General features: G+C 32.6%; 1 protein-coding gene across 1 annotated transcript; it reads right to left on the bottom strand.

The window, feature by feature from the left end:
- Nucleotides 1-27,829: 27,829 nt before the first annotated feature.
- Nucleotides 27,830-37,472, bottom strand: LOC115988382 (receptor-like protein 56). The gene is made up of 6 exons (XM_031111921.1): nt 37,042-37,472; nt 34,274-34,348; nt 31,641-31,793; nt 31,245-31,319; nt 30,990-31,136; nt 27,830-30,122 (listed from the first exon to the last, which is right to left on the bottom strand). The coding sequence occupies exons 1-6, from the start codon at nt 37,445-37,447 to the stop codon at nt 27,907-27,909; spliced, it is 3,072 nt and encodes a 1,023-aa protein (XP_030967781.1). The 5' UTR covers nt 37,448-37,472; the 3' UTR covers nt 27,830-27,906.
- Nucleotides 37,473-63,102: the final 25,630 nt, after the last annotated feature.

Raw genomic sequence — 63,102 nt, 5'->3', positions numbered from 1 at the left:
GCCTCAGGAAAGGAAACATTCTGCTAGCCAATCATGTAACATATCACTGTTATCTTGCACAGTTTGAACCAAAAAGGGTTGAAGAGGCTCTTCAAGATGAGAATTGGGTAGAGTCAATGCATGAAGAGCTGAATCAGTTTGTGAGGAATGATGTGTGGGAACTTGCTCCACGGCCTGAGAACGTTCATGTTATAGGCACAAAGTGGATTTTTAAAAACAAAACTGATGAAGATGAAGAGATAATTCGAAACAAATCTCGGTTAGTAGCTCAAGGATACACTCAAGTAGAAGGAGTGGATTTTGATGAATCATTCGCTCCGGTGGCAAGACTCGAATCCATTCGAATCCTCATGTCCATTGCGTGCACTTTGAATTTCAAACTTTATCAAATGGATGTAAACTGCGCATTTCTGAATGGATATCTAAATGAAGAAGTATTTGTTGAGCAACCAAAAGGATTTGAGGATCCTCATTTTCCAGACCATGTACTAAGATTGAAGAAGCCCTTTATGGCTTGAAACAAGCGCCTAGAGCCTGGTACGATCGTCTTACACATTATCTTCTAGACAGAGGTTTCAAGAGAGGGTATGCCGATCGAACTCTGTTTGTAAAAAATGATGAAGATTATCTCCTTGTGGCATAAGTCTATGTTGATGACATAGTGTTTGGGGCAACCATCGAAGATCGTGCTACTGAATTTTCTGAGGAGATGAAGAAGGAGTTTGAGATGAGTATGGTGGGGGAACTCACATTTTTCTTGGGTCTTCAAGTCAAACAACAGAAGGAGGGTATATTTGTATCTCAAGAGAAGTATGCCAGAAACATTGTCAAGAAGTTTGGACTAGACTCCAAAAAGCATGCCTCCACTCCCATGAGCTCTTCCACTAAACTGAATGTGGATTCGTCGGGAGTTGAAGTAAGTCCTACATTGTATAGGAGCATCATAGGAAGTTTGCTCTACCTTACAGCCAGTAGACCGGACATTGCTTTCAGTGTGGGCGTTTGTGCCAGGTACCAAGCTAATCTGAAGGAATCTCATCTGACTGCTGCTAAGCGAATCATTCGATATGTGAATGGTACTGCAAACTATGGTCTGTGGTATTCAAAAGACTCAAATGCTTGTCTTGCTGGGTATTCAGATGCTGACTGGGCTGGCAGTGTAGACGATCGGAAAAGCACTTCAGGCGGCTGTTTTTATCTTTGTAACAATCTTGTCTCGTGGATGAGCAAGAAGCAGAATTCCGTGTCTTTATCTACTGCAGAAGCAGAATACATCGCTGTTGGAAGTTGCTGCACTCAGCTTCTTTGGATGAAGAAATTACTTCATGACTATGGAATTCCTCAAGAAACGATGTGTGTCTTCTGTGACAACACCAGTGCCATCAATCTTTCCAAGAATCCTGTCCAGCATTCAAAATCCAAACACATAGAGATACGTTACCATTTCATTCGAGATTTGGTAGAGGAAAGAGTTGTGTGTCTTGAGTTCATACACACTGACAATCAAAAGGCGGATATCTTCACCAAGCTTCTCGATGGTCCACGGTTTGAATCACTCCGTAAGACCATTGGTGTTGGTACAATTCCTTGACTCTCTTGTGTGTTGTGTGCTTCACATATTCATAATATGATAAGTCTGTTTGTGTTGGGGCACACACCTCTTTGATTAGCTTTTTGTGCAACATGTTTATTGTTTGTTTGTCCATTTGTGAATACTGTTGCTTCTTTTTATGTTTGTTCAATCTTTTTCTTCTTTTGTGTCAAAAATCCAAAAATCACATAAAAATTAGAAAATCAGAAAGCTTGATTGACATTGTTGAGTTTTTGTCTCAAAACTTGTTTTGCCTTGTACCTTTGTGCTAATGGTTTTGTGCATTTTCGAGCATTGCTTGTTTCTTTGCACTCATATCTATGTGGGAGAAATCTTGAAATCTTTGTGATTGTTGTAAATAGATCTTCAAACTTGTCATGAATGATTAGTGAATGGTTTTGTTGATCTTGAGACATGCATAGACTTGTGTCTATATATCTTCCCACTCTTTATTTTTGTTTTGCTATAAAGAGCTCACCAAATGTAAATCTCCAAATGAAAAGAGATATTGAGCTGCAAAAGCCTGTCGCACATTCTAGTATTTGACTAGGAAAAAGGGTAAGCGACCTTACATTAAAGTGAATGTTTATTCAAAAAGGGCCAAAGGCCTGTTCTTTAAAGTGAAATGTCATATATCACTCTCACAATGAGAGATGATTGCCTCAAAAGATCAGAAAGATCAAATGTTATGAGTGAAAGTGGAGTCAAATGATAAGCTCCAAGTTAATGTTATCAAGTTGTGTGGGAGGTCATATATACATATTTCTATAATTGAGATGGGTCACATGATCTAGTGCTAATTGTGTATGCCTTGGTTGAATTGATCATTGAAGCTTCACATTAGACGAAGGACTATCTCATTGTTGATATCCACACACAACACACAAGTTTATGTTCAATAAATGCCATATTCATTTGTGTGATTGTACTTGATGAAATGTGTTTTCACATGCTCAATCTGTGTTAATTCAAGCACAAAAAGATTTTTGAGTGTTTTAGGTGTTTTTGGAAAGTATTTTGTTTGAAAAATCTGAAAATTTCAAAAATCCAGTTTGGCCCTGTTTTGGCGGCTCAGTCGCGGGTATGTCAAGTCGCGAGCCTCAGTCGCATCTTCGCTGGTCAATTTTGGCGACTTGTTCGCGAGTGGAAGGTCCAGTCGCGAGGTTCACTCAGAGATTTTCGCGGCTCAGCTCACGACTCACTCGCGGGTAGACCTCCCAGTCGCGAAAAACACTTAGAAAAATTTTTCAAATTTTTGTCCTTGAGTGTTTTGGCGGCTTGATCTGGCGACTTTTTGGCGACTCGTTTCAGTCGCGAAAATCGCGTGTTTTGGACATACAGGGGCAGTTTTTAAAATTTTTGTTTTTCCCTCGATCCTTTTGTGACTGTTCATTGTCTTTCTCATCTGCTCTTACCCTTTCACACCGTGCCTCCATTTTCGATCTCCATTAGTTGCCTCTTTTCAGATCAAAATCGTCGACTAACAGGTATGGTTTTTCTGTCTTGAACTTTAATTTACTTGTTGTTTTGGTTTTCCCTCTGGATTATTCACATTTGATTGTGTTTTGTGATGGGTTTTTAGCTCAACTATTACTCTTTGTCCATGCTTAGCTTATAGAAGCTTGTGTTTCTGTTTTGAGCTAGTTTATTTTGGTGGTTTTGTTCTTCATCATGTGCTTAGCTAGGGTTAGCTAATTTTTGTCTGATCTGCTGTTGATCTCGTGTTTCTCTATGATCCTGTGTGGTATCTTGTTGATGTATTGTTGAATGTGGGTTCTTTTTCAGCTGATTATGTGGTTCTAGTTGGAATCCCTCTTCTGTGTAGTTCAATTCGGGCCATTTGTGTCCCTCATTGCTTTTTTTCTGACCATTTTCATCCAGCTATTAGGGTTTCTTCATTGTCCCTAAATTTCCACTAACCCACTGCTAATAAAGTCTGTTGGATTGTGTTCTGTCATTTTCCTTGTTCATAATGCAGACTGGTCATGTCACCATTCAAGAAAGCTGCTGTGAAAGGAGGTAGTTCCAAAGGGAAGGAACCAGTAATTGATGTTGATGATTACCCACCTCAACCAAAAGGGACTCGCTCTTCATCAAAGAGTTTCGATCCCAACAAGTTCAGATCATATGCAGCCTATCAGTCCTATGAGAATTTCTTTCTACATGCCAAACCATTACTAGAAAGAGCTTTGGATCAGTCCTCACTTCATGACACTGACATTCCGAAATGGTTTGCTCACAAGGATTGGAATTACCTTCTCTCTGATCCGGATGACGCGTATGAGGAGCTGGTAAAAGAATTTTATGCTAACGCAATTTTGGAAGGAGATGAACTTAAGTGCTGGGTTCGGAAAAAGAGCTTTTCTGTCTCTCCTACATATCTGGCAGAAATTCTTCACATCAACAGACCAATTTTCAGACATTCACCGGTTTATGATGATCTCTGTCCTGGTGAGGAGCTTCTCAAAGAAAGTCTTGGTCAAGACTTGGAATTCTCACCAAATGGCAAATCCATCAGTGTATCCTCTCTTTCTCCAAAACTGAGAGTGCTTACAATTGTGATGTTTCACAATTTGTACCCTTTATCAAGCACTGGGTATATGAACCTCGGACGTGCTTTGTTTCTTCATGATCTAATCTTTGATGTGGAAATAGACATCTGTGCTCATATCTTTCATGTTCTGCGCAAAACGGTTCTTCAAACTGAGTCACGGATATGCGTCCCTTTCTGCAGTCTCATTTCACGGATCTTGAAGCTCAAGGGTATTTATCCCACGACAGATGAATCTCCTATCCCAAAACCAAGTCCAATCAACATGGGTACATTCAATGCCAGCATTGGACATAGTAGGAAGAGAGCCAAACCAGAAACTTCTGCATCCCACAGTGGATCTCATTTCAGCACTCTCTCCCTAGATGAGAAACTTGATCGCATTGTATCCTCTGTCCACGAGTTGAATACAAAGATGTCTGGACTCACAGCTTCTCTACACCATCAAAGCACTCGATGGGATATGAAGTTTACTTCTCTTCAAACTCAATTGGATCAAATTCAGAGAAAGCCGGAAGAGGATGACTAGCCTATTCCATGACAAAAAGGGGGAGTGATAGGGCATGATCAGAGGGGGAGAATATTATCTAAGGGGGAGTGTCTTTACATTCTTCTTCAGTTTAAGTTTTTCACTTTAAGTTGTTATATTATATTTTGTAAACTGTTATTCAGGATGTTTTTGTATTTGTACCCATGTGCTTTTGTAAGCTTTTAGGGTTTATGTTTTATGCATAGTTTGTAGGCTATATGGTTTGTACCTTGCTTAGTGCAGCCTTTATACTATGTTGAAATCAGTACTTTAATCTAAATGTTCTGCATTTTGGTTTATGTACTGTCACTCTTGTGCCCTTGTAGGATTGTTCCTAGATGTATATACCTTGTGTGTTATGCATTGGTTGAGTGTTGAGCATACAAGTGTCTTGCCTTGTGCTTGTTAACTTGTATGTCCTTGTGTTCATTCCAAGTGTGAATGAGCACTGTGATCACTACCTTGTGGTGTTCACTTGGTTGATCAAGCTATGGTTTGTTTCTTAACTCCATCTTTGCTTGATCACATATTGCCTGTTTCATATGCATTCTATGATTTTCTGCTTACAATGATCATGGTGTATTGTTGTGTTTCAGGAGTATTATGTTCATATGATTCAAGAGCTTCACAGCTTCTAGAGTTAGGTGTGAGTAAGTTTTGTTCAACTGTTCCCAACTCACATGTTAAGTCCAGAGTCTGTTTTAGGGTTTTGTCACGGAATAGCCAAAGGGGGAGATTGTAAGGTTGAATTTATTCAACCATCTAATTGGCTTTATTCCGTGCCAAATTTGCTTGTAATTCAGCATTTAGTAACCCTGTATTTAGGTGGGTTTGATGTAAGGGTAGTGAGTGAGATAGAGTGAACATTGCTCAAGAGTGTGCAAGAAAACAGAGACTCGCGGCTGGGACTCGCGGGTGACTCGCGGCTGCAAGCCGCCAGAAGCAGTACACATGCCAAGCATGCTGGAAGATGAACAGTCATGCTAGCTGGAGCACTACAGGACAAAACAGGATAACTGGCCATACGGTTATCTCGCGACTGGATCTCGCGACTTAGTCAAACCGCGAGGTCAAGCCGCGAGCCACCCCTGTTTTTGTAAAACCTGACGTTTCACATTCCTCCCCCACTCCAGTATAAATACCCCTTTTACCCACGATTGAAAGAGAGCTTCCAGAGAGAATTTTGAGAGAGAAACCCTAAAGAAAAACCAGATTGTTTCACCTACAATCTCTACCTTAAAGTCTCTACAAATTCCTCAACTCTCTTCCTCTCCATTGTCAAATCCTTGAGAGGCATTATACCAAACCAGGTTCTCACCATCATCATCATTGTGAGACTGCTGTTTGGATTTCTGGGAAGCAGTTAGGAAGGAACCAATCTTCATTGGTTGATGCTACGATCTAGTAGCGGAATCCGGGAAGCTAGAAAAGAAAAAGGTTCGGCACAACCTCGTTGGAGCAAGAAGCTTGGAGGGCTTAGGTGCACTGGGTAGATTAGGCTTGGAGGGTCTATTGATGTCCTTAAATCCCAACTGTATTTTCTAGTGGATTGTTTACCGCTTGGAGGGCGGCGGAGAGGTTTTACGCCGAGGGCTTCGGTTTCCTCTTCGATAACACATCGCGTGTTGTCTTTGTGTTTGCATCTTCCTTCCTCTCTATCTTTGCCTGTTTATTATCTGCTGTGATTTTATTTTGTTATGGCTTAGATAGTATTTAACCAATTTCGTATTATAGCATATGTTAAGTTTCCGCACACTAGTTGTTTGACATTTTGCTTGAATTGGTTAAGTTGTAATTTGGAGATCTAAACGTTCAAAGGTGTTTTTACACGTTTTTGAACTTTCAATGAATAAGATATTTTTTTTCTTATATATAATTTTGAAATTTTTTTAAAATAATTAAATTCTTTAATTATATTAACTCAAAAAAAAAAAGTTACTAATTTTACTTCTTCAAGGTGGACTTCAAATAGTTATCTAGCTTTGTTCTTCAATTTTGCTATTTCTTTTTTTCTCAAAAATTTCTCTTTAATTTATATTCATGGAAGGAAATTAAAACTCTTAAAATAGATGTTTATAATCACAATGAAATACTATATCAAACCCTCAAAAAAAAAAAAAAAAAAGCTATCATAAATTTTATCAAAAAACACATGCAATAAAATCAATGCCTTATAAAGAATAAGAAAATTAAATAAAAAATGTTAATTCAAGAACCTGGTTTCAAATTATTAGGAAGACATGCTCTAGCCATACGTGTACATCATTTTCATCTTTAGCAAATCTAGTTGGTTCGTTTGTTGTCTCAAGAACACTGGTTCAGATCCTATTACCAAAATTATATATATACTAGTTAAATGCTCGTGCGTTGCACGGTTTTTGTCAAAAACTTATTAAATACAATTGTGGGGCCAGAGAATTTGTGTCCCTGGCCCATTTTACATTATGGCCCAAGGCCTAAGCCGAGGAGAACTATTGCCGAGGATGCATAATGAAAGTCCAAAAAAGGCCTAAGAATAAGGCCGAGAACGATCTTATGCTCAGCACCCCATAGAGCCCCTAAAGGAAAGGACGAGCTCAGTGCAAGAGCAGGCCAAGTGAAAAAGCTGCCAATATTGCAATAAAGAACTCTGCGTCTAACAGGTCCATGCTCTTCACCATGTTATTCAGCTTTTACAACCACCCCCAACCACTTTAGGTATGGGCTGATAGGACAAGTCTCAACCCCAGGAAGTGGAGCTTACACGTGGACACTGGGAGGAGGGTAAATGCTAGTATAAAAGGGAAAAAGAACCAATAGGAGGGGGGGTCGTCTCCCAGACCATAAAGTCTTAAAAAAGGAGAATAATAAGAACACTAAGCTCCTCGGACGAGGTCTAAAGACCGGAACCACTCATGTCGCATCAAAAGAAGGTCTTATTAGACACGCCAGGTTCACCTTCGTGTAAATTTCCATAGAAACCACAGCTAACCGCTGTTCGGTGTCCCACGCCTAGCCTTTCAAGCCCACGCTCTACAAATTATATTGTTTGGGCCCTTAAACGTACGAACCTAATATCATTTTGGGGTCGTTACAAATTGTGTCCTTACAATTGGCACCGTCTGTGGGAATAGGTTTATGCGTTGGCACAGACGGTGGGTCAAACTCCTGTCAACCCAGGGCATGCGAAAGCCCCTCCATTACTTCCAGCGGCCTGGTGTTGTTTCCCTAATATAAAATCCTACTAGGGGCTATGCTTCGAAGCACTAGCGACAAGGGCAGTTCTAGGGGATTCAACCATCAGTTCGACGCCCCATGCCTCTGCTGAGGGGCTAATCCTCGGTACTTAAAAGAAAAATTATGAATTTTGGACAGAACCAAGGCATTGTATGGTCCTCGGACTCAAACCTATGGGGAAACCAACTACTTAAAAGAAAAATTATGAGTTTTGGACAGAACCAAGGCATTGTATGGTCCTCAGACTCAAGCCTATGGGGAAACCAACTACTTAAAAGAAAAATTATGAGTTTTGGACAGAACCAAGGCATTGTATGGTTCTCGGACTCAAGCCTATGGGGAAATCAACTACTTAAAAGAAAAATTATGAGTTTTGGACAGAACCAAGACATTGTATGGTCCTCGGACTCAAGTCTATGGGGAAACCAACTACTTGAAAGAAAAATTATGAGTTTTGGACAGAACCAAGGCATTGTATATTCCTCGGACTCAAGCCTATGGGGAAACCAACTACTTCAAAGAAAAATTATGAGTTTTGGACAGAACCAAGGCATTGTATGGTCCTCAGACTCAAGCCTATAGGGAAACCAACTACTTAAAAGAAAAATTATGAGTTTTGGACAGAACCAAGGCATTGTATGGTCCTCGGACTCAAGCCTATGGGGAAATCAACTACTTAAAAGAAAAGTTATGAGTTTTGGACAGAACCAACTGCCTAAAAAAAATATATTTTGATTATTATTAATTAATTGTTATTATAACTTCTGGACAGAACCAGGGTATTGTATGGTCCTCGGACTCTGACTCATGGAGAGATTACCCATTAAAAATTGGGTTAAGTCCTGGACCGAATGGAAGTCCCGGTCTATCCTCGAATCCTCAATTCTAAGTGAACTAATGCAAGCGAGTGTTTAGGCCCGGTATAGCCATACCTCGGTCCTCGGACTAGATGCCAAAACGATTAAGGCCATGTGTTACCAAGAACGCGGCCAAGCCCCCTAGTACTTGGCAACCCTCTTGGATGGTTTATTTTGGGTTACTCATTCTCGGATGACTGCCTTGCGCAATATAGAGCATTCAGCTGTTATCACGGTTAGTCTCGTATGTTTAATCTACTGTAGGTTGGTATTATTATGCTTGACAGTCTCAATAAGTTTAAAATAATAGCTTTTTGTTACAAGGGTTTCTGCCCTAAGTATCGTTCAAAAAATACACATATGAAATACATCCATTCACAAAGTAATTACTGCAGAAAAGAAAGAATATGTAGAATAATACAGAATCATCTTTTGTTAAAACAAAGAAATAGTACAACGTACAATGAGGGGATTAAGTAAGCCTATACCAAAAGCTAACTACAGAAGCAAAAAGAAAAAGATACAAGGAAGAGATAAATCCTTCAAAACTCTGCTCTAGTAGAGATTATGCATGACAGGATGGCCCCGTTGATGGAAGAGAAGAAGAAGCAGAAGAAGAAGTAGAAACACCAGGGTGGCCCCGGTGATGGGAAAGAAGAAGAAACGGAGGCAGAAAAAGGCACCAGTGAAGGAAGAGAGGAGGAAGCAGGGATGCTTAATCCCCGCATCAGCTCTGACTCCTAACACGCAGGTGTCATATTAGCAGCGCTCGATAGAGAGCGGATGGTACTGACGACGAGAAACCCCACTACTGTCGCACCAAAAATCTGATGCAACCAGCACCTGCTTTGGATTTTGACTGAAAGAGGTGGAGGCACCGCTCCCACCTTGTGAAAGCGGAGAACTGTCTTGAGTCTCTGTCTCCCCTGTCCTGACCGCGCCATCTTGAGTCTCGGAAGGATCCAGTGCTTCTGGAGTGGGTGTGGATCCTTCACCCCACTCGGGCTTCAAACATATCACTCTCTAAGGTTTAATTGCACTGGCAATGAAAACTTTGAGCACAGCTGAGGGATTAGGAATTTGAAAGAACTGAAGGGTCTGTACGTAAAGGGAGTGACCTCCTACCCTGCTACTTATATGGAGGGCAAGTTGGCGGCATTTAATCTACGTAGATTTTCAAGAAGTGCTACAGACGAGACAGTTTCTACTCAACTCCTAACACTGTCTGCAACCATAGGATTTGGGTGGCCTCGTAAAGGGGACATATTAAAGACGCGCCTCGAGCACTGAAACGGTGAGGATGAGGCGTGAGTAAATCTAAAGGAATGTCTCATATTTTGGTGCACCTCCCAGGCAAATGAAGAGACACCGACATTAATGAAGGGCAAAGCTAGGCTAGCCATGATATAGGCCCGGCATCACCAAAACCCTCATTCCCAACCAAGAGGTTGGGCAGCAGGATTTTGAGGGGCTATTGTATGGCCAGAGAATTTGTGACCCTGGCCCACTTTACATTAGGGCCTGTAAGGTTGAATTTATTCAACCATCTAATTGGTTTTATTCCGTGCCAAATTTGCTTGTAATTCAGTATTTAGTAACCCTGTATTTAGGTGGGTTTGATGTAAGGGTAGTGAGTGAGATAGAGTGAAGATTGCTCAAGAGTGTGCAAGAAAACAGAGACTCGCGGCTGGGACTCGCGGGTGACTCGCGGCTGCAAGCCGCCAGACGCAGCACACGTGCCAAGCATGCTGGAAGGTGAACAGTCATGCTAGCTAGAGCACTACAGGACAAAACAGGACAACTGGCCATACGGTTATCTCGCGACTGGATCTCGCGACTTGGTCAAGCCGCGAGGTCAAGCCGCGAGCCACCCCTATTTTGTAAAACCTGACGTTTCACATTCCTCTCCCACTCTAGTATAAATACCCCTTTTACCCACGATTGAAAGAGAGCTTCCAGAGAGAATTTTAAGAGAGAAACCCTAAAGAAAAACAAGATTGATTCACCCACAATCTATACATTAGAGTCTCTTCAAATTCCTCAACTCTCTTCCTCTCCATTGTCAAATCCTCGAGAGGCATTATACCAAACCTGATTCTCACCATCATCATCACTGTGAGACAGCTGTTTGGATTTCTGGGAAGCAGTTAGGAAGGAACCAATCTTCATTGGTTGATGCTACGGTCTAGTAGCGGAATCCGGGAAGCTAGAAAAGAAACAGGTTCGGCGCAACCTCGTTGGAGCAAGAAGCTTGGAGGGCTTAGGTGCACTGGGTAGATTAGGCTTGGAGGGTCTATTGCTGTCCATGTATCCCAACTGTATTTTCTAGTAGATTGTTTACCGCTTGGAGGGCGGCGGAGAGGTTTTACGCCGAAGGCTTCGGTTTCCTCTTCGATAACACATCGCGTGTTGTCTTTGTGTTTGCATCTTCCTTCCTCTCTATCTTTGCCCTTTTATTATCTGCTGTGGATTATATTTTGTTTTGGCTTAGATAGTTTTTAACCAATTCCATATTATAGCTTATGTTAAGTTTCCGCACACTTGTTGTTTGACATATTGCTTGAATTGGTTAAGTTGTAATTTGGGGGTCTAAACGTTCAAGGGTGTTTATATACGTTTTTGAACTTTCAATTGGTATCAGCGTGGTTTTATTACCTAAGTGTGATCCTAGACCCCTGTGTTGTGGTTGTTGTTATGGAAAATACCACGCTGAATTGTAGCTTAAGTGTTTGTGAAAATGACTCTATGCATATGTCTGGAAGGTGTTTAATGCGTGTTTGTGGTATCTTGACAGTGGGTGTTCTCGCCATATGACAGGGGATAAGTCACTGTTTAAGACACTCAAAGAAAAGGTTGGTGACTATGTGACCTTTGGTGATGGAAGTCATGCTCAAGTCCTATGCAAAGGAACCATTGAGATACCTGGTTTGCCGCTGTTGAAAGATGTGTTGTACATAAAAGGGCTGAAGGCGAATTTGCTGAGCATCACTTAAATTTGTGATGATGATTTTCTGGTACAATTCTCTAAGAAGGGATGCTTGATCATCAATGAAGAGGGGATTCAGGTTTTGGAGGGAAATCGGACTACAGATAACTGTTATGGAATAGTTCCCACGGCACCCATATCGTGTAGAAGTGCTCGTGTGGATATGTTGGAGCTGTGGCATCACAGATTTGGGCATGCCAACTTCAAACAAGTAGCAAAAGTCTCCAAACTTGAAGCAGTCGAGGGACTTCCTAAGTTTGGAAAAGTGAAGAAGACCGTTTGTGGTGCGTGTCAAATGGGGAAGCAAACTAAGGCAAGTCATCACAAGGTGAATATGATTGCCACTTCTCGGTGCTTGGAGTTACTTCATGTTGATCTAATGGGGCCTACCAGAACTGAAAGCCTAGGGGGAAGAGATACATTATGGTCATTGTGGACGACTACTCAAGATACACTTGGGTTGAATTCCTTAGAGAAAAATCAGAAGCTTGTGAGAGGTTGGAGATTCTGTGCAAGAAACTACAAAACGAAAAAGGGATTCCGATAGCCAAAGTTAGAAGTGATCATGGGAGGGAATTTGAGAATGCAAGATTCGAGTCCTTCTGTGAGAAGAATGGAATTAAAAGAGAATTTTCAGCTCCCAAAACTCCACAACAAAATGGAGTGGTAGAAAGAAAAAATCGTGTGATTCAGGAGATGGCAAGAGTCATGTTGCTTAACAAGCAAATACCTCAAAAATTTTGGGGAGAAGCTGTCAACACCTCGTGTCACATTGGCAATAGGATTTTCTTTCGAGTTGGTACAATTCCTTGACTCCCTTGTGTGTTGTGTGCTTCACATACTTTTAATATGATAAGTTTGCTTGTGTTGAGGCATACACTTCTTTGTTAGCTCTTTGTGCAACATGTTTATTGTTTGTTTGTCCATCTGTGAATACTGTTGGTTCTTTCTTTGTCTGTTCAATCATTTTCTTCTTTTATGTCAAAAATCCAAAAACCACATAAAAATTAGAAAATCAAAAAGCTTGATTGACTTTGTTGAGTTTTTGTCTCAAAACTTGTTTTGCCTTGTACCTTTGTGCTAATGGCTTTGTGCATTTTCGAGCATTGCTTGTTTTCATGCACTTATATCACTGTGGGAAAAATCTTGAAATCTTTGTGATTGTTGTAAATAGATCTTCAAACTTGTCATGAATGATTAGTGAATGGTTTTGTTGATCTTGAGACTTGCATAGACTTGTGTCTATATATCTTCCCACTCTTTATTTTTGTTTTGCTAAAAAGAGCTCACCAAATGTAAATCTCCAAATGAAAAGAGATATTGAGCTGCAAAAGCCTGTCGCACATTCTAGTATTTGACTAGGAAAAAGGGTAAGCGACCTTATATTAAAGTGAATGTTTATTCAGAAAGCCAAAGGCTTGTTCTTTAAAGTGAAATGTCATATATCACTCTCACAATGAGAGATGATTGCCTCAAAAGATCAAAAAGATCAAATGTTATGATTGAAAGTGGAGTCAAATGTTAAGCTCCAAGTTATGTTATCAAGTTGTGTGGGAGGTCATATATACATATTTCTATAATTGAGATGGGTCACATGATCTAGTGCTAATTGTGTATGCCTTAGTTGAATTGATTATTGAAGCTTCACATTAGACGAAGGACTATCTCATTGTTGATATCCACACACAACACATAAGTTTATGTTCAATAAATGCCATATTCATTTGTGTGATTGTACTTGATGAAATGTATTTTCACATGCTCAATCTTTGTTAATTCAAGCGCAAAAAGATTTTTGAGTGTTTTAGGTGTTTTTGGAAAGTATTTTGTTTGAAAAATCTAAAAATTTCAAAAAACCTGTTTTGCCTTGTTTTAGTGGCTCAGTCGCGGGTCTGTCAAGTCACGTGCCTCAGTCGCGTCTTCGCAGGTCATTTTTGGCGACTTGTTCGCGAGTGGAAGGTCCAGTCGCGAGGTTTACTCAGAGATTTTCGCGGCTCAGCTCGCGACTCATTCGCGGATAGACCTTCTAGTCGCGAAAAACACTTAGAAATTTTTTTTCAAATTTTTGTCCTTGAGTGTTTTGGCAGCTTGATCTGGCGACTTTTTGGCGACTCGTTTCAGTCGCGAAAATCACGTGTTTTGGAAATACAGGGGTAGTTTTTAAATTTTTTTTGTTTTCCCTCGATCTTTCTGTGACTGTTCATTGTCTTTCTCATCTGCTCTTACCCATTCACACCGTGCCTCCATTTTCGATCTCCATTTTTGTCTCTTTTCAACTCAAAATCCTCGAGTAACAGGTATGGTTTTTCTGTCTTGAACTCTATTCTACTTGTTGTTATGGTTTTCCCTCTGGTTTATTCACATTTGATTGTGATTTTGAGATGGGTTTTTAGCTCAGCTATTACTCTTTGTCCATGCTTAGCTTATGGAAGCTTTTGTTTTTGTTTTGAGCTATTTTAAATTTTTGGTTTTGTTCTTCATCATGCGCTTAGCTAGGGTTTGCTATTTGTTGGTTTGTCATCTTGTCTGATCTGCTGTTGATGTATTGTTTCAAAATGATCCTGTGTGGTATCCTGTTGATGTGTTGTTGAATGTGGGTCCTTTTTCAGCTGATTGTGTGGTTTTATTTTGACTCCCTCTACTGTGTAGTTCCATTTGGGCCATTTGTGTCCCTCATTGTTATTTTCTGGCCATTTTCATCCAGCTATTAGGGTTTCTTCATTATCCCTAAATTTCCACTAACCCACTGCTAATAAAGTCTGTTGGATTGTGTTCTGCCATTTCCCTTGTTCATAATACAGACTAGACATGTCACCATTCAAGAAAGTTGCTGTGAAAGGAGGTAGTTCCAAAGGGAAGGAACCAGTAATTGATGTTGATGATTACCCACCTCAAACAAAAGGGACTCGCTCTTCATCAAAGAGATTCGATTCCAACAAGTTCAGATCATATGCAGCCTATCAGTCTTATGAGAATTACTTTCTACATGCCACACCATTACTAGAAAGAGCTGTGGATCAACCCTCACTTCATGACACTGACATTCCGAAATGGTTTGCTCACAAGGATTGGAATTACCTTCTCTCTGATCTGGATGACGCGTATGAAGATTTGGTAAAAGAATTTTATGCTAACGCAATTGTGGAAGGAGATGAACTTAAGTGCTGGGTTCGGAAAAAGAGCTTTTCTGTCTCTCCTGCATATCTGGCAGAAATCCTTCACATCAACAGACCAATTTTCCGACATTCACCGGTTTATGATGATCTCTGTCCTGATGAGGAGCTTCTCAAAGAAAGTCTTGGTCAAGACTTGGAGTTCTCACCCAATGGAAAATCCATCAATGTTTCCTCTCTTTCTCCAAAACTGAGAGTGCTTACAATTGTGATGTTTCACAATTTGTACCCTTTATCAAGCACTGGGTATATGAACCTCGGACGTGCTTTGTTTCTTCATGATCTAATCTCTGATGTGGAAATAGACATCTGTGCTCATATCTTTCATGTTCTGCACAAAACGGTTCTTCGAACTGAGTCACGGATATGCGTTCCTTTCTGCAGTCTCATTTCACGGATCTTGAAGCTCAAGGGTATTTATCCCACGGCAGATGAATCTCCTATCCCAAAACCAAGTCCAATCAACATGCGTACATTCAATGCCAGCATTGGACATAGTAGGAAGAGAGCCAAACCAGAAACTTCTGCATCCCACAGTGGATCTCATTTCAGCACTCTCTCCCTAGATGAGAAACTTGATCGCATTGTATCCTCTGTCCACGAGTTGAATACAAAGATGTCTGGACTCACAGCTTCTCTACACCATCAAAGCACTCGATGGGATATGAAGTTTACTTCTCTTCAAACTCAATTGGATCAAATTCAGAGAAAGCTGGAAGAGGATGAATAGCCTATTCCATGACAAAAAGGGGGAGTGATAGGCATGATCAGAGGGGGAGAATATTACCTAAGGGGGAGTGTCTTTACATTCTTCTTCAGTTTAAGTTTTCACTTTAAAGTTAATATATTGTGTTGTGTAAACTGTTATTCAGGATGTTTTGTGTTTGTACCCATGTGCTTTTGTAAGCTTTTAGGGTTTATGTTTTATGCATAGTTTGTAGGCTTTATGGTATGTACCTTGCTTAATGCAGCCTTTATACTATGTTGAAATCAGTACTTTAATCTAAATGTCTTGCATTTTGGTTTATGTACTGTCACTCTTGTGCCCTTGTAGGATTGTTCCTAGATGCATATACCTTGTGTATTATGCATTGGTTGAGTGTTGAGCATACAAGTATCTTGCCTTGTGCTTGTTAACTTGTATGTCCTTGTGTTCATTCCAAGTGTGAATGAGCACTGTGATCACTACCTTATGGTGTTCACTTGGTTGATCAAGCCATGGTTTGTTTCTTAACTCTATCTTTGCTTGATCACATATTGCCTGTTTCATATGCATTTTATAATTTTCTGCTTACAATGATCATGGTGTATTGTTGTGTTTCAGGAGTATTATGTTCATATGATTCAAGTGCTTCACAGCTTCTAGAGTTAGGTATGAGTGAGTTTTGTTCAACTGTTCCCAACTCACATGTTAAGTCTAGAGTCTGTTTTAGGGTTTTGTCACAGAATAGCCAAAGGGGGAGATTGTAAGGTTGAATTTATTCAACCATCTAATTGGCTTTATTCCGTGCCAAATTTGCTTGTAATTCAGCATTTAGTAACCCTGTATTTAGGTGGGTTTGATGTAAGGGTAGTGAGTGAGATAGAGTGAAGATTGCTCAAGAGTGTGCAAGAAAACAGAGACTCGCGGCTGGGACTCGCGGGTGACTCGCGGCTGCAAGCCGCCAGACGCAGCGCACATGCCAAGCATGCTGGAAGGTGAACAGTCATGCTAGCTGGAGCACTACAGGACAAAACAGGACAACTGGCCATACGGTTATCTCGCGACTAGATCTCGTGACTTAGTCAAGCCGCGAGGTCAAGCCGCGAGCCACCCTTGTTTTGTAAAACCTGACGTTTCACATTCCTCTCCCACTCCAGTATAAATACCCCTTTTACCCACGATTGAAAGAGAGCTTCCAGAGAGAATTTTAAGAGAGAAACCCTAAAGAAAAACAAAATTGATTCACCCACAATCTATACATTAGAGTCTCTTCAAATTCCTCAACTCTCTTCCTCTCCATTGTCAAATCCTTGAGAGGCATTATACCAAACTTGATTCTCACCATCATCATCATTGTGAGACAGCTGTTTGGATTTCTGGGAAGCAGTTAGGAAGGAACCAATCTTCATTGGTTGATGCTACGGTCTAGTAGCGGAATCCGGGAAGCTAGAAAAGAAAAAGGTTCGGCGCAACCTCGTTGGAGCAAGAAGCTTGGAGGGCTTAGGTGCACTGGGTAGATTAGGCTTGGAGGGTCTATTGCTGTCCATGTATCCCAACTGTATTTTCTAGTGGATTGTTTACCGTTTGGAGGGCGGCGGAGAGGTTTTACGCCGAGGGCTTCGGTTTTGTCTTTGATAACACGTTGCGTGTTGTCTTTGTGTTTGCATCTTCCTTCCTCTCTATCTTTGCCCTTTTATTATCTGCTATGGATTATATTTTGTTTTGGCTTAGATAGTTTTTAACCAATTCCATATTATAGCTTATGTTAAGTTTCCGCACACTTGTTGTTTGACATATTGCTTGAATTGGTTAAGTTGTAATTTGGGGGTCTAAACGTTCAAGGGTGTTTATACACGTTTTTGAACTTTCAGGGCCCAAGGCCTAAGCCGAGGAGAACTATTGCCGAGAACGCATAATGAAAGTCCAAAAAAGGCCTAAGGATATGGCCGAGGACGATCTTATGCTCGGCACCACATAGAGCCCTTAAAGGAAAGGACGAGCTCAGTGCAGGAGCAGGCCAAGTGAAAAAGCTGCCAATACTGTAATAAAGAACTCTACGTCTGACAGGTCCATGCTCTTCACCATGTTATTTAGCTTTTACAACCACCCCCAACCACTTTAGGTATGGGCTGATAGGACAAGTCTCAACCCCAGAAAGTGGAGCTTACACGTGAACACTAGGAGGAGGGTAAATGCTAGTATAAAAGGGAAAAAGAACCAATGGGAGGGGGGGGGGGTTGTCTCCTAGACCATGAAGTCTTAAAAAAGGAGAATAATAAGAACACTATGCTCCTCAGACGAGGTCTAAAGACCGGAACCACTCATGTCGCATCAGAAGAAAGTCTTATTAGACACGCCAGGTTCACCTTCGTGTAAATTTCCATAGAAACCACGGCTAACCGCTGTTTGGTGACCCACGCCTAGCCTTTCAAGCCCATGCTCTACAAATTATATTGTTTGGGCCCTTAAACGTATGAATCCAATATCATTTTGGGGTCGTTACAAATTGTGTCCTTACAACAATATATAATACATTTGAGAAATAATAAGTTAATGAAATATTATTTCTTAATAGAAAAAAAAATGTTATTGTATAACTTCTTAATTCTCTTCAATGTACCAATTGTCTAATAAAACTAAATATCACAAATTAATATCAGCATTTAGCAAAATAATATGTCCATGTAAATTAATATCTAAGCATTAAATTAGTATCAACATAAAATTCACAAATTATAAGCTATCCAAATGTATAAGCATTAAAAAAAAAAAAATTTCTTTTTGTTTTATTTTAATATATATATATATATATATATTAAAGATAAGAGAATTGAATGACCTTCACATTGAAAGTCTACACAACCTTGGAATTGAATGTCAACAGTTCAATAGGAATCCCCTACAACAATACTGAAAAAAGAAAAGAAAAAATAAATATAAAATAACATATAGCAATAACTAAAATTGAAAATACAAATCAGAAAGAAATTTAAATCTAAGTTAAAAAATAGAATTACATAGATTGCAACCTTTGAATTGTATGTCAATTTAGGAGTTTTACACAATTTTATAGGATGCTTGCTTGGAATCGCCTATGAAAAAATCAAAAATAAATTTTAAAAAAACTATTATTACATATAACAAATGGAATGAACATATAGTCATATACCGATAGCTAAAATTGCAAATATAAATCAAGAAAGAAAATTAAAATTACATTAAAAATAGAATTGTATATTATACAACCCTTAAATTTAATGTCAATTTAAGAGTTACCTATGAAAAAACTGAAATTAAAATAAATAATAAATCTAAAACTATGTCAAAGAAAGCAAATGAAACATGTATTTCATCGATCCTTTGAGAGATCTGATTCCATAATGACAAAAAACATTATTTCCAAATTACTAAGAATTAGCTTTCAATTTCTCTTAGAAAAAAAAATGAGAATCACTAACCTTTGTTGTTTATTGTTGGACTGAGATTGTGATATGGTGATAAATCGAACCTATTCATCTTAATACACAAAAAGTTCCTTACCTTTCCATCTTAATATCAAAAATTTCTTTTAAACAAATTAAAATAAATAATAGATCTAAAACTATATAAAAGAAAGCAACTGAAACATGTATTTCATAGATCCTTTGAGGGATCTAATTCCATAATGAAAAACAACATTGTTTCCAAATTACTAAGAATTAGCTTAATTTCAATTTCTCTTCGAATTTTTTTTTTTTTTGAGAATCACTAACCTTTGTTGTTTAAATCCTATGATATAATTATAGAGTTTAAACCTTATTGAAATTATAATTTCTAATCAACGTTAACATTTAAAAAAAAACAAACAAACATGATTGATGGTTGTAATCTGCCCAGGAAATATGATAGAATTCTTTTTCTTTTTTTTTTTTAATTTTTAATTTTTAAATGGAGTTATTATACGGTTTGTTAGCATTCTCTAACTAAAGTAAAAACCCTAGCTTTCATATACCTAAAACCTAGTACGAAACCAAACCTCTTGCTCTTCTTGCTTTGCTCTTTGCTTTGCTTACCATGTTGAAAGTAAAAACTCTGAGAAATCATAGGGTTAAGCATGAGCTTGAGAAGCCAAGGGTTAGGGGACTTTTATATATTCATGTGAGTTTCTCTTCTCCAAAAAAATAGATAATATATCAACTTAAAAGATGTTTAACTAATGCAGAACTTTAAATTATAATGAGATTAATATTTTTAATTAATTTAAAAATAATAAGATAAAGAGAATGTATGTAAACAAAGAATTTGGAAGTGAAGAGAAACCTAAGGCTAGAAAAAGAAGTGTATTAATTGATAAGAAGAATTTTTATCAAAAAAAGATTAGAAGAAGAAGAAGAATTACGTGTAGCAGTTTTTTATCAATTAAGAATTTTTATCAACTTCTAAATTATAATAATAAAGATGAAAAATTATAGGAGAAGAAGATAAGAACAAAAAAATTATATCTATTTTTTTATAAAAAATCTAAGAAAATTTCTGTAATTTGGTGAAACCACTCAGCGCAAGCACGGCTTCTAAGCTTAACTTTTATTATATAGTATATGATATATATATATATATATATATATATATAATAAAGATAAAATAAAAAGTAACTTAAATGAAGTATCGAAAAGAAAGAAATATAAATTAACATATAAACTCAAAGTTACAAGAAGTTCCTATTAAAAAATAAAAAAGTTACGTAGAAGAATTTGAAAATAACAGTAACGGAGAAGAAATTGAGAGAATGAAGTTTAATATATGTGCAATGTTAGCAAAAAGAGTGATGGAAAAACAAAAGATAACAACAACTAAGTTTTTGTATTTATCTAAAAAATTGACAGAGATGTATAGAAAAAAGTCGATAAGAATAATTATAATTGTGTCTATCTATGAGGTATTTTTAAAAAATAAAACATAAAATAAAATGTTTTTTTATATGAAATTAAACGTACTTTTTTTTTATCATAAGAAATTAACGTTGAAGAATTTGAATTTTAATATTAAGATTTTTAGTAACTTAGAAATCATAATTATAAGAAATTAAACATTGAAGAATTTGGATTGTAATATTAAGATTTTTAGTAACTTAAAAATCATATACTATATAATAAAAGTTGGGTTTAGAAGAAGTGATTGCACCAACTGGCTTCACCAAATTGCAGAATTTTTTTTTAGATTTTTAGATTTTTCAATAAATTCATTCACTTAAGTTTTTAGATAAAAACAAAAAGTTTTTTTTTTTTTTTTTTTAATTTTTATTTTTAAAGTAACTATAAGTGTTCTAATGAACTTCTTCCTTTTTTTTTTTTTTAATTATAAATTTTAATTAATTAACAATTTACTAGCTTACATTAGAATTTTTTTTTTTTTTTTTTTTTGTTTTTGGATAAACATTTATTCTACATCATCTATTTCATAATAATAAAGTAACAAATTTAAAAGTATTATTTTTTCTTCTCAAAAATTTTTTCTTTTGGAATAAATAACAAAAAAATCATTCTCAAAAAAAGAAAAACAAAAAAATAGCTCTGATAAGCCAACAAGATCCATGCCTCCCACCCACTTTGCAACAATTGGAATGGGTGACCGTCCACAGAGGAATCTCTTCTTCTCTGCGCCTAGACGTGGCAAAACTCATTTTTAAATGGGTCAATCGGGTCGCGGGTCGATCCGGCAAATCCCTACTTCACCTTAATTGTTATTTGAATAAGTAAAAGTTATGTCTTAGTCGACCGGATATAGCATCTCTCTTCAACCATTAATTAGTGTTTCACAATAAAATTATTCATGTTATGACCAAAACCGTGCAAAACCCAGCCCGTTTACTACTAAAAGCTTTTAGAAATTTAAAACTTGCCATAATCTTTAAAATATTTTTACTATTTATTTGTTATTAAATTTAATTATATTATCAAAAAAATTATATTTTTTAAAATTTATATATAATTATTTTATTAAGTCGTGCATCGTACGGGCATAATACTAGTTATAGATAAATTTATAATAAAAAAATTAGATGAAGAATTTGGATTGTAATCAAATTAAAATTTTTATTAACTTAGAAATGATAAGAAAATAATTTTACAATTTTTTGGTAGTCAACCATCGCTGCCAGAGACCACCACTGATCACAATTTTTTTTTTAATCTAAAAATTTCATTTTTAAAAAACAAAATTTATATATATGCTTTAGAGATAATAAAATGTGAAAAAGTAGTAGAAAATATATTTTCCATAACACTCTCAAAAACATTCAGGCTTGAAAATAATTTTTTTTTTCCAAAAAATATTATCACTTTGAAAATATATTACGGTCGAAAAATATTTTCCATCAGGATCCGGCAAATCCCTGTTTACACCTTTTGGAAAAGAAAGATGATGAAGGTATTATTGCTGAGGATAATGACGAAAGTAATTTGGCCAATATTGAACAGGGTGATGGCAATTTCTTTTGGGTTCTGTCACGACTTGATACTTTTTTTTTTTTTTTTTTTACTGATATAAGTTTTTTTTTTTCTTTTTTTGAGAAGAAGATATAAGTGATACTAATTGTTAGATGCTAATATTATGAAAATTTACAGGTTTTATTAACCATATTGTGAATTCCATATCCAACCTCATTTCAATTTGATTAATGGAATGAAATATTTTAATAAAAGTTACTCATATAAATATATCTTGATATATTAAGAATATAAATTCAAATCCATGTCCCAGCCAAATATGTTGGCCAATAATATATTGGTCAACTAATATGGCCCTAATCAATCAGCGTATCTAACACAAAAAAGAAAAAATTGACGTGGACGTGAAGGGAGGGAGAAAGAAATTGAACGCAGTGGAGAAAAAGTGAAGTTCATGTGTTGATGACAGTGGTACGAAGAAGAAGACAAAGGGGAAACGTGATTGACGGAGAAAAGAAAAAGAAAAATTAACGTGGACGTGAAGGGAGGGAGAAGGAAATTGAAAGATCTTACAATGATAGACTTTCATATATACCAACCAATTTATTTGACTATGATGACAGAACACAGAGGTGAAAAAGTCAAGTTTATGTGCGTGGACGGTGGGACGAAGAAGAAAAAGAAGGGGAAACGTGATTGACGGAGAAAAGAAAAAGGAAAAAAACACAGAAATAGAAGAGTTGACTTTTGGTGGAAATGACTCATGACTGGTACAATTAGCGGAACGGCTCGAATTTTATCTCACGTGTTGTAGGGGAATTAATCGAACCAGTCTGATGAGTTGTATGAAAATTTGCGTATCCATGAAGGTAAGAAATTAACGATTTTGATGATAATGATTGTATGTTAAATGTTTCTTAGCAGTTTCAGCTTAACGTGTAAAACATTTTATTGTTGATAAACAAATTTAGAATTCGAATATTGACCACATCCCTAAAACCAATATAGGATATAGGGTTCAAATCTTGGCTACATGCCAAAAATCAGTTAATATCTTAACCTAATAATAAAAAAAGAGTAAAAAATGCAAATGTTAAAATTCTATACAATTGTACACTCTTGGTGTGATTATCATTCCATAAATACAAAGTTCTTATAAGTTGTAGAGATAAGAGATGGTGGATCAAGTTTCTAGTAGGGAGTTTCATATATATATATATATATATATATGGGTTAGGTTCAAGTTATACCTGGTGTAACTCTAAGTAATATTACATAATTTAATATTTTTTAACTGGATGCAAATTTTGACAAATCTACTGTTATAGATTACATTACTTTTGTATATTTTTCATGGTTGCAAAATTTCAGAGGTGATCAAAGATTAATAGTCATATCATCAATTAATTGTTTAAATTTAAATTTTTGTAATTTAAAGTTATGTATAAAAAATAAGTTTATTGATCAAATAATAAATTAAATTCAATTTTCATGAAAATAGATATGTATATTAAGAACAAAGAGTATTATATTATGACAAGTGTACTGTCACTCTATGAGATAAGTACAAACCTTAACGATTTTCATGTGTCGTGTTCCTCAACTTGCCCCTACCTGCAAAGCCACTTTTTTAATTCCTTTCTCACCATCTTTTTGTTTTTTACTCTTGACTTTTGCTTTTTGGGAGTCTTGAAAGGTGATCTCTACTACGAAGTTTCTGGCTTTTCCTTTCAATCACATTTTTGCTATTTACCCCTCCGTCAGTCCCTTTTCTTATGCAATATTGTGATATAGTCCCTTCATTTTTTTGTAATTAGTTAGTACCATGAATGATTACAACCGACAAAATTGAATGTTTGTTCGCTACTCTCTAGTGTCACTACACTCACCAACCAAACAAAATAGGCGTCCATTTAGTTTTTGGTAGCTTATTTGATTGAGTGTTTTTACACCCTAATAAATTTTTGATTGAGGGTTTTTCACATTAAGAGAAAGTAGCTTTTTAAAAAAATAATTTTTTAAAGATATAGCTCTATTTTCACACCAAATTTTTGTATAAATGTGCATAGATAAAGTTAAATCAGATTTGAGGGTTTTTTCGACCTAACTTGAACTTATTGGGTTGAGAATTTCTCAAGCTAGGTTCAAAAGTCTGTTTTGATCGTTAATGACTGTTGTAGTTTGTTCAGCATTGTTAGGCTTCAGATTCTATTACTGTAACCGTGATTAATTATTTAATCTAACTATAGTCTATTTTTGCTTCTCCTTCTTTTTTCTCTTCATGTTCTCGCTCTTATATATTTCTCCCATCTTCAAGATTCTCTAGCTTACTTGAAGATTACCATAATTTATTATAAAGATTTACTTTTTACAAAAGCTTAAATGTCTTATATAGTTAATTTCATAACTATGCCATCAGATTTGGGATATCATTATAATCAAATATCATAACTATGCCATCTATAGTTACCATAATGAGACATCATTATTATCAAATATCATAACTATGCTATCAGATTTGGGATTTATTGGCCTTCTGGATTTAATAACTATGCCATCTGTTCATTGAAATCCTTGACTTCATGGTAAACTTCTCGTATTTCTACTGTGTATCCATAGTCTAGGAAGATTTATCCTTGGAGAGAAAAAACCAAACATAAGAGATTTGAAGACTACAACTTCTACTCACTTGGACATAGCGTCTACCCAATTCATCCGATCCATCATCGGTAAAATCTACCTCTGTAGCTTTCCCGGCTTCCTTCATTTCCACTACTGTAAAGTCCAACCCAAGCCGAACCCGACAACAAATGTAAAGTGTCTATATTATTGAAGAACCTACTGTTATTTGCTGGGACAATATGTCAATCATTGCAATGACTAAGAATCCTATTTTTCATGCAAGTTAGGCACCATTTTATTCGAGACTTGGTTAGTGAAGGAGAAATCCAAGTGGAATTCATCAGTACCAATGATCAGCCAGCAGATGTTCTCACCAAAGTAGCTACAATTGACAAAATTGAGTGGTTCAAGAAGCAAAAAGATTACAAATTAAGAGGGGTGTTAGAAATTAATTTGTAATTTTAATAAAGAAATTTCTAGATGATGGCTATTAGTATTACAGTTAGTATAGTAGTCATCTACGTAATTGAATAAAAGAATCAATGCGACATTGTTTTGCTTCAGGATTTTAAAGCCACACGCAAAAAACGACATTGTTTTCTCACAAACAATTCTCATGCTGGGTTCAAAAGTCTATTACGTACGGTCGTTAATGACGGTTGTAGTTTGTTCAATGTTGTTAGGATTCAGATTCTTTTTATTGTAACCTCGATTAATTATTTAATCTAACTACATTCTGTTTTGCTTCTCCATCTTTTTTATCTTCGTGTTTCTGCTCTAATGTATTTCTCCAATCTTCCGGATTCTCTAGCTTATTTGAAGATTTCTATAATTTATTATAAAGATTTACATTTTAAAAAATCTTAAATGTCTTATATAGTTTCATATCATTTAAAATTTGTTACGGTAGGGAGGTGGCTTTTAGAGCCCAACTAAGCATTGAGCCATACATTAAAACAAGCCCAAGACTTATCCCTTCAAGATGAAAAGCCTTTCCATAGGGGTACATAACTTGGAATACAGACCAAGAGTAATCAAGGGATCAATTAAAAACCTTCCCAAATTGCTTGAACCTCAAATCCTGATCCAACTAGACTCGACATCATGGATCCATTCATAAGTAACCACGGAACCAATCCAAGGTAAAACACATCGGCCATACTATCCACATTAACCTATGTTCCGAGCTTCCGAGGAATAATTTTGGAAATTACAAGGAAGTTCAAGGATGTTTTCTAAATCTTCCTAATAGATCTACAACAACCTACCTAACACAATTATATTTAATGTTATAGATAATTGATTAAAATATGACAAAAAACCCCAAAAGTCTTTGTTTATCATAACCTTAAGAAAATGAGAGCCTGATGGGACAAAAGGCTACCCAACTAAGTAACAGCACATGTTGAAGATCATGCTGGAGAAGTAAATGAGGTAAATAAAAGAATGGATAGGGATGAAAAAGAAGGAGAAGGAAGAGTATAAAAGGGAAGAGATGAACAAGAAAGATGGGATCTTTCGGAGGGAATTTTGAGGGGAAAAAGAGAAAATAGAGATACACAGTAAGAAATGTAACAGAAAAGTTTGATAAATAAAATCCTTAGTCCTACGTTATCTAGAAAATTAAAATTATTTGATTCTTACTCAAATCCCCCATTGCGGATTATAGCAAACCCATAATAAAAATTCATTGTGATTACAAGCGCTAAATTAAGCTTCCTTTAACTTCCTGCTTCCACAGTTACCATAATTTACTATCCCAGGGCCTAGTCTTTGGGATATCATTATTATCAAACACCATTACTATCGGATTCGGAATTTATTGCCCTGTGAATTTAATAATTATGCCATCAGTTCATTAAAACCCTTGACTTCATGGCAAACTTCTCGTATTTTAACTGTTTATATTATCTATAGCTTAGTGTAAAAATCGAAGGACCCCCTCTCTCTCTAAATAAAACTCAATTCTGTTATTGATGATGAAAGAGTACAATAAAAAGAATATAGATAGAAGGCTAATGCTATTTATATAAAAACTAAGAAGAAAGAAAAGGAAAAACTAATCTGAAACTAATTCCCAATTAAGCGGGAAAGTTTGTTATTAGAAAAAGAGCACGTGCTAATTACAGTTAACAACCAACTCTGGACCTAAGGAACCTAAATGATACGCATTACGCTACCGTTTCCATAAAGTAGTTGTTGTATATGTTGCAAAACGGTGCCGTATTGATTAAATTCATTAACACCTCGTTTAAGTCACACGACTTCGTTTCAAAGGAATCCAACAGACCAAGGGGAAAAGCATAAGGATTTTGTAGCATTTTTCTCACATCCAACATATATGTAGCATTTTTCAGAGTCATGAGTCATGATGACCATGGAAATATGGAATCCATGGCATTTTTCATAGGTATGACCCAACCAGCTTTGTTACCCACAAACACTTAATTTAGTAATTTATTCAACTTTTATCAGTAATAAATTATTCTTTTAGCCTTATAATGGCTTAAGTGACTTTTAAATAAAATTTTATTTCCAGAAGCACACCATTTTAAATATGTGCTTCCAAACTAATATCGGATTAAAAAAATATGTTGGTCTACGTAATGCATTAAATTTACTCCAGATGGATCTCCTTCATTGGAGACGTATAGAATTATTCATTCAAATCCAATAAAAATAAATTTAGTGGCACAAATAATCAAGAAGCTAAAAGCAAAATCATGTGCTTAAGTTAACTGATAATAATAATTTTGTGCTATTGGAATGATTTAAATCCCGGAATTAACCCCACAATGGAGGTGGCAATCAATAAGCCACAAGGATAGTGGTAATTAATTAAATAATTGTGAATTCATTCCAGTAATATGTCACATTCTTAATGTATACTAATGAAACAATCTTATAACTCTTACCAATTTATCTTGTCTGATTTTTTTTTCCTCATCACATGTTATAATTATAACTAATTTTCCTAAATATTAATAATATTATATTCAATAAAATAAGTATTGCACATGCGACATATATAAATATATATAAAACTTTCCACAAGTTATTTCAAAATAAAATTATAACATTATCATCCAAGAGATTGACTAATTAATCACATGATTACAACACAAATGAAAGAAGTGTAAGTGAACTTTTTATTTCACAATAGAGCATGATAATTATTATTCATAACCAAAATACACAAACATTGATACAAATAGGTATTATCAATACAACCACCAAAGATTTCCATAGAAGTCTAACGACACATACGGTTCAGAAGCCTTTTTAGGGTATTTAAAGCAAAATAATAATACCAATATATACGATCCTCAATCAAATTGAAGCATTGTTGCCACCAATGAGAATTAATATAAAGAACACTAGCAACACCCAAAAAGAAGATGACGTAAGATACTGAAAAACTAGTAGAGAAAACTAGAAGATCAACTTGATACCATTTTCCATCACTTGTCTTTGAGGATTTTTGTGGTGATGGAGGTGACTCATCTATCTCAGTGCAGTTTTTCTCCAGTGGTGGACCACAAAGAAATGGATTTCCTTCATAGCTGCTCTTTCCAAATGTTCCAAATTGTGCTGTAAAGTCTGGAAGTTTACCTGATAAATTGTTGTAAGACACATTGAAAATTTCAAGAGAGTTTATATCAATCAACGTTGAAGGAATTTCCCCACTCAAATTGTTGTGAGAAAGGTCTAAGCTCTCTAATTGAGTCAAATTTGAGAACGAATTTGGAATAGGACCTGTCAATTGATTGTGAGACAAGTTTAGTCCATGTAGTGAAGATAATTGTCCTAGCTTTGGTGGGATTTCACCTATTAGCTCGTTTAATGACAAATCCAATGCAGACATCAAATCAAGGTTGAGACCCTTGTACAAGTCAGCCCTATATTTCGTCACAATCTCAATCTCAACTTGTTCATAGAAGTGCGAAAATGACCCTTCAATTTGAAAATCCCTATTTAGAAGAGCTTTATATGGGAAGAAAGAATCTGCTATCCAAAAAGAAACACTAGATGTATAGACAAAATCACTAGCAGCTAGCTTCCCAAAGGATATGTTGTTAAAGCAGTACGGTATTGACCCAGAAAAAGAGTTACTAGAAAGATCCATTATGTCTATCCTCTTTAACCGACACAACTGTTTTGAAATCACACCACTAAAATGATTGCCACTTAACGAAAGCACTTTTAAGTTGGAAAGTCCATCAATTTCATCAGGGATGCTGCTGATAAAGCAATTATCTCTAATGTCCAATGTCACAAGAGATGATGAATTCAGAATAGCTTTTGGTAATGACCCTGTGAGTTTGTTCCCTTGCAAAAGTAAGTGACTAACATCTTGGAGATTCAAGCAAGAAGGTAACAATCCTGAAAGCAAGTTATGAGAAAGGTTTATTATACTAGATGAAGGTAGTCCACATGGAATCTGGCCTTCGAAAAAGTTGTTACTCAAATCAACAACCACTCTTGGTGACGTACTATAGTTTACTATCCATATTGGAATTGAACCTGTCATGTGGTTGTTGCTAATATTTAGGAACATCTCGACATTTAGGGGTACAACTGGAAGAGTGCCTGTGAAATTATTATTTTGCAATTCTAAAGCTACCAAGGATAGGTTGAAGTGCTTTGAGAAAATCTCACCATGAAAGTTATTATTAGATAACCTCAAAATACCCAAGGAAGCGCAATTGGCAACCAATTCCATTGGTACCTCTCCATAAAATTTATTGAAGGACAAGTCCAAAAGTTTTAAATTACTCATGTCACCTATTGAGGATGGAAGATTACCTTCAACATGATTTTGGGATAAATTTAGATATAGTAATTTTGGAATCCTCTTTCCGATATTTTTTTGAAGTTTCCCATCAAAGTGATTGTCTGAGAGATCCAACCAACGAAGATTCGTGTAGTGATCTGATGGCAAATGAAACTCGCCCGTGAAAGAGTTACTTCGGAGATTTAACCGTTGTAGTCCAGTATTGTTTTCAAGCAACCATATGGGGAAGCTTCCATTCAAGTTATTGTGAGATATATCAACGACTTCCAATTCATGTTGGTCCAAGAGAAACTTAGGAAAGTTGCCAGTGGGGTTGTTGAGATTACAATTAGACAGTACTAAGACCTTTAATTGAAACAAAGGGTCCCAACTGTGATTCTCAATCTCTATATCAAGTTTGTTGTTATCACTCAAAAATTGAATCTCCTTAAGCTTAGAGTGATTAGCAAATAAGCTGAATGAGAATAAACCTTCAAAAAGATTATAACTCAAATCAATGTACTCAAGGGATGTTAGGCTGGCTATTGGAGATGAAGACAAGTTTCCATTGAACCGGTTGCTAGATATATCTAAGTACGAAAGAGATGTCAAATTGTTTAGGCATGGAGGAAGCATCCCTTCAAAGCCATTACCAACAAGCTCTATCTCTTCAAGTTTCTTCAGCGCACAAAACTCTATCAAAAGAAATAAACGATTAGCGGTGTCTATCCTAAACTTGTGCCACCGAAAAAATCAACAACACAACCTAATTAATATATGAAATCGCGCTCAATAAGATTTGACGCTTTTTTTTCTTTTCTTTTTTTTGAGAAAAAAGATTTGAGGATTAAGAAAGACAAATTTAAGTCAAATATTCTCTTATATTTTGATATCAATTTAATATTGTTTATATAAATTTATATATTATAAGTTTTTACTTCAATTCATTACTATTGTTTTTTAGATGTAAAATTACTAATTAAATTTTTGTATTCAAATTTTTTCTTTTGAGAAGAATTGTATTCAAGTTTTGTTAACAACTTATTTATTATTGATATTATGTCTAATGCTCTGAATTTTTTTTTGTTATAATTGATTTTATGTAGGAGCTAAGTTTAGATGTGAAATAGAAAAAGAGTAACTAAGCATTGTCACTTTTCAAAAAAAAAGAAAATTTATGTGACATGATTTATTTAAAATTGTTACAAAATATAAATATTTTACTACTATAGGGCCAGAATTATGGGACCTTATTCTATACGGCTGCCTTAGGCAAATTGGCTCAAGTACGAATTAACAAATGGTAGAGTAGGTCCTGTGGGATTAAAATGATTTTTTTTTTTTTTTGGGGGGGGGGGGTTTTTTTTTTTTTGGGGGGGGGGGGGGGGTGTTAAGAGGGGAGTATAATAATTTCTACTTCCAGAAAAAGTGGATGGTCAAATGTTATGCTTCCAAGTTGCAGCAAATAAAGATTGATCTATATCAAATTACTAACCATTTTCTTTCAATTGCTCTCACACTAACCAAAATTGTAAATGACTGATTTCATAGTAGATTCTCACCTGGAGTGTTTAAAGTTCCATTGAGTCCAATATTAGATAATGATATAGCCTTGAGAGAAGATAACGCTCCAATATATGGAGTAATGCTTCCAGTGAAAGCATTATCACTCAAATCTAAAATCTCCAAACTGCTGAAATTTGCCATATCTACCAGGAAAATTGATGACAGTATGTTAGGAGAAAGTATTTAAAATGGCTTCCATTAAGGAGATTAATAGAGGGAAAATCAATAAAAATAGATGTTGGAATGTTTACCCTTGAATGGTAGGCTTCCATTAAGGCCACAAGCTTGCAAGATAAGGACCTCCAAGTTGCTTAGATAAACCAGTTCTACATCACCGGTGAAGAGATATTCAAAATTTCATATATAAGCTTGAAACTAATAGTACAGAAGAAAGATCGAGTAGAACTAAACACTTCTATATTGGAATGGACACAAATTTCGGTTAAAATGCTCTTTGAATATTGAAGGCATACTACTACGTACTATCATTTGTATATATCGAAAGGATTAGTTATTGCACTGAAGCATTTTGTGCCTTTTAACACAGAGAGTAAATTTTGATAACGGTAAATATTGGTTATTAGATTTCAGTTTTGTGTAAACTTTTTCATGGTATTCTTGCGAAGAAAATTCAGATATACACGTACCTTTGCTAGAAAGAGGCCAGAGATTATTCGAACTTAAATCCAAAGATTTAAGAACTGGGAGGGCACCCAAGGATCTTAAAATTTTATTGTCAAAGTCGTTCTCCGCTAAATTTAAGTGTGTTAGCTTTCTCAGTTTAGACAAGAAATCAGATTCTGAAAAAGAAAAAAAAAAATCCATTGTTAAATTTATCAACGAAATGCAGAAAGTCATTCTCAAAAAAAAAAAAAAAAAAAAAAAAAAAAGGAAAAAGTGTCACATCATGTTATGCCTTAGCACAATAATTGTAAAACAAGAAAAAAAATGCATTGATTAATTGAGCTATAAAGAATCAAATATGTTTTCTGGAACAGTCATTACCACACACCCCTATCCATCCTTTTTGTTTTTTGGATTAGTGCGAAGTTTTATGATTGTGCTCTTATCATATAAATATGAATTTTTGACAATTGTATATGCCTTTCTTATTTTTGAAGACAGAGAGTCAGAGACCAAGGCTATGTCAAAAGCCCAAACGTTATAGATGTTGCAATGTTGGTAGTAGCTGTTAAAGAAAAGATAAAGCACCGGTAATAGTAGCAATTAATATAAATAAAATAAAGGTATTAAATTTGTAAATATTAGCAAAATCAACTAAAATATCTAAAAAAAATGAACCAAACTTTCAATTAAATTTTCATGATATTATAAGGTTAACATAAAATAGTACATTATAAGGTTAATAGAATATAATATAACATAAATAAGCTTGAATAAATATTGTATAATAATCCTTCAAGTACAAATTATTTATTAAATATAAATCACTTTTAAATTAAATTCATATATAGTAAATTCCTATGCAAAGGTATTATTCTTAAATCACAAGTTAATTTAGCAGTGAAAATAAATTTAGTAATATTTAATACATTGAGATAGAGGTGATATGGAAGAATGGAAATTATAAATCATGTCAATCTAATATAAATTTAATAATACTTCATATTAGTTTGCAAAGAGCTTGACTGGTCTGTTGGTCATGGTAGCAGCCATAGTGTTCATAGTCTCAGGTTCAACTCCTAGCAACGCCTTTATCAAATTTTTTCAAATTAAATATAATTAATGCCCTATCCATCTTTTTTTATTTATTTTTTGGATAGGTGTGAAGTTTTATGATTGTAAGCCATAGGAATGCACACTTATCATATAAATATGAATTGTTGGCAATTGTATTTGCCTTTCTTGTTTATGAAGCCAGAGACCAAGTCTAAGTCAAAGCCTGTTAGTAGCTGTTAAAGAAAAGATAAAGCACCGGTAATAGTAGCAATTAGTGATAAAGCATGAGTAAGGGACAATAATAAAACAAGTAAGATTTTACAATCTAATTTTACGAACAATTATTTGTAAGAAAAAACAAGTAATGAACTATATAAAATACAATTTATTTATTAACTTTTTGTAACGATTGGCAATTATTCCCATCATTTCGTGTTCTTGAGAACTGGTTTGGTGGTCATAACACACAAGTAAAAAGCAATAAAATACTATGTGTAAAGAAATTATTCAATAACCAAAGGAAAACTAAAATAATTATTTGTGTTGTTACACGTTCAAAGAGTTGGGCACTTTGACTTCAAAAAGAAAAACAAAAAAAGAGTTAGGCCATTTTGACTTAAAAGAAGAAGAAGAGATTAGGCCATTTTGACTTAAAAGAAGAAAAAGAAGAAGAAGAGTTGGGTCATTTTGCGGTGTGTATTGTAATGTAAGTTTTTCAAAAATTCTTTTTGCTCTACCCTTATGTGTTTATACTAACTAGGTAAGTTCCCACATTGAAAGTTTTGTGTTACATGTTTAAGAGTTGAGCCTTTTTGAGTATGCACTGTATTATAAGTTTTTCAAAAATCTCATTCCCCTCTACTCCTCTATAAGACTCTCAATTTCACTTTTTTTTTTTCTTTCTTTTTTTTGGGGTCATTTCAAAAGCTACGACATGAAATTCAAACGAGATTATCGATTTTATATTAAAAGAATATATTTTGACAACTTAATATTCAAAACTACTTTTATATATAAGCATATGAATCAAACTCTAAGCTGTTCTCTGTTATTACAACGTAGGTACTTCAAAAATATAACTAAAAGATTTGAATTTGAGAATGGACGAGTTTGGTACACAAGTAGTTTCTCCACCTTACATACACTAGGTCTAAAATATTGATATTCTTTTTCTTACTAATATTCACATGTTACATATAACTAGCTTTTGAGATCTATTCTATATCAACCATTCACTTTCTTTTGTTTTTACACTCTTATTCAATTTTAGAAGATTAAAAAGTAAAACTAATAAATTGTCAAAGTTCGATTTCATAGTAGATTCTTTACCTTGAATGGGAAAAGTTCCAATAAGTCCAACAAAATATAATGATATAGGCTTGAGAAAAATAATGCTCCGATATATGGAGAAATACTTCCAGAGAAATAATTTAAACTCAAATCTAAAATCTCTAAACTGCTGAAGTTGGCCATATCCACAAGAAGAATTGATGATAGATAGTGTCAAGAGAAAATATTTAAAGTATTGGCTTATACTAAAAGAACTTCTTGTCACGAGAAAATTATTCTTGTAGTTAAAATAGATGATAGGAATGTTTACCCTTAAATAGCAAGCTTCCATTAAGACGATTTCCTCTCAAGTTGAGGACCTCCAAGTTGCTTAGATTAACTGGTTCTACATCACCGGTGAAGAGATATCCATTTGTCAGATTGAAACTAACAGTATGGAGGGAAGATGCAGTAGAATAACACATTTCATATTTTAATGGACAAAAAAATTGGGCTAAAATGCACAGTAAATATTGAAGGCATACTGCCGCAATCATTTGCATGTATCAAGCATTTTGTTTTGCACAGAAGCATTTTGTGCTTTTTAAATGAAGAAAGTAAATGTCAATAAAGGTAAAGTTGGTTAGTAAATTTCTGTTTTGTCTAAACTTATTCATGGTATTCTTGAGGAAGAAAATTTAAATATGCACTTACCGTTGCTAAAAAGAGGCCCTTCCATGATATTGAAACTTAGGTCCAAATATTTAAGAACTGGGAGGGCACCTAAGAATCTTAAATTTTCCTTGCCAAATTCATTCCAACTTAAGTTTAAGAATATATGTTGATAGCTTAATATTCAAAATTACTTTTATATATAAGCATATGAATCAAACTTTAAGCTGTTTTCTGTTATTACAACAATATAACTAAAAAATTTGAGTTTGAGAAGGGATGAATTTGGTACACCAATTGTTTCTCCACCTTATACACCATGTCTAAAATGTGGGTATTTTATTTTTCAAATGTGGAAAGTAGATACTAATATTCACATGTTACACACACATATATATATAAAACTAGCTTTTGAACAGTACTTGGCATGGTTTTTATTTATTTATTTAAATGAAATGCTATAATATAACAAAGTAGTATAATAGGGTATTTTTTTCATAAGAATATTTCATTTTAGATGTATTGAACTATCAATTTTTAAAATAATTCATTTATCGTATCCTTTTGCAAAACCAACCAAAAGAAAAGTGTTTTTATTTTTATTTTTTTTAAATAAAATAAAAGATTTCATGTTGTTTTCTTAATATAACTAATAAAAACGTTGTGTTCTCTACATATAGTAACGAATAAAAAAATTAATTCCTTTTTGTTCAAGATTTTGATATTATGGAAAAAATTTGTGCTCTATATATTATAACAAATAAAAAAGAAATTAATTTCCTTTTTGTTCAAAAATTTATGATCTTTTAGAATTATAAACAAATATGCTATAGATAAAATATAGTGAGATTTTCCCAACCATGATAGTTAAAGAAGGTAAAAGAGAAGTAGATTTTTGATGTTATATTTACCCCCAAACCACTGCATTTGGAATCATTCTCACTAATTCATATCCCCCAAATCTTCAATTAAAAGCTTTGGATCTATTTTTGAATTTCAACGCTAATTTGTCAAAATCTTTAATTAAATATTTAAGCAAAGCAATGCATATGCAATACATATGATTTTGTTAATTGATTTTGTTTTGGCATTTAGTTAAAATCTTCAATTAAAGAATTTTGATTTGGTAATTAGTTGATTATTAAATTGTTGACGAAATGGTCTTAGCAATTAGTAATTCTCTTGTGCAGACCCAGTATCCAAAAAAAGCAATACAAATGGAAGAAAGCAATTGCAATAAATATTAAATATTAAATCAAGATTTCGGTGCAAGTATGATCTCTTGGACTGCAAAAAAACACCTCTAATATTACATACAATCATGATCTAAATAAAAAAAGATGACAAATGTACTCAACTTACATGATCAAAAACAAAAAGGAATGCAACAGGTTTAGGACAAAAAGGGTCCTGTTTAACCATCATTGCTCAATTTAGTACTAATGAAGGCACAGAAAATTTTGTGTAAGTAAAGGCTTAATCGTCTTGGAACTGTATTGTCAAACAAATGAAGATTTAGCATTAACACCAGAAACATGGTATAACAACCTGGAAAACAATATTAAGCAAATAGGATGGAGCCAAAAATAGCTGACACAATGATGATTCACTAATTACGGTCCAACAAAAATGATATCCAGCTCTAATTTTGAAATTGTTTTTTATTAGAAAATTTTATTTCATCAATATTAAATATAATGTGCAACTGCGCTCTGTTATATCCTTAATAACAGAGCCAACCGCCATCAACATTTTTTTTTCTTTACTTCGTAGTTGTACGTGTTTTATTATTATTATTATTATTTATTAACAATGCTAGGCGCAAACTGGGTTTGATGAAATCAGATATAAATAATAAGAGAATTTGCAAGGACTGTCGCACCATTTTATTTGGTTTTAACAAACGTTGAGAGAGGGTAATTAAGAAGCAAGATGGAAACATTTTATGTGTCTCTTAATCAATGCATACGGCAAATTGGAAATAACGTGTTATATTTTGGAGTGATGTAAACATATGATGTTATATGGAAAACAATGATTTGTTCATAAATATTTGACACATCATAATGAGGCTCCTTAAATACTTCTAAATAAATTATCATTATATATATTTGACATATGTAAAGTTTATTTTCTAAATATTTGTATTTAAAGTTTAGAGTAAATGAGATTTCAAAAAAAAAAAAAAAAGTTTAAAATAGAGAGAAATTATATCTAATCTAATGATTAAAATGACTCGCCCTCTAAAATAAATTTAATTAATCAAATTGAGAGTAGATGACCAACTATAATATTTTAAATTTGATTTGGGATATTTAATCAAATAGAATTACCTTGATCCCAAGCCTTTCGTATTAAGCGTAAAGTTCTTTTGTGTTTGTGTTTGTGTGTGTGTTTTGGGGGTGGGGTGTATGATAGCTCACATACCTTCATTTCCTAACCAGCCAGAAATTCCGTTGTAAGATAAATCAAGAATTCTTAGCTCCTTGAAAGGCTGCAACAAGGAAATATTTAGGAACCAAGTCCCCTCCCCATAATCTTGCTCTTTGTTTATATTGGAGAGCGTGAGATTGATCACATGACCAGTGGTGGTGCTACAGTTGACCCGCTCCCAACTACAACACTCACCCTTTGTTTCATAAACCCAAGTTGGAAGAAGGGGCTTGGTATAATTAGTGTGGGATTTTAGAAAGGCTTTCAATTCTAGGAGACCCGTCCTCTCTTCCTCAATACAAGCTCTGTGCTCATGAATTTGAACACATAGTAATAAAGCCCACAGCAAAGACTTCACTAAAGGCCACCCCATTGAGAAATTGTGTGAAACACCTTTCATTTCTAGCTAAACCAGCTTGTGTGTAACAGTGTAAGTACCCAAGATAAGAAAGTTACAAGTCCATGAGCCTTTATATAGAGAAAGTTAGAAGGTTTTCTTATTTAAATCCATAATTTATAAGATAAACTAAAATATCCAATTTTTCCAATGGGTTGGTTAAAAAAATTTATTATTAGTGGAATAGTTCGTTAATGTCACACATCTTGATTTAGTCTAGTTTGAAGATTGGCTTGTAGATCAGTCACAACTCGCAATGTCTATCTAATCTTTCTTCCTTAAAATTGACTAGTTTTCAGTTGCTAATGGAATCCATTATGAGTGTTTAATAACGTAGTATATGTTATAAAAAATAAAAATAAAAACAAAGATAGCGGCATGGTTTTAGGAAATTTTTATTAATTTGAGATAAGTATGAAATTTTTTTTTTCTTTCTAATCATATGTTTTACAGAATCTTGTACTAGGGATTTTTTTTTTTTTTTTTTTTTTGGTTTTGCCTGCACTTATTTTTTGCTAATTACCTGATTGGTGAGACCAAGGGCTAATGGGTTAGATTTTTTTTTTTTTTTTTTTTGAGAAAGTTTCAACCTCTGGCGTCTGCTCCTAATGATAGTTTTTTATCATCAGACCAAGAGCCCAATCACAAATAAAATAAAATATCACCATTTTAAAAGAACAATGCTAGTTTTCTTAAAATAATGATAATAATAATGTTAGGAACACCTAATTATATATTTAAATTCACAACATACTTAAGTGTTATTTTGTAATTAGTGTACTTTTTTTCCCAGCAGCTACTGTAATCATCACAATTTGACATGTAAATATGTTATAAAATTGGGTGTGAGTCTGTCTATGTGGGCGGACTGAAATCAAAAAATTCTCATGAACAACTTTTATTGAATTTTTTTTTTTTTAATATCAATTTTTGCTAATGAACCACTTTGAAAATTAGTTTCATTGCCAATTCACTGGAAAAGAAACCATTTCCGAAACAGTCAGTGCCATTAAAATGGTCTGTTTTTATTAATGAAATGCTACTATCGAGCCCTCTCTCTCACCCTCCCTCCGTTTGTAGTAGGATGGGGCCAACTGGTTGGAAAAAAACAGTAGAAAAATGATGCTGCTTTGACATTTGTTTCCTATCAATTTTTTCTTGAAATTATTTGTTGCATCTAATTCACAATTAATATGTTTGGATCAGGAACTGGTGGAGCCAGAATTTTTATTTAGGGCAGTAAAAATTAAGATTATAAGACAAAGTATAAAAGAATAAATAACTTAAAAATAAGAGCTTAATCTAAATATATAATTTTTTTTTTTGAGAAACTAAATATATAAATTTTAAACATCTAATATGATTCCTTTAAAATAAATTAAGAAAATAATACATAGTTAAAAGTATAGTATTATACCTACAAAGTTGTATACACATAATCTCACTACCTTCGTTTCTTTTAAAAATATATTTAAAATGCAACATTCTTTCTTTATTCTTCTAAGTACTTAAATTTTGGATGTATAGTAAAAATCAAGAATTTAAAGCTATAAAATATTCAAAAAATTTAAAAAAAAAAAAAATAGAGAAAACTTCAAGGTTTTCTATCGTATAGTACTTAAGTAATTTTTTTAAAAATGATTTTGTGGTAAAATATGGGTCCCATTAATTTAAGTCTTTTAAGTTTTTTTCTCCTATTCTTTAAAACTTGTTTTTCTTTTAAATAAAGGCCTTGAAGTTGAGTGCCGTGGGAAGTTATTGAAGAATAAAAAGTGATAAGCCAAACAGAAAGTGCTGTGAGTTCACAACTATTGAAAAGATTGAGATTAGGGAGAAATTATTACATCTCACAGGTCAAGGGTATTATATAGAAAAAGTTTAGAGAAAATAATGAAAACTTCCTTGAGGATTAGTAAACTTGCACTTTGATCCTCTTATTTCTAAAATTTATAGTAGTCTTGATCAAAATTAACTGTCACCTAAATGGTGTCAACAAAAGTAAAAAATAATTCAAAATATGCATTAATAAAAATGGTTCATGTCTCTTTCAGTCTCAAGTTTATTCTCCTCTACTTCACATTCTCCTACTGCCGTGTGATTGCTTGTTAGTCAGTCTCCCACTGGATCAATTTAGTGGTATTAGTATATGTGAATTTAGGATCGATCGCTCAGTTTAGTGAATAATATCATTTTCAAGACCGGCTTGCATGACAGTTGACATGATGACTTGTAATTGGCTTATATCTATTTCTTTCTACAAAAAGATCCAATTTTTCCAACGGGTTGGTGAAAATAATTTATTATTAGCAGAATCAATCGTTAATGTCACGTGTCTTGCTTTAGTCCAGTTTGAAAGATTGGGTTGTAGAAGTCACAACTTACAATGTTCATTTTTCTTCCTTAAAATTGAGTTGTTTGCAGTTATTAATGGAATCCATTATGTGTGTTTAACAACGTAGTATGTGTTTCTCAAAAAAAAAAAATATATATATATATATATATATATTTTCCAACTTATCTCAAATAAAAGTTTCCTAAAACCATGCTACGATTTTTGTTTTCTGTTTTTTTATAACATATTCTACGTTTTTTTTTTTTTTTTTTTTGGAAACTTGTACTAGAGAAAACAGTCTCTTATTATATGGTCTAAACTGAAGTACTGGAAAAGCTTTTTTTTTTTTTTGGTCAAAAGCATTTTCTGTTTTGTTCTGCCTTTGCGTATGTTTTCGCTGATTGGTGGGAGACCAGGGACTAATGGGCCTGCTTTTCTTTTTTAAATCAAAAGAATAATGCTAATGACTACTTAGAAAATTAGTTTCCTTGCCAACTCAATTGAAAGCGGAAAAGAAACTCTCTCAACCTCCCTCTGTTTGTAGATAATGGGGCCAACTGATGAAAAAGCCCATAGAAAAATGATGCTACTTTGACATTTATTTTGATTAATTAAATAGTTTGTAATTCTAGCATTTTTTTTTATTATTAATGATGAGAAAAAGTTATTGAAAATAATTCGATAATTAGGAGAAGGGAGATTTAGAACTACTTAAGTATCTTCACGAGAAAGAATAAAATGTGTCAATTGAGATATAAAGGAAATTGAAAAGATCATACAACAATACATGCGCACACCAATGAATCATATGACAAAAAACATAAATTAATAAACAAAAAAGTAAAGTTCATATGAGTGGACAGTGGGACAGAAAATATAAAAGGAGACATGATTGATAAGGAAGTGGAAAAGAAGTAAGAGAGGCGAAATTTCTGCGAATTCAAATTTTGTTTACCATCTAGAATTGTCTAACCACGTGGAAATGACCTAATGGCGACTCTAGGATTTTTATTTAGAGGGGTCAATAATGGCAGAGCCATGAATTTATTCGCGGGGGAGGTGTGAGTAAAAAATAAATGATATTTTTTTTTTCTGTATATATAACTTTCATGTTATATACAAAACAACTATATTGTACAATAATCTTAAAAAATATTACCATTCGAAAGATCGTTAAGACAACAATCATTGGATGCATAAACGAATAGAATTAAATAACTAATCATACATATTTATCAAATTAATAATAACTTATTATATAATTTATATTTATAAGTTATATCAATTGAATAAAAAAATTATTAAATAAATAAGAATAGTCACACACTTAGGAGTAGGGCTGGGGCTTGGGAGTAAGTGTGAAACTAAGAAAAATAATACTTCAATAATAAAATTTTACTTTTGAAGTGTATAGTTTTTTAAATATGCATGCTATCATTCTCTTGGAATTAGAGTAAATAGTAAAAGATTTTATGGACTTGGAAATGTATAGAGCACTTATCAAAATACTTGATCGGACATAGAGAAAAACTAAGGATCATGTTCAAACTTATATCAATTGGGTTTAACAAAAAATTTAAAGTTAGGGTATTCAAATTTTTATTGTAAGGGTCAAAATAAATTATATATAAATTTTTTTTTTTTGGGGGACCAAGTCAGGGGGTTCATTTGAAGCCCCTGGGTTGGTCTAGGAGCCGCCCCTCCGCCACATGATAAATTAGGACGAATATTTGAAATGTTGCAAGGAATCGATTGAAATGTTGCAAGGGACACAACCATACTAGTTTAGTAATTTATATGAAATCAGTCGACCTTACAAATCCGTATAGTACAAATCCATTAATTTTGATGATTATGACATGTTTCATTTAGTTTTTTTTTTTTTTTTTTGGGATAAATATTGATTTTAGTATGTGAAGAATGTATATTATATGAATTGAACTGTGGTCCAAGAATTGAACTATGGAGAAGACAAATTTGGAATAGGAATAGATCTATTTACAAATTTGATTTTATTTTTGGCTATCAATACCATGATCAAAGATCTTTGTTCAAGTTGGATAATTTTCTCCTCCAACAAGTGGTTGTGTTACTAGCAATGTGCTGGGAGACTATCATCACTATGAAGGAAGGATTAGACGCATTCTCCGCCATTGATTAGCAGCTTGCTTGTCAAAAGTGCTCATATTGCAGCAATAGTATTAATGTTGGAAGTCATAGATGAGCAAAATCAGAGCTATATCATGTGAAAAGTCACACTCTCTAAATAGATCGAATTTGAGATCGATATATATATATTGAACAAGAGAAAAAAAATTATATTATGATTAAGCTCTTCTATTTATACACTAATCCAAGACTAAAAGAAAAGGGAAAAATATCACTAACCCCCAAAACCAGAGCTAACGGCTTTGTTACAGACTCCACTAATTTTACATTTGACCAATTATACTAACAAAACTTCTATAAGCCTCATGTGATCTTCTCGTGAGTCACTTAAGCCACGCAACACTGTTCTTAATGTACATGTGCACACGTGTAAATTTGAAGCATTTGACGACATATACCGTTTGCTTTAATAACATGTTTTCATCATTACCCGATGCCGTTTGATACTCAAGTCTCTTCTTTCCTTTAAAATGCCTATAAACACCCTGAGCATTCAGAATCAGGCGATTGAGAGTTGAGACCCACTATGACTAAAAAAAAAACACATCCTAAATATAGGCTGTCTCAAACTCTCCGAATTAAGCAATATTTGCTGTTTGAATTATGTTTTCATTTACATCCTAAAAAATGAGACAAGTTTACGAAATTAAGTAACATTATAGCCTAAAACATATGCAACGGAAAAGCATTTGTATCAGTTAAATAAATTATATGGGTAACCAAGTGCAGTGGAATAATCTTATAGAATGTTTCTAACTTTGTTCAATAAAATATTGCATGGAGGACTTTTAGTAGGCATTATAGAAGAATCATCAGTGGATGTTATTGATTACTAAAGAAAAGACACGACAAGACGTGGAAAGTTATGACCAACACCTAGTTGAAACGAGAGATTGTGATTTGTGTACTTTAAAAGATTCAATAGAACACATTACACACTTCTGCACAAAGTGAAAGAATTTGCAAAAGAATAAATGATAGAGGAGATATTGCAATTATAAATACCATAGCAAAAGATTATTAAACTTGGACCGGTCTGGCCGGTCAGATTGGAAATCCAGCGAACTGACACTTAGATTGGACTGGGTTTTTAAATAGACCATCTATACACAAAATCTAGTCTAACCAAGGCAAACCTGGCCGGTTTGTGGCAGCCTTTGTAACTCGGATAGGTTTTTAATGTTAATGTAATAAAATTTTGTAGGCGTTTATTAATGATGAGCAAAATTGTGAATACCATAGCAAAAGTTGTTTCAATTTAAGAAAATTAAATATTTTAATAACAATTAATACATGTATATTATTTTAAAATTATTTCTTTAAGAGCCATAATAAATGTAAACTAATTTACAGCCTAATATGTTAGCGGATAATGTATTCACCAATTACCAAGGATGTCAATACCGTACCGGAGGCCGTACCGGTTTGGTCACCGGTACGATATATTTCAGATACCGGTCAATACCGATGTACCGTTTCGGATTTACCGCTATTTTTTATATTTATAAATATAAATATATATATATATAAATAAATAAATAAATATATATATATATATATATATATGTATGTATGTATGTGTTTGTGTATATATATATTATAATAAATATAAAAGTTTACCATAAAACATTTCCTCAATTTAGAACTAATTATTCATGATTTTAGACTTTAGTATCAATTAAAAGGGAAAAAAATAAAAAAATAAAATAGAAAGCTTAAAAATTACCATTGCATACTAAGAAAAAAAATAATACTAATAAGTTGATACAAATAAGTTACCATTTTGTCCTAACAAAAATTCAAAAATTAAAAAATTTAAAAAAAAAAAAAAAAACTTTTTTCTGTACCGGCCGGTACGGCCGGTACGGTACGGTATTGACATCCATGCCAATTACAGCCTTAATCAATCATACATTGTTTCTATAAAAAATAAAAAATTCAATCATATATATATATATATATATTTCTTTCCTTATTTTTGCTTTATAAATAATTCGATAATTAGAAGAAAGGAGATTGGGAACTTAGATATCCCCACTAGAAATAATAAAAGGAGTCGGTTGAGATATAAACCTCTTGGCATCAATTTACATATCTTAAATGATGGGAGAATGAAGAAAATTAAAAAGATCATACCAAGATATAGCACACCAACGAATCATTTGGCAAAGAACATAAATAAATAAAAAATAAAAAAGTAAAGTTCATATGGGTGGATGGTGGGACAAAGAAAATATAAAAGGAGACGTGATTGATAGGGAAGAGAGAAAGAAGAAAAGAAGTACAAGAGCTGAAATTTCAAAGAATCTAAATTGTGTTTAGCATCTAGAATTGTTAAACCGATGGAAATGAACAATACAAGACAAATTAGGACGAATATTTGAAATGGTGCAAGGAACATAATCATACTTGTTTGGTGATTGATATGGAATCCTTTGGCCTTACCCATCGATACAATACAAATCCATTAATTTTGATGATGATGGCACATTTTCTTTTTGTTAAATATATTTTTTAATATGTGGAGAATGTATATCATGAATTGAACTGTGGTCCAAAAATTGAACTATGGAGAAGACAATTTGGAATAAGAATAAATCTATTTACAAATATAATTTTATTTGTCCAAGTTGGATAATTTTCTCCTCTAGCAAGTGGCTGTGTTAATAGCAATGTGCCATGACTATCATCACTATGAAGTAAGGAAGGATTAGAAGCTGTAAGGATTTAGGCCCCTAGAAAATACAATATGTTTAACCTAATTTATAGTCCAAGTATTTACTTAAGTTAATTATTCAGATTTATGTTAAACATTCAACACGTGTCAAACACAATGGAAAAGTAAATAACACAAGATGTGATAACCTAGGAAAATCAATGAAACAACTTGTTTCAAGGTAAAAAAAACCTTGGGGCAACTATCCCAGGAGAACAATCCACTATATCAAATTGAGATTTATAGTTAAGAATACCAATTCGTAGTAAATCTAACATAGTTACCAAACTAGGCTCTAAACTCCACAAACTTATTTGATCTAGATTTGTTCTCACATGATCCGCCTGTTCATGCCTTGATCTTTAGTACACTTGATAGCTGAAGGCTTGGCTACAACTTTACTATGCTGGAACTAACAATATCGATTTGATCTCCGGTAAGTGCTTGATAGAGTTAGAAGGTACAAAATCTCACAAATCTTACAAGAGTAACTCGATCAAGACTTGAAAAATGTGTATTAGGGTTAGTGTTTTTTTTTTTTTTTTTTTTGGAGAAAATTTCAACCTATGACGTTTACTCTTGATAATAACTTTTTATCATTAGGCCAAGACACTAATCAATTTTTAGTGTAAGCGAGGATTGAACCTTAGATCTTTTATTCAACCATCAAACAATATATCAACATTTTAAAAGAATAATGCTAGTTTTCTTAAAATAATGATAATAATAATGTTAGGAACACCTAATTATATATTTAAATTCACAACATACATAAGTGTTATTTTGTAATTGGTGTGCTTTTTTTTTCAACAATTACTGTAATCATCACAAATTGATGTGTAAATATGTTATAAAATTGGGTGTGAGTCTATTTATGTGGGTGGACTGAAATCAAAAAATTCTCGTGAACGAATTTTATTGATTTTTTTTTTAATATCAATTTTTGCTAATGGGCCACTTTGAAAATTAGTTTCATTGCCAATTCACTGGAAAAGAAACCAGCTCTTTCTCTGATAATGGGTGCCAACAGCCAACATATTGGAAAAAAATTCCGATGAAAGTGATGGTGTTTTGCCATTTGTTGCCTGTCCATTTCGGTAACTATTAGTGCCATTAAAATGGTCTGTTTTTATTAATGAAATGCTGCTATCTAGCTCACTCTCTCACCTCCCTCCGTTTGTAGTATGATGGGGCCAACTGGTTGGAAAAGAAGCATGGAAAATTGATGCTGCTTTGACATTTGTTTCCTATCAATTTTTTCTTGAAATTATTCGTTGCATCTAATTCACAATTAATATGTTTGGATCAGGAGGTGGTGGAGCCAGAATTTTTATATAGGGGAGTAAAAATTAAAATTATAAGACGAAGTATAAAAGAAAAATTAGTTTAAAAATAAGAGCTTAATCTAAATGTATAAAGTTTAAACATCTAATATGATTCCTTTAAATAAATTAAGAAAATAAAACAATATTAAAAGTATAGTAATATACCTAATCTCACTACCTCCATTTCTTTTAAAAATATATTTAAAATGCAACATTCTTTCTTTATTCTTCTAAGTACTTAAATTTTGGATTTATTGTAAAAATCAAGAATTTAAAGCTATAAATATTAAAAAATGGAAAAAATAGAGAAAACTTCAAGGTTTTCTATCGTATCGTACTTAACTAAATTTTAAAAAATTATTTCGTGGTAAAATATGGGCCCCATTAATTTAAGACTTTTAAGTTTTTTTCTATTATTCTTTAAACCTTGATTTTCTTTTAGATAAAGGCCTTGAAGTTGAGTGCCGTGGGAAGTTATTAAAGAAAAAAAATTGATAAGCCAAACAGAAAGTACCGTGAGTTTACAACTTATGAAATGATTGAGATTAGGGAGAAATTATTACATCTCACAAGTCAAGGGTATTATATAGAAAAAGTTTAGAGAAAATAAAGAAAACTTCCTTGAGGATTGGTAAACTTACACTTTGATCCTCTTATTTCTAAAAATTATAGTAGTCTTAATCAAAATTATTTGTCACCTAAATGGTGTCAACAAAAATTTTAAAAAAAAATTCAAAATATGCATTAATAAAAATGGTTCAAGTCTCTTTCAATCTCAAGTTTATTCTCCTCTACTTCACATTCTCCTACTTCCATGTGATTGCTTGTTAGTCAGTCTCCCACTGCATCAACTTAGTGGTATTAGTATATGCGAATTTAGGATTGATCGCTCAATTTAGTGAATAATATCATTTTCAAGACCGAATTGCATGATAGTTGACATGATGACTTGTAATTGGCTTATGTCTATTTCTTCCTACAAAAAGATCCAATTTTTCCAAAGGGTTGGTGAAAAGAATTTATTATTAGTGGAATTAATCTCACGTGTCTTGCTTTAGTCTAGTTTGAAAGATTGGGTTGTAGGAGCATTATGTGTGTTTTAAAAAGTAGTATATGTGCTTCTCAAAAAAAAAAAAAAAAAAAGCATAGTATATGTTATAAAAAATAAAAATAAAAATAAAAAACAAAAATCGTAGCATGGTTTTAGGAAACTTTTATTTGAGATAAGTTGGAATGTTTTTTTCTTTTTACGGAAACTTGTACTAGAGATAACAGTCTCTTATTATATGGGCTAAACCGAAGAACAGAAAAAGCATTTTTTGTTTTGTTCTGCCTTTGCGTATGTATTACGCTGATTGGTGAGAGACCACGGACTAATGGGTCTGCTTTTCTTTTTTAAATCAAAAGAATAATGCTAATGACTACTTTGAAAATTAGTTTCCTTGCCAACTCAATGGAAAGCAAAAAATGATGCTACTTTGACATTTGTTTCCTATCAATTTTTGAAAATTCGTTGCATGTGATAAATTAGTGATTTGACAATTTTTTTTTTCCCTATCAATTTTTGAAAAACCATTAGTTCGAATGAAAAAATTGCTCTCACCCTTCCTCCTTTTGAAAATTCGCAGCTTCTAGTAAACTAATGGTATGTTTAGTTTGGGTGAAAAATGAGTTATGATGGTAAAAACTCTCCTTTATGCTTGAGCCATCTTACCGTGTGAACTTTTCCCATCCCAAATATAAGTTTTGTCCAATGTACCCCATCTCACTCCTTTTATATATATATATATATATATATATATATATATATATATATATATCAGGGGCGGAGCCAAAGAGAGGAGGCGGCTGCCCCCCTGGCCTGCCCAGAATCTATAGATATAATAATAGGTAAAGTTGAAAGAAAATCCCATTAGATTTCAAACTAAAATTAAATTAAACTCTAAGGCTGTGTTTGTTTCATGTAAAATATTTTCCAGAAAATACTTATTTTCTGGAAATGCTATTTTCAGGAAAGGAAAATATTTTTAAGTGTTTGGTTGCATTTCAAAAAATGTTTTGAAAAATATTTTCTGGTGTTTGGTTGTGTTCTTGAAAATACCATAGAAAACACATTTTCTACTTGTTGCTCACATTTTCTCAACTGCCAAACAAATATATAATTTCATTCCTTAATCCAAAAACACAAATAAAACCCAGAAAAAAAAAAATCATAATCCGATCAAATTGAGAGAAGAAGGAAGAGAGAGAGGCGACTGGGTTTGACGAGAGGCGAGATCGTGCGGCGGAGACGAAGGCGAGTTCGCGCGGCGCGGTGCTGCGATCGTGATCGTCGTGAAGGCGAGATCACGATCAGAGCGAAGGCGAGATCACAATCAGCACAGTGCTGCGACGATCAGACCTGTTTCAAAAGGGAGAGGGAGATTGAGAAAGAGAGATCGGCGGTGCGATCTCGCCTCTGCGTCTAGGATTGGGCCGCTGCTCACTCTCCCTACTCTCTCTTCTTTCTCTCTCTCTCTACTGTTCCGCTACATCTGTGAGTCGTTCTTTCTCTCTCTCTCTTTCTCCCTTTGTGCGTCTGTGAGCTCCTCTCTTTGCGCGTCTCAGTTTCGGAAGTGATTTGAAGGTAAAATAAAAGCGGAAATGCTTTTCCAGAATTAGAGGGCATATTTTACGGTCAACGAAAATTATTTTTCGTTTGACCCAATTTTCCGGACCAACCAAACAACCTATTTTACGGAAAAGCATTTCTGAAATTAGTTTGAAGTCAAAACAAATACAGCATAATTTTACGCCATGTGTCCTATCTAATCTAAGTTTTTAAATTTTTGTACCAAGTGAGTTATTTCAATGTAAAAATTGGATTTTAATTAGAGTTTAATTTTGTATCATGTGTCCTATCTAATCTAAGTTTTTTTTAATTTTTGTGTCAAATAGGTTAATTTAGTATTAAAAATGAGGAGTCCAATATAAGTAAACCATAAAAAATATAATTTTTGAATGATTTTATATTTATGAGTCTTTTTTTTTTGTATAACTAAAAACAATTCAAGTTTATAAGTCATATATATATATATATATATATTAATAGTCAAAGTTAAGAGGAAATCCAATTAAATTCTAAATTGAAGTCTAATTTTGCGTCACGTGTCTCATCTAATTTTTAAATTTGTGTTTCAAGTGAATTATTAGGTGCAAAAATTAAAATTAAAGAGTTTGAATTCAATTAGATTCTAAATTGAATTTTAATTGGAGTTCAATTTTGCGCATATGTTCCATCTAATTTTTTAATTTTTGTGACAAGTAAATTATTGAATGCAAAATCAGAAGAGTCTAGATCTAATTAAATTCTAAATTATATATATATGTAATTGTAATTGTTTTTAAATATATCCGTGCATATGCACAGAATTACACATTAGTCTATATATATAATAATAGGTAAAACTGAGAGAACTCAAATTAGAATTTCAAATTAGAGTTCCAATTTTATGCCATGTGTCCTAAATTATTTATTCTTAAAAATTTTTATTTCTTAAGTTTAGAATCAAATATGGGACCATATCATAAATATTCATCTAAGTGATTTATTAAGTACAAAAACCAAAGAGTCTAAAATAAATAAATTGTAAAAAAAAAAAAAAAAATTCTTTACAATAATTTTTTTTGAAAAAATGGACAATTTACATTTTATACCTAATAATATTCTTACAAATTTTTTTAAAGAGTTAACAAAATATAAAAATAACTATCAATAGTATTTAAATTATATATATAGGAATTATATTGTGCATCTTATTGTATATCTTTAAGTGTATCAATGCATATGCATAGAGTTACAAGTTAGTAATAATAATAGGTGAAACTGAAAGAAACTCAAATTAGAATTTTAAATTAGAGTTTCAATTTTATGCCATGTGTCATAAATTATTTATTCTTAAAGAATTTTATTTCTTAATTTTAGAATCAAATGTGGGACCACATCATAAATATTCATCCAAGTGAGTTATTAAATACAAAAACTAAAGAGTCTAGAATAAATAAATTGTAAAAAAAAAAAAAAGTGCTTCGCAATAATAATAACAATAATAAATAAACAATTTACATTTTATACTTAATAATATCCTTACAAAATTTTTTAAAGAGGTAATAAAATATAAAAATGACTATCAATATTATTTAAATTATATATATATGAATTATATTATGTATCTTATTATATATTTTTAAGTGTATTTATGGATATATATATGGGGTTACAAGCTAGTTTAAACTCTAATTAAGGTTGTTATTTGAATCATAAAAAGACACCAATTTTATTACAAGATTCTTTTTTTTTTATATATATAAGATAGAATTTTATTCTAACCTAATCTAAGTGTATATGTCTGTGAAACTCCCATCTGGAGACTTGACAACAATTAAGTTAATTTATTTTATTTAAAAAAAAAAAATCCTGTAATTAAAAGCATATCCACGAGTATAGTTGTGGCCACAAACGTGATGTACCTGATAAAGCTGGCCCAATTGGATTTCTTGTTGATAAAATATCAGCCCGAATAAACCAACCCGACTGAATGAATGAACAGAGATACTTTTCTTTTTGCTGCTGCTTCCAACTTCGAACTTCTTAGCTGTTACAATCTTGGTTAGCCTATCATGATGAATACTCGATTGGCATTTTGAGGACCAATTCAAACTGTGACCATGAACATGAAGTGACAAGGAAATGGATGGCGAAGGCAACAATGATCATATTGACAACGTAGCAGCGCTAAATCTTGAATATGCAATTACCTTTCATTCTTTCATAGCTCTGTGTCTTTTTGTCAACCATTCTCTTTTCTTTTTGCTGCTGCTTCCAACTTTGAACTTCTTAGCTGTTACAATCTTGGTGAGCCTATCGTGATGAATACTCGATTGGCATTTTGAGGACCAATTCAAACTGTGACCATGAACGTGAAGTGACAAGGAAATGGATGGCGAAGGCAGCGATGATCATATTGACAACGTAGCAGCGCTAAATCTTGAACATGCAATTACCTTTCACTCTTTCATAGCTTTGTGTCTTTTTGTGGTGATAGATTAATGCTTATTTCATTTGGCAGATAGATGGGTGGGGGATGAACTTTGCTTATCAAATGGGTTTGAGGAAATATTTGATCGGTCCTAATAAATTTGTCATTACTTGACACTCCAATACATATCATCATTTTTCTAACTGGCCGTGCATTAGAGGGAAGAATCATTTCACTTTCGACGAAACTGAAGTGAGTAGAAACAGGATTTGACTTAACTGTCCCTACTATTGCTTACTTTTCCATGTTTAACATGGAAAGAAATTGAAAGCAAAATTTGTGGAATATGTTAAGAAGAATGGGGTGGTCATTTTCACGAGTCTCTCTCTTTATCAGCTACATTTTGGAAACATTTTCATTCAAACACCTCAAGAATTATGGGCTTTATAAAGTTAGGGAGCCAATAAAAAATTACTACAGTTTCACAACATTTCAAATTAGCTTACCCCAGTTCACCACAATTTGCAATTAAAATTTTTTTAATGACCCATATGCGAGATGGTAGACTAATTTAAAATGGTTGTAAAAAAATTTTGCTTCCTAAAAAGAACTCCTATAAACTACATCAGCATATTATTATTATTATTATTATTATTATTATTATTTGTATATGTGTGTAAAGCTCCCTCCTAAAGACTTTAACCATGACTCTTGCCCTCCACCCCCCACAAACATCCCACAAGCACTTATACTTATAAAGTGACCATTACACCAAAAGTGTCCAGTGTTGACATATTCTTATATATATATATACACATACACACAAAAGCTTGATATTTTATTGATAAATACTAATTACTACTGGCACCAGTATTTTCAGTATTGATAAATACTAATTAGTTCAAATAAGATGGGTTAGCACTTTTTTGTGTTTTCAAGACATTTATGGCTGAAATCTCCTCCCCGTTGCAAAGGCACTGTTTCTATTGAATACTTTTTTTTATTTTTGAGCTAATATATATAGGTGTTCAAAGCTTTTTGAACACTTGATTGTTGGATATTTCTGTGTTTTTGTTTTTATTTTCTCTCTTATGATTCACTAGTGAAGAGGCTCTTGAAAACTAATAGGTGATGATGTTTGCTTCTCTTTCAATTGTTTTCTTGACTTACTGGCTGTGTATTCAAGGGAAGGATTGACTGCATCAGGAAAAAGAACTGTTCTAGCCGTGTATTTGGGAGAAGGAGACTTGGTCATGCACTAGAGAGGACTACTTAGCTGTGACCAACTTCCCCTGCATTAGGGGAAAGCATCATTTCACAAATATGAATGAAAGACTGACTTGGATGACTGAGATGGAAACTCATGAGATAGTGTCATGAGAATCCTTTCACAACACACATCTATAGTATAATACTAGAGTTTGATATTAGAGCCTAAATTGTCCCCCTACACATATCAGAAAGCATGCTACTTTAAGAGAAAAAAACATACAATCATCATACTAGTTTTCGTCTTTTCGTAGTGGGCTACTTAAATAGTTAAATTCACTATTATAGAGTTTCTTTGCTTCTCACAGGGTCATAGTATATATATAGTACAAACTACAAACTATAGACTTGTATTTTTTAGACGCAAAAAATGTCAAAGATGAAGAAATTGAAATCACCTTCTTTTTGTGTATAGAGCATTAAAAAATCTACTTTGTGTTCTTTCCATTCAGGATGTCAACCACAATATATGATTTAAATTTTTTTAATGACCCACATGTATGAGATGATGTGCTAATTTGAGGAATGTTGTGAATTTTTATTGTGTCCTTGACATGACTCATATTTTCTTCTAATTTTTCATAGTTTCATACTCTTTTTATAAATCTTAATTTCAACTACTTAAACAAATAAGGAAACAAATGCTTAATTCTACAAATTTTTTTAAAAGAAATCAAGGCACTGAAACATTAATACAACTTTTAGGTATATTATTAGATTCCTAACACTCCTACATTAATTTATTTTCTCAATTTATTTTAATTTTAACATTATGTATTTAAATTTTTTTTATTTACTATAATTTGATTATTTTTGTTTTCTTTATTTGAATTATATGAAATATATATATATATATATATATATATACACACACACACATGTATTTAATTGAGCTTATGAAGAAACATGATCATAATAATGAGTATCGAGGTGTCATTTAATCTTGCCCTAATTTGAAATCCTAACTTCCCCCCCCCCACCCACACACACACACACACACACACACACATATATATATTTAAAATAGTTATAGGTTTAAGTGTTACGTTATAAATTATAATAAAAAGGAAGTTGCAGGTTCAAAAAATTCGAAACAAACCAGGTTTGACCGATCAAGAGAATATGTTCAACTGATCGAAAGACGAGTTCTATAGAATTTAATTAAAGCCCATCAGCTTGTTAAGCCCATTAAATGATTAGGGTTTCAGATCTATTTTACATAGTATTTAAAGGAAATCCTAAGACACGTTTTCAGAAAACTTTGGAGGTGCTCTTGTGAGATCTAAAAGATAATGTACCTTCTCCTTTCAAAGTCACCATGTTGCAAGGTTAGGATGTCTAAGTTGCTTAGATAAACCAGTTCTACATCACCGGTGAAGAGATATTCATATATCATATTAAAACCAAAAGTATAGAAGAAATATATAGTAGAACTAAATATATTTTTATATTGGAATGGACAAAAATGTCTGTTAAAATACTCATTGAATATTGAAGTCATACTACTACTATCATTTGCATATATCAAAAGCATTAGTTAATGCATTGAAGCTTTTTTGTGTTTTTTAACACGAAATGAGTAAATCTTGATAAAGGTAAATATTTGTTACAAGATTTCAGTTAGATCTAAACTTTTTATTGGTATTCTTAATGAAGAAAATCCAGATATGCTAATACCTTTTCTAGAAAGAGGCATCATGTTATTGTCACTTAGATCTAGATATATAAGAACTAGGAGGGCACCCAAGGATCTTAAAATTTTCTCATCAAAGTTGTTTTCCCATAAATTTAAGTGCGTTAGCTTGCTCAGTTTAGACAAACAATTAGATTTTGAAAAAAAAAAAAAAATCCATCGTTAAATTTATCAACAAAATGCGGAAAGTCATTCTCAAAAAAAAAAAAAAAAAAAACAAAACAAAACAAAATGGAAAAAGTCTCATATCATGTTATGCATTAGCACAATAATTGTAAAATATGCACATACCTTTGCTCAAAAGAAGCCACATATTATTGGAACTTAAATCCAGAGATTTAAGAACTGGAAGGGCACCTAAGGATCTTAAAATTTTATTGTCAAAGTTGTTCCCCCTTAAATTTAAGCATGTTAGCTTTCTCAGTTTAGACAAACAATCAGATTCTTAAAATAAAAAGTATAAAAAAAATAAAAAAAAAAAATCCATTGTTAAATTTGTCAACAAAATGCGGAAAGTCATTCTAAAAAAAAAAAAAAAAAAAAATGCAAAAACAAAAAGGAAAAAGTGTCACATTATGTTATGCATTAGCACAATAATTGTAAAACAAGAAAAAAAAAATGCATTGATTAATTGTGCTATAAAGAATCAAATATGTTTTATGGAATAATCATTACCACACACCGCTATCTATCCTTTTTGTTTTTTGGATTGGTGCGAAGTTTTATGATTGTGCTCTTATCATATAAATATAGATGTTTTTTTTGCTAGTATCTGCCTTTCTTATTTATGAAACCAGAGACAAAGTCTATGTCAAAATCCCAAACGTTATAGGTGTTGCCATGTTGGTAGTAGCTGTTAAAGAAAAGATAAAGCACCGGTAATAGTAGCAATTATCAATTAGTGAGAAAGCATGAGCAAGGGAAAATATTAAAATAAGTAACAATTTACAATATAATTTTACAAACTTTTATTTGTAAGAAAATACAAGTAATTTATTTATTAACTTTTTGTAACGATTGGAAGTCATTGTCTTCATTTCGTGTTCTTGAGAACTGGTTTGCTGATCATAACACACAAGTAAAAGCAATAAATTAAATACTATGTGTAAAGCAATTATTCAATAACCAAAGGAAAGTTAAAATAATTATTTGCGTTACACGTTCAAAGAATTAGCCCGATTAGGCCCTTTTGACTTAAAAAACAAAAAAACAAAAAAAAGAGTTAAGTCATTTTGTGGTGTGTATCGTATTGTAAGTTTTTCAAAAATTCTTTTCCCTCTACCCCTGTGTGTTTATCTATCAAAAAAATATTAACTAGGTAAGTTCCCACATTGAAAGCCTTGTACTACCCTTCTAAGAGTTGAGGCTTTTTGAGTGTGTGTTGTATTACAAGTTTTTCAAAAATCTCATTCCCCACCGTGCACCCTTAGTGCGGTGATCACTCTACAAGTATAAATACTTGTGGGGTGGGGGAGTAAGGGTCGGGGTTCAAGTATCCAGAAGGGAGTTTCACACACATATACATTTAAATTAGGCTAGAGTAGAAATTTTATCTTGTAAAAAAAAAAAAAAAAAAAATCTCACTCCCCTCTTCCCCTTTATAAGATTCTCAATATCACTTCCCTTTTTTTTTCTTTTTTTTTTGGGGGTGGGTGTGGGGGATCACTTCAAAAGCTACCATGTGAAATTCAAATTAGATTATCAATTGTATTTTAAAAGAATATATGTTGACAACTTACTGTTCAAAATTACTTTTATATATAAGCATATGAATCAAATTCTAAGAGTTCATTTAGTACACTGTAATAGACCCTGTAATGAAAATCGAACCGAACCGAGAGGTTGGACCGTGAAAATTGGGAACCGAGATGAAAACTGGTTTTTTAAACATAAAGAACCGGATTTTTTGTTAATTCCATGAACCGTTAAAACCGGGGTTGAACCGCACGGACTGCACAAACCGGTGAGAATCGTGCGATCCAACCCCTTAGCAATTTTTTTTTTTTTTATAAAAAAAAAAACACTTAACACAATTTTATTCTACTTAATTAAATTATCCATCTCTTACAAGGAAAAAAAAATTATAATTAAAATCCTTCAAAGATATTCAACTTTACTTCAAAAATTAATCATAAATTTTAATGTTTTCATGGTTATTATTTTATTTTATTAACTTTCTTATTTAATTATTAAATATATGCTTGAAAATCATTAAATTTCCCTCACATATATAGATATATTGTCAATTTTGCTAGTTTTATAAATTTAATATCTATATTTAGGCTTTAATTAATTATTAAATTAATTATGACATCATCACGGTTCGACCCCGGTTCGACCTCGGTTCGACCTCAAAAACCTTGAACCTCTCCCTTTTATGGTTCAATGAATGGTCCGGATCTAAAAACCTTGGTAATAACTAATATATAAGAATAACTATTTACTTGTTTGGTTGAGTTTTTATTACAATGAATAGTTATTCCTTATGAATAGCTATTCTTTAAAATGAAGAATAACTATTCCTTATTAAGATGATTGTAATAACTATTCCTTAACCTCTTTAATAGCTAAAAATATTAAAATTCCAAAATACCCAAAAATATTAATGCTTTATTATTCCTTGTTACTAGGTTCTCTCTCTCTCTCTCTCTCTCCTCTATGTGTGTCTCTTTCTCTCATGACTATTTATTTTTTCCTTTGCTTCAAGATAAAATTTATGTTTTTTTTTTTGTAGTTCTGCTGACAAAAGCTAATGGATGAGTTTGAATTTCTTTCAATTCACCTTTTAAAACCAAATAATGATAATAATAATAATAATAATTGCAATGAACAATTCCCAACAACACACTCTCTATCATAGTTTTTAGACCCAAATTGTTCAAAGAACTGATAAAGGGAAAAGTTCAAGGCTTTTAAGGTTAGACTGAAGTTCAACCGAGGTCGAACCATGATGATGTCATAATTAATTTAGTAATTAATTTAAATAAAATAAAGGTATTAAATTTGTAAATATTAGCAAAGTCAACTAAAATATCTATAAAAAATGAACCAAACTTTCAATTAAATTTTCATGATATTATAAGGTTAACATAAAATAGTACATTATAAGGTTAATAGAATATAATATAACATAAATAAGCATGAATAAATATTGTATAATAATCCTTCAAATAAAAGATTAACTAGTAAAACTAATAAATTGTCAAAGTTCGATTTCATAGTAGATTCTTACCTTGAATGGGTAAAGTTCCATTAAGTCCAACAAAATATAATGATATAGCCTTGAGAAAAGATAATGCTCCGATATATGGAGAAATAATTTAAACTCAAATCTAAATCTCTAAACTGCTAAAGTTAGCCATATCCGCAAGAAGAATTGACGATAGATAGTGTCAAGAGAAAATATTTAAAATATTGGCTTATACTAAGCAAATAGGATGGAGCCAAAAATAGCTGACACAATGATGATTCGCTAATTACGGTCCAACAAAAATGATATCCAGCTCTAATTTTGAAATTGTTTTTTATTAGAAAATTTTATTTCATCAATATTAAATATAATGTGCAACTGCGCTCTGTTATATCCTTAATAACAGAGCCAACCGCCATCAACATTTTTTTTCTTTACTTCGTAGTTGTACGTGTTTTATTATTATTATTATTTATTAACAATGCTAGGCGCAAACTGGGTTTGATGAAATCAGATATAAATAATAAGAGAATTTGCAAGGACTGTCGCACCATTTTATTTGGTTTTAACAAACGTTGAGAGAGGGTAATTAAGAAGCAAGATGGAACCATTTTATGTGTCTCTTAATCAATGCATACGGCAAATTGGAAATAACGTGTTATATTTTGGAGTGATGTAAACATATGATGTTATATGGAAAACAATGATTTGTTCATAAATATTTGACACATCATAATGAGGCTCCTTAAATACTTCTAAATAAATTATCATTATATATATTTGACATATGTAAAGTTTTTTTTTTTTTTTGGTAAACATTTGACATATGTATTTGACATATGTAAAGTTTATTTTCTAAATATTTGTATTTAAAGTTTAGAGTAAATGAGATTTCAAAAAAAAAAGTTTAAAATAGAGAGAAATTATATCTAATCTAATGATTAAAATGACTCGCCCTCTAAAATAAATTTAATTAATCAAATTGAGAGTAGATGACCAACTATAATATTTTAAATTTGATTTGGGATATTTAATCAAATAGAATTACCTTGATCCCAAGCCTTTCGTATTAAGCGTAAAGTTCTTTTGTGTTTGTGTCTGTGTGTGTTTTGGGGGTGGGGTGTATGATAGCTCACATACCTTCATTTCCTAACCAACCAGAAATTCCGTTGTAAGATAAATCAAGAATTCTTAGCTCCTTAAAAGGATGCAACAAGGACACGTTTAGGAACCAAGTCCCCTTCTGATAAAGTTGCTCTTTGTTTATATTGGAGAGCGTGAGATTGATCACATGACCAGTGGTGGTGCTACAATTGACCCGCTCCCAACTACAACACTCACCCTTTGTTTCATAAACCCAAGTTGGAAGAAGGGGCTTGGTATAATTAGTGTGGGATTTTAGAAAGGCTTTCAATTCTAGGAGACCCGTCCTCTCTTCCTCAATACAAGCTCTGTGCTCATGAATTTGAACACATAGTAATAAAGCCCACAGCAAAGACTTCACTAAAGGCCACCCCATTGAGAAATTTTGTGAAACACCTTTCATTTCTAGCTAAACCAGCTTGTGTGTAACAGTGTAAGTACCCAAGATAAGAAAGTTACAAGTCCATAAGCCTTTATATAGAGAAAGTTAGAAGGTTTTCTTATTTAAATCCATAATTTATAAGATAAACTTTTGTTTAAGTCTTTGGGCATGAGAATCTCATGACATGTAATTGGCTTATATGATTATATCCTTTTTATTCTAAAAAAATATCAAAATTTTCCAATGGGTTGGTTAAAAAAATTTATTATTAGTGGAATACTTCGTTAATGTCACACATCTTGATTTAGTCTAGTTTGAAGATTGTCTTGTAGATCAGTCACAACTCGCAATGTCTATCTAATCTTTCTTCCTCAAAATTGACTAGTTTTCAGTTGCTAATGGAATCCATTATGAGTGTTTAATAACGTAGTATATGTTATAAAAAATAAAAATAAAAACAAAGATAGCGGCATGGTTTTAGGAAACTTTTATTAATTTGAGATAAGTATGAAATTTTTTTTTCTTTCTAATCATATGTTTTACAGAATCTTGTACTAGGGATTTTTTTTTTTTTTTTTTTTTTTGGTTTTGCCTGCACTTATTTTTTTGCTAATTACCTGATTGGTGAGACCAAGGGCTAATGGGTTAGATTTTTTTTTTTTTTTTTTTTGAGAAAGTTTCAACCTCTGGCGTCTGCTCCTAATGATAGTTTTTTATCATCAGACCAAGAGCCCAATCACAAATAAAATAAAATATCACCATTTTAAAAGAACAATGCTAGTTTTCTTAAAATAATGATAATAATAATGTTAGGAACACCTAATTATATATTTAAATTCACAACATACTTAAGTGTTATTTTGTAATTAGTGTACTTTTTTTCCCAGCAGCTACTGTAATCATCACAATTTGACATGTAAATATGTTATAAAATTGGGTGTGAGTCTGTCTATGTGGGCGGACTGAAATCAAAAAATTCTCATGAACAACTTTTATTGAATTTTTTTTTTTTTAATATCAATTTTTGCTAATGAACCACTTTGAAAATTAGTTTCATTGCCAATTCACTGGAAAAGAAACCATTTCCGAAACAGTCAGTGCCATTAAAATGGTCTGTTTTTATTAATGAAATGCTACTATCGAGCCCTCTCTCTCACCCTCCCTCCGTTTGTAGTAGGATGGGGCCAACTGGTTGGAAAAAAACAGTAGAAAAATGATGCTGCTTTGACATTTGTTTCCTATCAATTTTTTCTTGAAATTATTTGTTGCATCTAATTCACAATTAATATGTTTGGATCAGGAACTGGTGGAGCCAGAATTTTTATTTAGGGCAGTAAAAATTAAGATTATAAGACAAAGTATAAAAGAATAAATAACTTAAAAATAAGAGCTTAATCTAAATATATAATTTTTTTTTTTGAGAAACTAAATATATAAATTTTAAACATCTAATATGATTCCTTTAAAATAAATTAAGAAAATAATACATAGTTAAAAGTATAGTATTATACCTACAAAGTTGTATACACATAATCTCACTACCTTCGTTTCTTTTAAAAATATATTTAAAATGCAACATTCTTTCTTTATTCTTCTAAGTACTTAAATTTTGGATGTATAGTAAAAATCAAGAATTTAAAGCTATAAAATATTCAAAAAATTTAAAAAAAAAAAAAATAGAGAAAACTTCAAGGTTTTCTATCGTATAGTACTTAAGTAATTTTTTTAAAAATGATTTTGTGGTAAAATATGGGTCCCATTAATTTAAGTCTTTTAAGTTTTTTTCTCCTATTCTTTAAAACTTGTTTTTCTTTTAAATAAAGGCCTTGAAGTTGAGTGCCGTGGGAAGTTATTGAAGAATAAAAAGTGATAAGCCAAACAGAAAGTGCTGTGAGTTCACAACTATTGAAAAGATTGAGATTAGGGAGAAATTATTACATCTCACAGGTCAAGGGTATTATATAGAAAAAGTTTAGAGAAAATAATGAAAACTTCCTTGAGGATTAGTAAACTTGCACTTTGATCCTCTTATTTCTAAAATTTATAGTAGTCTTGATCAAAATTAACTGTCACCTAAATGGTGTCAACAAAAGTAAAAAATAATTCAAAATATGCATTAATAAAAATGGTTCATGTCTCTTTCAGTCTCAAGTTTATTCTCCTCTACTTCACATTCTCCTACTGCCGTGTGATTGCTTGTTAGTCAGTCTCCCACTGGATCAATTTAGTGGTATTAGTATATGTGAATTTAGGATCGATCGCTCAGTTTAGTGAATAATATCATTTTCAAGACCGGCTTGCATGACAGTTGACATGATGACTTGTAATTGGCTTATATCTATTTCTTTCTACAAAAAGATCCAATTTTTCCAACGGGTTGGTGAAAATAATTTATTATTAGCAGAATCAATCGTTAATGTCACGTGTCTTGCTTTAGTCCAGTTTGAAAGATTGGGTTGTAGAAGTCACAACTTACAATGTTCATTTTTCTTCCTTAAAATTGAGTTGTTTGCAGTTATTAATGGAATCCATTATGTGTGTTTAACAACGTAGTATGTGTTTCTCAAAAAAAAAAAAAAAAAAAACGTAGAATATGTTATAAAAAAAAATTAAAAAATTAAAAATCGTTGCATGGTTTTAGGAAACTTTTATTTGGGATAAGTTGGAATGTTTTTTTCTCTTTAGGAAACTTGTACTAGAGATAACAGTCTCTTAGAGCATTAGCATTGAAGAATGCTAATGCTATATCTAAGGTCTTTTTGGCATTTCATAGTTCAAAAACCTTTGCATCAAAAAATGGTATACCTGACTATTGCAAAAATTTTTGCAATAGTGCTACAATACAATTCTAAACTTAGAATTGTACTGTAGCACTATGGTAAAAAAAAAAAAATTTATTCCACCCCTTTTCCGTTGGAATCAAATCATTGGTTGAAAAAAAGTGATGATGTGAAAGAAATAATAAAGAAAGATTAAAAAATAATATTTTAATAAAAAATTAAAATAATAGAGTTTTTGGATGTAGGGTGTATTATAAAATGGTATGATATAATTGATAAAGTAACTTTTTGGGATGGTAAAATAGGATAGAGTAACTTTTTGTTTTGTTCTGCCTTTGCGTATGTATTACGCTGATTGGTGGGAGACCAAGGACTAATGGGTCTGCTTCTCTTTTCTAAATCGAAAGAATAATGCTAATGACTACTTTGTAAATTAGTTTCCTTGCCAACTCAATGGAAAGCGAAAAATGATGCTAATTTGACATTAGTTTCCTATCAATTTTTGAAAATTCGTTGCATGTGATAAATTAGTGATTTGACATTTTTTTTTTTTTCCTATCAATTTTTGAAAAACCATTAGTTCGAGTGAAAAAATAGCTCTCACCCTTCTTCCTTTTAAAAATTCTCAGCTTCTAGTAAACTAACGGTATGTTTAGTTTGGGTGAAAAATGAGTTATGATGGTAAAAATTCTCCTTTATGCTTGAGCCATCTTACCGTGTGAACTTTTCCCATCCCAAATATAGGTTTTGTCCAATGTACCCCATCTCACTCTTTATTTATATATATATATATATATATATATATATATATCAGGCGTAGAGCCAAGGAGAGGGGGCAACTGCCCCTCAGCCTGCCCAAAATCTATATATATAATAATAGGTAAAATTGAGAGAAAATCTAATTAGATTTCAAATTGAAATTAAATTAGAGTCTAATTTTATGTCATGTGTTCCATCTAATCTAAGTTTTTAAATTTTTGTGCCAAGTGAGTTATTTTAATGTAAAAATTGGATTTCAATTAGAGTTTAATTTTGTACCATGTGTCCCATCTTATCTAAGTTTTTTTAAATTTTTGTGTCAAATAGGTTAATTTAGTATTAAAAACAAGGAGTCCAATATAAATAAACCATAAAAAATATATAATTTTTGAATGATTTTATATTTATGAGTCTTTTTATTGTATAACTAAAAACAATTCAAGTTTATAAGTCATATATATATATATATATATTAATAGCCAAAGTTAAGAGGAAATCCAATTAAATTCTAAATTGGAGTCTAATTTTACGCCACGTGTCTCATCTAATTTTTAAATTTGTGTTTCAAGTGAATTATTAGGTGCAAAAATTAAAATTAAAGAGTCTAAATTCAATTAGATTCTAAATTGAATTTTAATTAAAGTTCAATTTTGCGCATGTGTTCCATCTAATTTTTTAATTTTTGTGACAAGTAAATTATTGAATACAAAATCAGAAGAGTCTAGATCTAATTAGATTCTAAATTATATATATGTAATTGTAATTGTTTTTAAATATATCTATGCATATGCACGAAATTACATATTAATCTATATATATATATATATATAATAATAGGTAAAGCTGAGAGAAACTCAAATTAGAGTTCCAATTTTACTCCAT

The sequence above is a fragment of the Quercus lobata genome, chromosome 5 (genome assembly GCF_001633185.2).
Source record: "Quercus lobata isolate SW786 chromosome 5, ValleyOak3.0 Primary Assembly, whole genome shotgun sequence".
NCBI lineage: Eukaryota > Viridiplantae > Streptophyta > Magnoliopsida > Fagales > Fagaceae > Quercus > Quercus lobata.
The sequence above is the reverse complement of the archived record's forward strand: the minus strand, read 5'-3'. Positions and strand labels throughout refer to the sequence as shown.

Coding starts and splice junctions, on each gene's coding strand:
- LOC115988382 (XM_031111921.1), bottom strand. CDS start 37,447: ATGAAAGGTGTTTCACACAATTTCTCAATGGGGTGGCCTTTAGTGAAG. Junction 34,349..37,041: donor TGGCTGGTTAGGAAATGAAG/GTATGTGAGCTA, acceptor CCGGTGATGTAG/AACCAGTTAATCTAAGCAAC. Junction 31,137..31,244: donor TGGAAGCCTACCATTCAAGG/GTAAACATTCCA, acceptor TTTTCCTGGTAG/ATATGGCAAATTTCAGCAGT.